We start from the raw sequence: 68,127 nt of genomic DNA on the forward strand, positions 1-68,127 counted from the left end.
TCAGGCAGTACTTTTCCAATATAACATAACACTTCTGAGTTTGGGGCAAGCCACTTATACGCCTTCCTCCCGCATATGAAATATGCATCATCGGGGAGAACATATGGGACGGAGTGTGACATAACCATATTACAAATTTTCCATGTGAACTCTCCTAACCCTAATTCTCCCATCTGTTTAGTACACGTATCAGTTTGTACGATCTGTGCACAGTATCCTGGTGATACTTCTCCAACTCGCATGATCCTACTTCCTAAGGTGTACCTATACCGAAAGAATTTCCTATGGTCGGCTATCTGGCGTATAAGTTCTGTGTCTATGGGCATTCTGTCGGCTCTATGTGAGAATGTCATGGTTTGATTACTCCATGACACTTCCCAATTCCCCGGCTTTCGGGGATTGGAAATGTTAAAGCACACTAAGGACTTATCCACATGATATTGGTGGAGCTTCAAACTAGGAGGACTACCGGCCACCATCCACTTAGCTCAAGTACCTCTCCTACCGTTAAAGGGAATGGTACTAGTCCTGATTTGCTATGGCCTTGAGGTACTTGAGAGCATACCCAACAATCTGTCTGATTTAACACTTTACCCACTAAGGAGTGATAGTCACTCAATGGATGCCGGTCCATGTGGACATTAAAACTGGACTGACATTTCTTTATGCACCCATCCTCAACTATATTGTCACAATGCCTACAGATGCAGTTCTCTTCAGCTAACAATCCTTCACAATGTCTACAAATAACATGGCTGCTAGATCGTTTTCTGGTACTCGCCTTTGCTTGGTGATTGTGTTGCTATTGGAAATTTACACCTTCGTCTCAGTCATCAGAAACCCATTCTGGATCCTTTCTCGACCTCACTGGTACTCTCACCGAAACAGACTGCTCTGGTCAACATCATGGTCAACAGGAAAACACGGACTGCAGTCTCTTGGGGCGAGTCCATCTTACAGGAGGAGAAAGAGAAATTTGTAATGGGGGTACAAAAAAAAATACTTTGAGGGGAAAGAAAAAAAAATGTTATGATGCTTTTGTCCTTTAGTCTTGTTGTTCTTCTTGCTCTGCTGTCATTTCAAAGGTGCTGTCTCTCAGTCTTCCAAACGAACATTCTGGTGATACAATATTCCTTCCAAATCTGCGATCTTTCTGTAAGGAGCAAAAATCTTGCATTACCATTTGTCCAACTGATGTGTGACATACCATCTTTAAAACATGAGAAAGAAGAGAAGAGAGAAAAAACAAACGAGAGAGAGAACAATTCATCACATTTTGCATTAAACAATTAAAAAAAAAAAACTCATTGTCAGATCTTCCGTTCACCATCAGGCTGTCACACCAACATGTCCAATGGTATCTTTGCATAGTCTCTCCCACCAGTATTTCCATACTCCACCCTTTGTATCTGGCCAGGATACATCGATGCTGGTAGGTCATACTGGGGTTTGGTAGACTGTTGAAAAGGTCAGGTAGTCAGGTGATGTTGGAGCTGTTGTGGTGAACGTCAGAGATGGGGGGAAAAAAAAACATTTTATAGGTACATTACAATTATTACCCGGTCATTCCTGTGTCTTCAAGGAATGACCTCCCAATTTATTAACTGTTACTTCAGGCTTTATCAAGGTTAATGATCAACTTTCCTAATCATAAATTATATGTGTGGACCAGAATTTGACATGTGTGATACCTGATTATACTTCCGAGTGTCGTAACTCTGCTCGTGTTCTTGTCTAGGGGGTCTGACTTTATGTGGGCTGTTGCAGTTACTGGCATAATGCCCTTCTCTTTTACAAAGATAACAAGCCCTGGGCTTCCTCCAAGTGCCAGTGACCTGAGGTCTTGGTTGATTTGATGCCTCCTCAAACGCTTGGATGCTCATCATCATCAACCGCTTTCCCTGTACTTCCCTGATTCTTTGACTATTATGGTCATGTCGTTGTCTAGGGGGTGTATATATCTTGTGTGTGTTTTTAGACCTACAATCTCGTGCAACATGACCTTCCCTTAAGCAGTTGTAACACCTTCTTACTTTTGACCTATTCACAGGGGTTTGTGGCTTGCTTTTAATGTTCCGGTCATGATTAATAGCGGACTCTTTCAAATCGGCCACTGAGATATCTCTCCAGTTAGGTAGAGAGGCTTGTATACTCGTTCTTAATACTTCCTTTAAACCATTTATTAACACATAAACTGCTACTTTCCTGTAGTGTACATTTGTTTTAATATCTTCTGTACCAGTGTATCTAGCCATTTCCTGCAGTGCCCGATGAAAGTAATTAGAAGTACTTTCCCCTTCGTTTTGTCTTATGGAGAAGATTTCGTTCCACTCGACAACGGCTGGGAAATATACTCCTAACTGTCGGTTGATCTGCTTAATACATTCCTGATTGTGTTCCTCCGTTTGAGGTACTTCTGTGTCTAATTCACAATCAGTAATAAATTTCGCAGAGTCAACATTGGAGGGCAGACACGGCCTCAGCACTGCCCGCCAACCTTTGTTGGTGGGTTCTGCAGAATTACCTAACTCTCTAATGTACTTCTGACATGCGGCTAGATTTCTCCTGGGATCAGGGAATTCAGACATAATTGTCATTAATTCCATCCTGGACCAGGGACCTTGTGACTATTAGTCCTTTCATTGGGGATTGTGTTCACCCTGACAGGATTTTGTTCCATTATGCTATTTTGTGTTAACTCTTCAGTGTAAGATGCATTTGTCTGTGAGTAACATACAATACCGTACTTACCTGTTGACACGACCTCACCTGACCCTCCGTTAGGGGGTTTGATTATTGCCTTTACCGAATTGGTCGTGTCCACCTGGACGTCTTGTGTGATGGCTGCTGGAAAAGATGCCGACATCGTGCTAGGTTCACTTTCTTGCTGGTAATCCTGAGGGAAGTTTAACATGGGGTGCAACTTGCATGGGTTAATAGTTGTACATTTAACAGTATTACAATTATTCTTGTTACATTTATTACAATTGTTCTTATCATCTATAATATAGTTGCTAAGTGCATGTTTATCAAACACCAGTGTGCCATTCTCTGTAACCACCTTCTCTCTCGCTGCCATATTTTTGTTACCACAGTGAGAGTCAGCTGTGTAAGCTAATCCTCCTTGTATTTCACCTTCCTGTTGCCATAATTGTAAACAATCATAATATTTGATCCGTCTCTTTGCAGATTTAATGAGACATATCCTTCTCCTTAGATTCTGTAACACCTCGTGACTAAAACTGCCTACCCGTGGGAACTTTTCCCCATCGTGCACAGTCATTCTTTCCCATTCATTGCACAATACCTTTGTGTGTGATCCATTTCGGACTTCTCGGTCTGTATCACACGTTATCCTTGCCGACCCGATTGGTCGGTTTACTAAATCAACCCGAACCGAGGTTGATCGCCCCCTACCTGAACAACTGGCCCCCATCTTTGCAGGTGTTGCTTTCACTACCTCTGACCTTCAAATCAGGGTCTTCAGCGAACCCTTACAAAAACCAAGATGTCCGAGGTAGGCCGGCGGTGGCAGTTTACCGAGTACTCCACTCACTCGCCCACGTCGACCAATATGCCCACACACTGCTCTAGCGCTGGCATACTCGACCTAGGGCCCCTGCGACCTGAACCTCTATTTACTGGAACATGTGAGTGTGATCCGAAGAGCACTTAACCCTTTCCAGTAACTATTGGTTGTTGGATAGTTCCCAAGTGACTAGCGAACTTCCCTTAAAATAAAAAATTACACAAATCACGTTAGAATGTACAAATAGCGTTTATGACCCCTCTAGCGTACGCAAATGGTACTGGGTCAAGTTACTAACTAATGCACACAATTACGTGCGGTACAATCGTTCTGCACATAAGCAACTAATCTTATGTGCGGAGCGACCAGTGGAATCGAAAATTGTGGCTGCGAATTCCTTCAGCCTGAGCTTAATGGCCTATATGGGTACCGCACCAACCCTTCCTGGTGTTGTGCTCCTTTACTCTTTAATATAGCGGACTTCCTAGTCTGCTGTACCTAGACCTCCTGGTCTGTCTGGACCTCCTGGTCTGTGCTACAGTAGACCTCCTGGTCCTCCATACTCTAATGCTCTTTTTTTAAATGTTTAACAAGGGATGCCTCCCAAGCCACCATGCAGTCACTTACACGTATGTACCTTCACGAGAACTCGATGATTTCCTTGGTTCAAACCCAAAAAAATTAGAAACTTATATATATGTATTCACACTCTTTCACCTCATGTACTCTTTACTTTCGTTTCTGCGCAGAAATCCCTTTCATTCAGTATCGCAGGCTAATCCCGAGGAGTTACAACTAGAGAAGGATCTATTAGCTTAAAATTTTGGACACTGAGATCGATTTGCGCTATTTTCGCGTTGCCTCCTTATCGCCTAATTAAAACAATACTATCGTGTGATTTGTATTATGTGGGCGTACCCAGACGCTCCGTTGCGTAATATACGCTCCGTGCGTCGGCCCTTGCGTCGCGTACACTAGTCCCGCCCTTTGTTAGAGACACGTGTACGCCAGCCAGGTATATCCACAGAAATACAATTTAACACGTTTATATCAATGTAGATGATCTTTAACTGTAATCATCTACTGAACACCACACCAAACTTCCTTGTATCTTAGGCAAGCCGTGCGCGTGTATTACAAATTACTCCTTAACGTATTAATTTTACTTCTTTAACTACCAATAGCAACAAATCTTTCTCAGCACGTTATCAATTGTGAAATGGCAACCAGGAAAGTGATATGTGAAAATACACAAGTGAAAAGAAATACAGGTGTGTGCGTGCGTGTGTACGCAAAACAGAAATAAACAGTTTTAAAAGACACTAGCGTATTGTTCTTACCTCCGGTTCCGGATTCCACCAGCACTCCTTCAACGTAGCGAAACAGACGCTTATCTAGCTAGCACTACTGTATCCCGATACGAAGGGATACTGCCTTCCCGCCCTTGCTGACAGATAACGTTTGTTTTCGCTAGTGCGGATATGTGGAGGACGGACGAGCCGCCAATTGATAATGCTGATTTAGATTACCTTATAACCTTCACTATATGGGTAAGAGACTTAATACGCAATTGGCGTATGGGGTACCGTAAGGGTACGCACTTAGCGTAGCAAACGCTCGGCCGTGATCGAGACGCGCATGCGGCACGCTCGCTCACAGCTTACGCTAGGTGTCGAGCACGCTATAGGCGAGCGACTACCGTAATGCTACGCTACCAGCGTAGCGGACGCTCGAGACCACGAGGAGATCACGAGCGGCGCAGACGCTCACAAGATGACAATCAGTAAACCTTGAATGATACACACAGAAAGGATACTCTTATACTGTAAACCTTGTACTGAAACACTGTAGCGATATAACGCTGCTTAACCTTGTTAATACTAAAGCTGTTTGAGCGATCGAGACGCTCCTATTACCCTCTGCAAAGTAATGAACACACGATACCGTGCTAAGGTTCCAACACCTTTACTAACAAAAGGTTAGGGTTATGAACCCACTATACCAGGCGCCACCTACACCATATGTGATATTCACTCAATTCGTGAAAACAATCATAGAATATACATTCCTCATATGCATCAATCTTCTTATTGTTCCAAGATTTCAGACAGCGTCATCAGTCCAGCATATGAAAAACAGAATAAATTCCCATGTGTAGTATGTCTGATTTAATACATAGATAACAACATATATGGGATAAAAACATGCAAACAAACAGAATCCCTCTACAATTCCAGTGTATTGTCCCCCGAGAGCTAAAACAATTACCAAGTACCGTGGAGAACTGATGGTAAAACAGTTCTCAAACAGATGTTATTATATCATTCAGAGCCAATCCACCCGGGTAGATATGCTTCGGATGTATTACTGGTTACCGCTCGATGCTCTCAAGGCACGTCTGGAATCCTAGGGTCCACAACACTCGTATAGCCAACGCGTTTCAAGTGTTGTGGACCCTACGAGTGTTGTGGACCCTAGGATTCCAGACGTGCCTTGAGAGCATCGAGCGGTAACCAGTAATACATCCGAAGCATATCTACCCGGGTGGATTGGCTCTGAATGATATAATAACATCTGTTTGAGAACTGTTTTACCATCAGTTCTCCACGGTACTTGGTAATTGTTTTAGCTCTCGGGGGACAATACACTGGAATTGTAGAGGGATTCTGTTTGTTTGCATGTTTTTATCCCATATATGTTGTTATCTATGTATTAAATCAGACATACTACACATGGGAATTTATTCTGTTTTTCATATGCTGGACTGATGACGCTGTCTGAAATCTTGGAACAATAAGAAGATTGATGCATATGAGGAATGTATATTCTATGATTGTTTTCACGAATTGAGTGAATATCACATATGGTGTAGGTGGCGCCTGGTATAGTGGGTTCATAACCCTAACCTTTTGTTCAGAATTTCACGAGTGTATTGGAGGGACACTCACTATTGATCCATTTAACTAGGCTGCCCATTGGTTTTTGCGCTTAAGATCAAACACCATCAGGCTTTTATATACACCTTTACTAACAAGCTTTTAGTTATATTGAAAAGGGGAAACAGTTACAAGTCATACACTACATGCTAACATATAATTCTAACAGAATATCTAGACAGAAAATATACAATAACGTTACAATCTTATACTAAACAGAGAGAGAGAGAGAATGTGGCCAATACAAACAAAGAGCGAGATGATTACAGAGAATTACTTACACACACTGGGAATGATCGCTGCGCAGCCTGGTACCAGCTCCGAGTTAGTCAATATGAAAACCGTTTGTGGAGAGTGAGGGAGCTGCCCAGGCTGGCTGATCTTATTTACACTGAGTACAGTATACTACAAAGGGACCTATAATCTCATTGTTCATTGGACACAGGAATGTCTCCTCGCATCATAACAAAAGGTCATAGGTTAGTTTGAACAGGTGGGCTGTGACTATATCAAACTGCTCAGGTGGGAGGGGATCTGAAGATTCCCGCCGCATGGGTAATGAATCGCAAATATATGAAATGTCCAGAATCTACTAATGGCCATAACTATACGCAGGAGCGATTAATCTTTACCTAACCAACACCGGATTGTAGCTATTAAAATGTTCTTTAGTTAGGTACCAGACACAGCTGTTCAAACCCTGTCTGACCCTTCGTACCATACAAAGAGGAATTCCTCTGTCCAGCGACCATTTACATTAAACAAACTTACAGTCATTATTAAGGGGAACATTATCTATAAAACATATTATTTGGTGTTATTATTTAACGATTGAGTCGCCCGCTAGACGCACACAAACTCTACCGTAAATGCACATACCACACGCTCGAGCGCATGGCCGAGGCGCCATCACGCGGCTGCGAGTATCCGCACGCACGGGAGAGAATGTGCACGTGCAGCAGGCACGCGCATGAGGTGAATATATGGCAACGTGCAGCGTGATATTTTTCTGACTTTGACAATATATAATATTATATATATACGTTTTATAATTGTTTATAATTCATTATTAATGTGCTCCTTTTTTAATGCTAAGCATAAGAATCTTCTTAAACCTTGCCAGCGGTTTTCTTTTGGATTATAAAGTTAATAATGATGTTGTTTTCTTCTAAGTGATTATAATATATGGGAACCATGAACAGGTGCGTGGATCCCAATATATAAAAGGGATTCCAATAACGATAGGGAGTACCGCCTACTGAGAAAGTCACCGGAGGTGACGAAACGCGTCTAGGACTCCCACCCGCTACCGCCCGTTATTACAATTTGGGGTCTTATCGGAGCTCAGGTACGCCAACCCTGGGGAGGCGCCCGCTGAGGAAACTAATCAATCATCCCACTGACATTCGGAGACACTGAGCCATTGACCGCCGCTGCCACCAGGGATGCTCGGAACACGGCTTTCTCCTCCAACCTTGTAATAGGTCCCTGCGTGTTGGGATAGAGTGAGTAAATGTAACCGAACCTTTCTGATGTAATCAGGCGTCTTTAATACCGGGATTCCTCATGGACACATGATATAGAACTCTACAGGCGGGTGTTAAAATACTGCTTACCCAGAAGTACAAATTAGTGATGTGCACCGGAAATTTTTCGGGTTTTGTGTTTTGGTTTTGGATTCGGTTCCGCGGCCGTGTTTTGGATTCGGACGCGTTTTGGCACAGCCTCCCTGAAAATTTTTTGTCGGATTCGGGTGTGTTTTGGACTCGGGTGTTTTTTTACAAAAAAAACTCAAAATCAGCTTAAATCATAGAATTTGGGGGTCATTTTGATCCCATAGTATTATTAACCTCAATAACCATAATTTCCACTCATTTTCAGTCTATTCTGAACACCTCACACCTCACAATATTATTTTTAGTCCTAAAATTTGCACCGAGGTCGCTGGATGGCTAAGCTAAGCGACACAAGTGGCCGACACAAACACCTGGCCCATCTAGGAGTGGCACTGCAGTGTCAGGCAGGATGGCACTTCAAAAAAATAGTCCCCAAACAGCACATGATGCAAAGAAAAAAAGAGGCGCACCAAGGTCGCTGTGTGACTAAGCTAAGCAACACAAGTGGCCGACACAAACACCTGGCCCATCTAGGAGTGGCACTGCAGTGTCAGACAGGATGGCACTTCAAAAAAATAGTCCCCAAACAGCACATGATGCAAAGAAAAAAAGAGGCGCACCAAGGTCGCTGTATGACTAAGCTAAGCGACACAAGTGGCCGACACAAACACCTGGCCCATCTAGGAGTGGCACTGCAGTATCAGACAGGATGGCACTTCAAAAAAATAGTCCCCAAACAGCACATGATGCAAAGAAAAAAAGAGGCGCACCAAGGTCGCTGTGTGACTAAGCTAAGCGACACAAGTGGCCGACACAAACACCTGGCCCATCTAGGAGTGGCACTGCAGTGTCAGGCAGGATGGCACTTCAAAAAAATTGTCCCCAAACAGCACATGATGCACAGAAAAAAAGAGGCGCACCAAGGTCGCTGTGTGACTAAACTAAGCAACACAAGTGGCGGCCGACACAAACACCTGGCCCATCTAGGAGTGGCACTGCAGTGTCAGACAGAATGGCACTTCAAAAAAATAGTCCCCAAACAGCACATGATGCAAAGAAAAAAAGTGGCGCAATGAGGTAGCTGTGTGACTAAGCTAAGCGACCCAATTGGCCGACACAAACACCTGGCCCATCTAGGAGTGGCACTGCAGTGTCAGACAGGATGGCACTTCAAAAAAATAGTCCCCAAACAGCACATGACGCAAAGAAGAAAAAAAAGAGGCGCAATGAGGTAGCTGTGTGACTAAGATAAGTGACCCTAGTGGCCGACACAAACACCTGGCCCATCTAGGAGTGGCACTGCAGTGTCACGCAGGATGGCCCTTCCAAAAAATACTCCCCAAACAGCACATGACGCAAAGAAGAAAAAAAAGAGGCGCAATGAGGTAGCTGTGTGACTAAGATAAGCGACCCTAGTGGCCGACACAAACACCTTGCCCATCTAGGAGTGGCACTGCAGTGTCACGCAGGATGGCCCTTCCAAAAAACACTCCCCAAACAGCACATGCCGCAAAGAAAAATGAAAGAAAAAAGAGGTGCAAGATGGAATTGTCCTTGGGCCCTCCCACCCACCCACCCTTATGTTGTATAAACAGGACATGCACACTTTAACCAAACCAACATTTCAGTGACAGGGTCTGCCACACGACTGTGACTGAAATGACGGGTTGGTTTGGACCCCCACCAAAAAAGAAGCAATTAATCTCTCCTTGCACAAACTGGCTCTACAGAGGCAAGATGTCCACCTCATCATCATCCTCCGATTCATCACCGTGTACATCCCCCTCCTCACAGATTATCAATTCGTCCCCACTGGAATCCACCATCACAGCTCCCTGTGTACTTTGTGGAGGCAATTGCTGCTGGTGAATGTCTCCATGGAGGAATTGATTATAATTCATTTTAATGAACATCATCTTCTCCACATTTTCTGGAAGTAACCTCGTACGCCGATTGCTGACAAAGTGAGCGGCGGCACTAAACACTCTTTCGGAGTACACACTTGTGGGAGGGCAACTTAGGTAGAATAAAGCCAGTTTGTGCAAGGGCCTCCAAATTGCCTCTTTTTCCTGCCAGTATACGTACGGACTGTCTGACATGCCTACTTGGATGCGGTCACTCATATAATCCTCCACCATTCTTTCAATGGAGAGAGAATCATATGCAGTGCCAGTAGACGACTTGTCCGTAATCGTTGTCAGGTCCTTCAGTCCGGACCAGATGTCAGCATCAGCAGTCGCTCCAGACTGCCCTGCATCACCGCCAGCGGGTGGGCTCGGAATTCTGAGCCTTTTCCTCGCACCCCCAGTTGCGGGAGAATGTGAAGGAGGAGATGTTGACAGGTCGCGTTCCGCTTGACTTGACAATTTTCTCACCAGCAGTTCTTTGAACCCCTGCAGACTTGTGTCTGCCGGAAAGAGAGATACAACGTAGGTTTTAAATCTAGGATCGAGCATGGTGGCCAAAATGTAGTGCTCTGATTTCAACAGATTGACCACCCGTGAATCCTTGTTAAGCGAATTAAGGGCTCCATCCACAAGTCCCACATGCCTAGCGGAATCGCTCAGTGTTAGCTCCTCCTTCAATGTCTCCAGCTTCTTCTGCAAAAGCCTGATGAGTCGAATGACCTGACTCAGGCTGGCAGTGTCTGAACTGACTTCACGTGTGGCAAGTTCAAAAGGTTGCAGAACCTTGCACAACGTTGAAATCATTCTCCACTGCGCTTGAGACAGGTGCATTCCACCTCCTATATCGTGGTCAGTTGTATAGGCTTGAATGGCCTTTTGCTGCTCCTCCAACCTCTGAAGCATATAGACGGTTGAATTCCACCTCGTTACCACTTCTTGCTTCAGATGATGGCAGGGCAGGTTCAGGCGTTTTTGGTGTTGCTCCAGTCTTCTGTACGTGGTGCCTGTACGCCGAAAGTGTCCCGCAATTCTTCTGGCCACCGACAGCATCTCTTGCACGCCCCTCTCGTTTTTTAAATAATTCTGCACCACCAAATTCAAGGTATGTGCAAAACATGGGACGTGCTGGAATTTGCCCATATTTAATGCGCACACAATATTGCTGGCGTTGTCCGATGCCACAAATCCACAGGAGAGTCCAATTGGGGTAAGCCATTCTGCGATGATCTTCCTCAGTTGCCGTAAGAGGTTTTTAGCTGTGTGCGTATTCTGGAAAGCGGTGATACAAAGCGTAGCCTGCCTAGGAAAGAGTTGGCGTTTGCGAGATGCTGCTACTGGTGCCGCCGCTGCTGTTCTTGCGGCGGGAGTCAATACATCTACCCAGTGGGCTGTCACAGTCATATAGTCCTGAGTCTGCCCTGCTCCACATGTCCGTGGTTAAGTGGACATTGGGTACAACTGCATTTTTTAGGACACTGGTGAGTCTTTTTCTGAGGTCTGTGTACATTTTCGGTATCGCCTGCCTAGAGAAATGGAACCTAGATGGTATTTGGTACCGGGGACACAGTACCTCAATCAAGTCTATAGTTGGCTCTGCAGTAATGATGGATACCGGAACCACGTTTCTCACTGCCCAGGATGCCAAGGCCTCAGTTATCCGCTTTGCAGCAGGATGACTGCTGTGATATTTCATCTTCCTCGCAAAGGACTGTTGGACAGTCAATTGCTTGGTGGAAGTAGTAAAAGTGGTCTTACGACTTCCCCTCTGGGATGACCATCGACTCCCAGCAGCAACAACAGCAGCGCCAGCAGCAGTAGGCGTTACACGCAAGGATGCATCGGAGGAATCCCAGGCAGGAGAGGACTCATCAGAATTGCCAGTGACATAGCCTGCAGGACTATTGGCATTCCTGGGGAAGGAGGAAATTGACACTGAGGGAGTTGGTGGGGTGGTTTGCGTGAGCTTGGTTACAAGAGGAAGGGATTTACTGGTCAGTGGACTGCTTCCGCTGTCGCCCAAAGTTTTTGAACTTGTCACTGACTTATGATGAATGCGCTGCAGGTGACGTATAAGGGAGGATGTTCCGAGGTGGTTAACGTCCTTACCCCTACTTATTACAGCTTGACAAAGGCAACACACGGCTTTACACCTGTTGTCCGCATTTCTGTTGAAATACTTCCACACCGAAGAGCTGATTTTTTTGGTATTTTCACCAGGAATGTCAATGGCCATATTCCTCCCACGGACAACAGGTGTCTCCCCGGGTGCCTGACTTAAACAAACCACCTCACCATCAGAATCCTCCTTGTCAATTTCCTCCCCAGCGCCAGCAACACCCATATCCTCCTCATCCTGGTGTACTTCAACACTGACATCTTCAATCTGACTATCAGGAACTGGACTGCGGGTGCTCCTTCCAGCACTTGCAGGGGGCGTGCAAATGGTGGAAGGCGCATGCTCTTCACGTCCAGTGTTGGGAAGGTCAGGCATCGCAACCGACACAATTGGTCTCTCCTTGTGGATTTGTGATTTCGAAGAACGCACAGTTCTTTGCTGTGCTTTTGCCAGCTTAAGTCTTTTCATTTTTCTAGCGAGAGGCTGAGTGCTTCCATCCTCATGTGAAGCTGAACCACTAGCCATGAACATAGGCCAGGGCCTCAGCCGTTCCTTGCCACTCCGTGTGGTAAATGGCATATTGGCAAGTTTACGCTTCTCCTCCGACGATTTTATTTTAGATTTTTGAGTCCTTTTTTTACTGATATTTTGTGTTTTGGATTTTACATGCTCTGTACTATGACATTGGGCATCGGCCTTGGCAGACGACGTTGATGGAATTTCATCGTCTCGGCCATGACTAGTGGCAGCAGCTTCAGCACGAGGTGGAAGTGCATCTTGATCTTTCCCTATTTTTGGAACCTCAACATTTTTGTTCTCCATATTTTAATAGGCACAACTAAAAGGCACCTCAGGTAAACAATGGAGATGGATGGATACTAGTATACTTATGGATGACGAGTGACTGACGACACAGAGGTAGCTACAGCCGTGGACTACCGTACTGCGTTTGCTAGTATAGAGATGATAATGATATAAAAAATATATATATATCACTACTGCAGGTATATATAATATAATGACGGACCTGCTGGACACTGTCAGCAGACTCCTAAACTACTAGTATGAAGAAGATAGAAAAAAAAACCCCACCACAGGTAGGTATACAATTATGGACGAGCACTGACGACACAGAGGTAGCCACAGCCGTGGACTACCGTACTGCGTCTGCTAGTATAGAGATGATAATGATATAAAAAATATATATATATCACTACTGCAGGTATATATAATATAATGACGGACCTGCTGGACACTGTCAGCAGACTCCTAAACTACTAGTATGAAGAAAATAGAAAAAAAAAACCCCACCACAGGTAGGTATACAATTATGGACGAGCACTGACGACACAGAGGTAGCTACAGCCGTGGACTACCGTACTGTGTCTGCTAGTATAGAGATGATAATGATATAAAAAATATATATATATCACTACTGCAGGTATATATAATATAATGACGGACCTGCTGGACACTGTCAGCAGACTCCTAAACTACTAGTATGAAGAAGATAGAAAAAAAAAACCACCACAGGTAGGTATACAATTATGGACGAGCACTGATGACACAGAGGTAGCCACAGCCGTGGACTACCGTACTGCGTCTGCTAGTATAGAGATGATAATGATATAAAAAATATATATATATCACTACTGCAGGTATATATAATATAATGACGGACCTGCTGGACACTGTCAGCAGACTCCTAAACTACTAGTATGAAGAAGATAGAAAAAAAAAACCCACCACAGGTAGGTATACAATTATGGACGAGCACTGACGACACAGAGGTAGCTACAGCCGTGGACTACCGTACTGCGTCTGCTAGTATAGAGATGATAATGATATAAAAAATATATATATATCACTACTGCAGGTATATATAATATAATGACGGACCTGCTGGACACTGTCAGCAGACTCCTAAACTACTAGTATGAAGAAGATAGAAAAAAAAAACCACCACAGGTAGGTATACAATTATGGACGAGCACTGACGACACAGAGGTAGCCACAGCCGTGGACTACCGTACTGCGTCTGCTAGTATAGAGATGATAATGATATAAAAAATATATATATATCACTACTGCAGGTATATATAATATAATGACGGACCTGCTGGACACTGTCAGCAGACTCCTAAACTACTAGTATGAAGAAGATAGAAAAAAAAACCCCACCACAGGTAGGTATACAATTATGGACGAGCACTGACGACACAGAGGTAGCTACAGCCGTGGACTACCGTACTGCGTCTGCTAGTATAGAGATGATAATGATATAAAAAATATATATATATCACTACTGCAGGTATATATAATATAATGACGGACCTGCTGGACACTGTCAGCAGACTCCTAAACTACTAGTATGAAGAAGATAGAAAAAAAAAAACCACCACAGGTAGGTATACAATTATGGACGAGCACTGACGACACAGAGGTAGCCACAGCCGTGGACTACCGTACTGCGTCTGCTAATATAGAGATGATAAAGATGATAGAGATGAACAAAAAAAATATAACACTACTGCAGGTAAATATTTATATAATATAATGAATGACGGACCTGCTGGACACTGTCAACAGAATGAGTTTATAGAATTAAAAAAAAAAACACCACAGTGTTTAACTTTTTCAGGCAGACAATATACTGGTGGTCACTGGTCAGTCACACTGGCAGCAAAAGTGTGCACTGTACTCCTGCTATAACTGCACCCCAGTCTCCCCCACAATTCAGCTGTGTGAGCAGTGAGCACTCAGCACAGTCAGATATACATAGATAAATAGAGTATAGAATAGAGAAGAGTCGTGGCGCCAACCAATATGAGCTGCAACCGACTGGTCAGATAGGTAACCCCAGTGACCCAATGACAGCGTAACCAGATAGAGTTTAGACCAGAAGATATGCGCTAATTGGTGAGAAAATATGGAATGGTACTTCCCTTACAAAGCATCTGGCATGGGATTTACCGCATATTCATATCACATTGATCCATATGTGGGAGAGAAATAAACATATATAGTGTAGTACGTTTATAACAATACAAGTTTAATACAAAAACATTGATGGATACAATAACACCATAAATTGGATCCAAGTAATTTGGTAATGAATGGAAAATTACCAGAGAGCAATAAAATATAGGTTTTTAAAAGTTAGCTTAAAACTCCCGTTGACTGCTGGATAATTATAACATCATAAAGTCCTGGAGTCAAGTAAAGGTGGAGGTTTACCAGATTGGATGAAGTGAGTGCACATAAGATGTCGCCCAGGGGAGATAACGGCTCCGGAACCAATACTCCACAGTCCACGACACTTCGTCTGTCTGATAGAACTTCCCTTTGCGATTTGCTTGTCATACAGTGCCGACGCGTTTCGGGATACCTCCCTTCATCAAGGCTGCATGACAAGCACTGACTGAGATGGGCTATTTAAGGCATTAATTAGATTCACATCCGGGTCGCAGGGTCACATCATGATATACAGAAATTCGATCTATAGCAGTAATAATGGAATCATATAATCTCAATATTTAAGCTTTCCCTTAGATAAAATCATATAAAACCAGAGAAATACAAAAAGAACACATTAATAAGAATAAAAAAACGGGATTTCCGGAAGTGGTCATACCCTAACTTCCGGTGCGGCGTGAACAGTCCCATTCTAACTGTAATAGCAACATAGTTCCATTGTGTATATTTTCTTTGACTTTTTTCAGTCTCCATTGGTGGTAACAGTGGTTACACACATGCGCCGAGCAGTCCGATAGGGCTTCGCGGATCAACCTCGCGAACTTCCGGTAGATGGAACGCACGGTGAACCGCAAACCGGCTTCCTGTGACGCACTTCCTGTTCGCGTCTCAGAGCCGAAAAAACCTTACAGAAAAAAAGTATAACTCAGTCTAAAGTCAAAACAGCACAAATTAGGATAAAAGATAGTGGGGGATGTTCTGATATAATAACAATGATGATCAGATGCATTAAAGGATATTTTTCACAATAAAAAAATTATTGCATAAAAACAGTGATTTTATGATTTATGATGCTTAGAATTGAAAAATAGTAAAATAGTGGGGAATGCTCTGATATCACAATGATGATGAACAGATACATTAAAGGAGGTTTCTAATAAAAACATTATTGCATAATGAAAGTGAATTTATGATTTATGATACTAAAAATGCATAAATAAATAGAATAAATATGAGGTGAGGAGATTAAGATGTGAAAAGAAGATGAGGAGAAAAATAGGGAAAAAGAGAGGGAGGTGTGTGTAATTGATTATGGAGGAATCTTCATAAGAACCATTTGAGTTCAAAATCGGCGTTCAAGCCGTTCGGAATAAGGCTTTTCAATTTAAAAATCCATTTCATCTCTGTTTTGGCGAGTCTTGTAGTTTCATCTCTATATCTCCATGAATTCTTGATATTTTCAATTGCCAGAAATTGTACAATGTGTTTAGTGGAGCAGTTGTGTTTCTCCTTGAAATGACTGGATAAAGGATGTGTCATGACTCCTTTCTTGATATTTCTTATATGTTCACTCAGGCGGGTTTTGAGTGCCCGACTGGTTTTACCCACATACAGCATGTGACAGCTGCACTCAATCAGGTAGATCACATTAGTGGTGTGACAGGTCATGAAATTATGCAATTTATGCGACGTTCCATTTACTGTGAATTCATCATATTTAGATTTGGTTGTTTGTACTTCCCGACAAGCTTGACATGTCCCACATCTGTAGAAGCCCTTACTTCTGATTGGGTGGTGATCTTGCGATGATAGGGCACTCTTAGTCAGTTTGTTCTTTAAGTTGGGAGCCTTGCGATATATGAATTTGGGCCTTGTTGGTATCGTGTCCTTTAATAGTGGATCTCTTTGTAGAAGGTGCCAATGTTTTTTCACTATGGATTCAATCTTTTTGTGTTGTTGATTGAATTGAGTGATAAAGGCTAATTTGTGCCCTCCCTCTTCAGTTCCTTTTTCCATTTTTACTTTCAGAAGCTCTTTCCGATCTTTGCTCAACACTTCCTCTTTAAATTTGTCCAATCTATTTTTGTCATAACCTTTTTCTTCAAAGCCGTTTTTCATTAGATTGATCTGGTCTTCACATATGTTTTTCTTACTGCAATTCCTTCTAAGCCTGAGGAATTGGCTTTTTGGGACACTGTTAAGCCAGTTCGAATGGTGTTGACTTGATATGTCAATATAATTAGTTGCATCGGTTGGTTTCTTGTAGCACTTCGTCTCTAGTTTTCCTTCTTCAATATATATGCTGAGATCCAAAAAGTGTATTTCTTTTTGGCTTATCATACAGCTAAGAACCAGGTTAAAGTCATTGTTATTCAATGATTGGCAGTAACATTCAAGTCCTTCTTGTGTGCCTTCCCAAAAGAATATGATGTCATCTATATATCGAAACCATAGCTTTAGATTACTCTCGTAATTGGGGTTTGTTTTCACCTGTTTCTCTTCCCAGTAAGACATATAAAGGTTAGCAAAACTCGGCGCAAATTTAGTGCCCATTGCTGTGCCTATTAGTTGATTGTAGTAGGCTCCGTTGAAATAAAAATAGTTGTTTTTCAATATGAAGGTGATGCCTTGTAACAATAAATCCTTTTTGTTCTCTGTGAGATCCGTCTTGTCCAGGAAGTATTTAACTGCTTCTATCCCTTTTTCATGAGGGATGTTAGTATAAAGGGCTTCCACATCCGCCGTTATCATGAACATGTTACTGTTCCAATTGACGTTCTCGAGTTTTTGCAGTGTATCTGTTGTATCCCTAAGGTGAAATTCTGTCTTGCTGACCAGAGGTTGTAAGTGTGCGTCAATAAATTCTGATAATTTGGCAGTGAGGCTTCCGATACCTTAAGCCCCTTCAGAAGAAGTTTTTCAAACCAAACCTGGAGAAATCAACGGTATAGAAATATGCCTCAGCAGAGAAACTTTAGCACTGACAGAAATATTGGAAGGCGTAATAGAAGAGATTCCTACCAGGATTATGACACTTATGACACTTACCCTAAGAGATATGCCGGAAGGGGAACATCACACAACCACCTGAACGACATGAACCAAAATAATATGAGAAGGAGTCCTTTTTTAGGAAGAGCGAACTATCGTCAGTACTAACCAAAAGAAAAAGGGGTAAAAGAGGAGGGATCAAACACAAAAAATATAAAACCAAAGAAAAGAGGGCAGTAACCATCATGGAGCAAGGAGAAGAACCAACAATTGATCTCAATCACGGAAAGATCTACAATTTAAGCAACAGACCACTTACTAAGACTGAAGAAAAACTTCTTCTGAAGGGGCTTAAGTTTGCCCCTACTAATAAAATGGATCAATTCGATGTCTATCTTGATGTAGAAAAATTTGTAAGAAAACTAACCATAAAAAATTTTTTCACCAAGAAAGCAATGGAAGGTGAGACTTCCAAAACAACTACAAATGATAAATTCAAGAATAAATCCACGTTTTATCCGAAACATCTTAAAGGCAGTTTGGTGGACAGCTTTCAGAAAGCAGTTTTAGACGATCTGGAAAAAATAGGAAAAATAAAAAACATCAAAAACAATCTAAGCCACAAAGAGCGTCTGGCCTTAAAAGAACTACAAGACGATGAGACGATTGTCATCAAACCTAGCGATAAGGGAGGAGGTGTTGTAATCATGAATAAAGAGGACTATATCAACGAGATCCACCGACAACTTGACGACGGAAGAACATATATCAAGCTCAAAAATGACCCAACAACAAAAATTAAAACAAATTTAACCAAACTGTTACAATCTCATCTAGACAAGAATACAATAACGAAGAAAGAATTCGATTTCCTGAATGTCACTGAACCATCAATACCCACAATTTACGTCTTACCTAAGATCCACAAGAGTGTGACAAAACCTCCAGGTAGACCTATCGTGGCAGGTATCGGAAGCCTCACTGCCAAATTATCAGAATTTATTGACGCACACTTACAACCTCTGGTCAGCAAGACAGAATTTCACCTTAGGGATACAACAGATACACTGCAAAAACTCGAGAACGTCAATTGGAACAGTAACATGTTCATGATAACGGCGGATGTGGAAGCCCTTTATACTAACATCCCTCATGAAAAAGGGATAGAAGCAGTTAAATACTTCCTGGACAAGACGGATCTCACAGAGAACAAAAAGGATTTATTGTTACAAGGCATCACCTTCATATTGAAAAACAACTATTTTTATTTCAACGGAGCCTACTACAATCAACTAATAGGCACAGCAATGGGCACTAAATTTGCGCCGAGTTTTGCTAACCTTTATATGTCTTACTGGGAAGAGAAACAGGTGAAAACAAACCCCAATTACGAGAGTAATCTAAAGCTATGGTTTCGATATATAGATGACATCATATTCTTTTGGGAAGGCACACAAGAAGGACTTGAATGTTACTGCCAATCATTGAATAACAATGACTTTAACCTGGTTCTTAGCTGTATGATAAGCCAAAAAGAAATACACTTTTTGGATCTCAGCATATATATTGAAGAAGGAAAACTAGAGACGAAGTGCTACAAGAAACCAACCGATGCAACTAATTATATTGACATATCAAGTCAACACCATTCGAACTGGCTTAACAGTGTCCCAAAAAGCCAATTCCTCAGGCTTAGAAGGAATTGCAGTAAGAAAAACATATGTGAAGACCAGATCAATCTAATGAAAAACGGCTTTGAAGAAAAAGGTTATGACAAAAATAGATTGGACAAATTTAAAGAGGAAGTGTTGAGCAAAGATCGGAAAGAGCTTCTGAAAGTAAAAATGGAAAAAGGAACTGAAGAGGGAGGGCACAAATTAGCCTTTATCACTCAATTCAATCAACAACACAAAAAGATTGAATCCATAGTGAAAAAACATTGGCACCTTCTACAAAGAGATCCACTATTAAAGGACACGATACCAACAAGGCCCAAATTCATATATCGCAAGGCTCCCAACTTAAAGAACAAACTGACTAAGAGTGCCCTATCATCGCAAGATCACCACCCAATCAGAAGTAAGGGCTTCTACAGATGTGGGACATGTCAAGCTTGTCGGGAAGTACAAACAACCAAATCTAAATATGATGAATTCACAGTAAATGGAACGTCGCATAAATTGCATAATTTCATGACCTGTCACACCACTAATGTGATCTACCTGATTGAGTGCAGCTGTCACATGCTGTATGTGGGTAAAACCAGTCGGGCACTCAAAACCCGCCTGAGTGAACATATAAGAAATATCAAGAAAGGAGTCATGACACATCCTTTATCCAGTCATTTCAAGGAGAAACACAACTGCTCCACTAAACACATTGTACAATTTCTGGCAATTGAAAATATCAAGAATTCATGGAGATATAGAGATGAAACTACAAGACTCGCCAAAACAGAGATGAAATGGATTTTTAAATTGAAAAGCCTTATTCCGAACGGCTTGAACGCCGATTTTGAACTCAAATGGTTCTTATGAAGATTCCTCCATAATCAATTACACACACCTCCCTCTCTTTTTCCCTATTTTTCTCCTCATCTTCTTTTCACATCTTAATCTCCTCACCTCATATTTATTCTATTTATTTATGCATTTTTAGTATCATAAATCATAAATTCACTTTCATTATGCAATAATGTTTTTATTAGAAACCTCCTTTAATGTATCTGTTCATCATCATTGTGATATCAGAGCATTCCCCACTATTTTACTATTTTTCAATTCTAAGCATCATAAATCATAAAATCACTGTTTTTATGCAATAATTTTTTTATTGTGAAAAATATCCTTTAATGCATCTGATCATCATTGTTATTATATCAGAACATCCCCCACTATCTTTTATCCTAATTTGTGCTGTTTTGACTTTAGACTGAGTTATACTTTTTTTCTGTAAGGTTTTTTCGGCTCTGAGACGCGAACAGGAAGTGCGTCACAGGAAGCCGGTTTGCGGTTCACCGTGCGTTCCATCTACCGGAAGTTCGCGAGGTTGATCCGCGAAGCCCTATCGGACTGCTCGGCGCATGTGTGTAACCACTGTTACCACCAATGGAGACTGAAAAAAGTCAAAGAAAATATACACAATGGAACTATGTTGCTATTACAGTTAGAATGGGACTGTTCACGCCGCACCGGAAGTTAGGGTATGACCACTTCCGGAAATCCCGTTTTTTTATTCTTATTAATGTGTTCTTTTTGTATTTCTCTGGTTTTATATGATTTTATCTAAGGGAAAGCTTAAATATTGAGATTATATGATTCCATTATTACTGCTATAGATCGAATTTCTGTATATCATGATGTGACCCTGCGACCCGGATGTGAATCTAATTAATGCCTTAAATAGCCCATCTCAGTCAGTGCTTGTCATGCAGCCTTGATGAAGGGAGGTATCCCGAAACGCGTCGGCACTGTATGACAAGCAAATCGCAAAGGGAAGTTCTATCAGACAGACGAAGTGTCGTGGACTGTGGAGTATTGGTTCCGGAGCCGTTATCTCCCCTTGGCGACATCTTATGTGCACTCACTTCATCCAATCTGGTAAACCTCCACCTTTACTTGACTCCAGGACTTTATGATGTTATAATTATCCAGCAGTCAACGGGAGTTTTAAGCTAACTTTTAAAAACCTATATTTTATTGCTCTCTGGTAATTTTCCATTCATTACCAAATTACTTGGATCCAATTTATGGTGTTATTGTATCCATCAATGTTTTTGTATTAAACTTGTATTGTTATAAACGTACTACACTATATATGTTTATTTCTCTCCCACATATGGATCAATGTGATATGAATATGCGGTAAATCCCATGCCAGATGCTTTGTAAGGGAAGTACCATTCCATATTTTCTCACCAATTAGCGCATATCTTCTGGTCTAAACTCTATCAGATATACATAGATGATATTATCATGCAGCGCACTGAGGCTGAGCACAGATATGGTATGTGACTGTGTATCGTTTTTTTTCAGGCAGAGAACGGATTATATTAAATAATAAAGTGGTCAGTCACTAGTAACTAACTATCAGCAAAACTCTGCACTCTGAGTACTCCTAATGCTCCCCAAAATTACTAAGTAATCAACTCAAGTGTCTCTATCTACTAACGGAGAGGACGCCAGCCACGTCCTCTCCCTATCAATCTCAATGCACGTGTGAAAATGGCGGCAACGCGCGGCTCCTTATATAGAATCCGAGTCTCGCGATAGAATACGAGCCTCGCGAAAATCCGACAGCGGGATGATGACATTCGGGCGCGCTCGGGTTAGCCGAGCAAGGTGGGAAGATCCGAGTCTGCCTCGGACCCGTGTAAAAAGGCTGAAGTTCGGGGGGGTACGGATTCCGAGGAACCGAACCCGCTCATCTCTACATATAATACAAATATTGAACCCGAGAAAGGCATGCAAGGGTTAAGGGGGCGTAGCCCCTTGCGATGGTGTGAAGAGCGCCCGTAGGGCGCGATGATGCACCTAGTAGGTAAATAAGAAGCTTCAATCACTCCGGGAGCCTATGCTTGTTCGTTAGAATGTGTATAGAGCTAAGGACAGCCTATAACCAGGAAATATTTTTTAATTACTATTGCAATCCATGTATGTGACTTTGTAACTGTTTTGTTTTTTTGTAACATTTTGGCACTGAATCATTTTACGTAATAGTTGCCTACCTGACCCTCTCCATGAAGGAGAAAATGCTCTGTTCTTGGACTTTCCTGGTAATGTATGATTGCCATCACCTGTGGTGAGCTAGGTAATTGATAAGAAAGGTGTTTCACCACAGGTGATGGCAATCATACATTACCAGGAAAGTCCAGGAACAGAGCATTTTCTCCCTCATGGAGAGGGTCAGGTAGGCAAGTATGTTTTACGTCTCTTGTCAATAAAGTGTTCTTAATTAATTAATTGCAAGAAGCAGGGGGCGTCCAATTTACGGCATGGCAAGTTGAGGTGCTGAGCTTGATTAGCATAGGCAAATGCAGGGGGGGTGTCCAGTTGCCCAGAAACCCACCTCCTCTTCGCCAGCGGCAAAAAAATGATGACCACAATAGCAATAGTATTTAATACGATTACTAGAGCTGCTGCCACAGTTTAAGGGACAGAGTGGCGCAGCCACTTCTTCTTTCCGTACCCGGCATTAAGATGATGATGTTTCTACCATCTCTGCCATAGATGGCAAAACTATTTGACATCGGGCATCCACCATTGATGATTTGTAAACATCGATGGTCGATGGCCATTCCTAAGCCTGAGCAATTGTGGTAGAGAGGATAGGAGACCTGTGGCAACTTGGTAATTATCACAGGAGTGTAAGGAGTGTGGTACCATCAAAGTATTCGAAGTATTCAAAGTACTGCGCTCTGACCAAAGTCACTTCTAAAACCTCCCACACTTCCAGCATGTCTTAAAAAAGATTTTTAAACTGTAATGTGTTGACAAGGGGAAGTGTGAGCGGCTATTTCTCTTTGTTTTGCTGCTGTTTGTAGGTACGTTCTAACAACACTTTGTGACTGTCCGGATTATTTCTGGGTGTGCTGTGGATGCGCTAGTCCTTTTATATTCTTTGTGTACTTTTGTTCTTTTTCTGTTGTGACCTAGCCTGCTTTTTTTTGTATTTGATTCATTGTCTCATCCCTTGCAAGGGCTTATAGTTATACCAATAAACAATTTGTAAATTGTATAATCTTTTGGTACCACAGCTACGAGTATTAGAAGAAAGGCGGTCCTGGAGAAAAAGGGGACCCAAAGAAACCTCTATAGGATTCACACTAATTACAACACCAAGAGTAGGGGTATGTCTATAATATAACGGGATGTTAAAAGATACATTTATGTGTACTACATATGTCTGATCAGAGTTAATGGGGAGTGCCTTCTATTCTGTGTTCCTGAGTGTTTTGGGAGTCAAGAGAGTGCAGGTGAGAGCAAAAGAAACCTTTACGTGTGTAAAACACCAGTTTAAAGTGTGACTGGGGTATGCTCATCCTCAGCTACTTATCGATTTGTGCATGACGGTGGTTTGGGCCTACATTCATCCACACTGGGTGCCATATTATATGAATAATGATTGAAGAACATATTACACATTGGATATTTGTTTTTTATTTGTTTATGTTGACATTTCATTGGAGGAAAAAGAAATACAAACTATCTGAAACCAAAGAGAAAGAAAGGACAATAGTGAACTCCAAATCAGGAATGTATTGTTCTTCACAGTAAGAAAGGGTTCTTCACAGTAAGGGCAATAAAGCTTTGGAACTCCCTGCCGGAGAAGGTGATAATGGCGGACTCTGTAAATGCATTTAAAAACGGATTGGACAAATTTCTAACTAAAAAAGGTATCCAAGGCTATAGCATTTAATAAATTGACATTAAATATCTGGGAGTGATACGAATTATAGCTGTTAATTGGTACTTCAGCAGGTACATTATAATGTGCACAGCTTAATACAGAATACAGGTTGAACCCAATGGGCATTTTGCCTCTTTTAAACCTCATTAACTATATTACTATGTTACTTTTTAGCCAACGCCCTCTTTCAGAATAACTTCTATTTCTGTTTATTTGAATAGTAGTAGTTTACACCAGGAGAGAACAGTAGTATATGCGCCTGGGTTACACCGGTAGAGAACAGTAGTATATGCAACTGGGTTACCCTGGGAGAGAGAGCAGTGGTATATGTGCCTGGGTCACACCAGGAGAGAACAGTAGTATATGTGCCTGGGTCACACCAGGAGAGAGCAGTAGTATATGCACCTGGGTTACACCGGGAGAGAGCAGTAGTATATGCACCTGGGTTACAGTGGGAGAGAACAGTAGTATATGCGCCTGGGTTACACCGGGAGAGAGCAGTAGTATATGCGCCTAGGTTACAGCGGGAGAGAACAGTAGTACATGCGCCTGGGTTACATAGGGATAGAGCAGTACTATATGTGCCTAGGTTACACCAGGAGAGAACAGTAGTATATGTGCCTGGGTCACACCAGGAGAGAGCAGTAGTATATGCACCTGGGTTACACCGGGAGAGAGCAGTAGTATATGTGTCTGGGTCATACCAGGAGAGAGCAGTAGTATATGCACCTGGGTTACACTGGGAGAGAGCAGTAGTATATGCGCCTGAGTTACAGTGGGAGAGAACAATAGTATATGGGCCTGGGTTACAGCAGGAGGGTACAGTTGTATATGCGCCTGGGTTATACCGGGTGAGTGAACAGTAGTATATGTGCCTGAATTACACCAGGAGAGAACAGTAATATATGTGCCTGGGTCACACTCGGAAAGAACTCTAGTATGTATGTCCAGGTTACACCAGAAGAGAACAGTAGTATATGTGCCTGGGTTACACCAGGAGAGAACAGTAATATATGTGCCTGGGTTACACCAGGAGAGAACAGTAATATACGTGCCTGGGTTACACCAGGAGAGAACAGTAGTATATGTCCCTGGGTTACACCAGGAGAGAACAGTAGTATATGTCCCTGGGTTACACCAGGAGAGAACAGTAGTATATGTGCCTGGGTTACACCGGTATAGAGCAGTAGTATATGTGCCTGGGTTACACCAGGAGAGAACAGTAGTATATGCGCCTGGGTTACACCAGGAGAGAACAGTAGTATATGCGCCTGGGTTACACCAGGAGAGAACAGTAATATATGTGCCTGGCTTACACCAGGAGAGAACAGTAGTATATGTCCCTGGGTTACACCAGGAGAGAACAGTAGTATATGTGCCTGGGTTACACCAGGAGAGAACAGTAGTATATGTGCCTGGGTTACACCAGGAGAGAACAGTAGTATATGTGCCTGGGTTACACCAGGAGAGAACAGTAGTATATGTGCCTGGGTTACACCAGGAGAGAACAGTAGTATATGTTCCTGGGTTACACCAGGAGAGAACAGTAGTATATGCGCCTGGGTTACACCGGTATAGAGCAGTAGTATATGTGCCTGGGTTACACCAGGAGAGAACAGTAGTATATGCGCCTGGGTTACACCGGTATAGAGCAGTAGTATATGTGCCTGGGTTACATCAGGAGAAAACAGCAGTATGTACTGTATAAATGTGTTACTCCGGGAGAGAACAGTAGAATGTATAAATGGGTTACGCCTAGAGAGAACATTACTATGGAGCAGATGTACTAAACCTTGGAGAGGGATACAGTACCTGCCAATCAGCTCCTAACTGTCATTTTTCAAACATAGCCTGAGGCATGGCAGTTAGGAGCTGATTGGCTGGTAATGTATCTCTGTCTACTTTATCTCTCTTTAATGGCTTAGTACATCTTCCCTTATATGTGATACACAGAATAGCAGTTGCTCAATTAAGTTATTGGTCCATCACAGATGTATGTAAGGGAGGGCTCTTAGAAAAGTTACCTCCTGCTCTCTATTGTGATGCAACAGTGATCTACTGCCTGGCCCAGCGTAGTCAGGACACAGAGAGAGAGACAGCTGCTGGGAACAACTACTGCCTAGAGACCCCCTAAGCTCATAAAAAAATGGTAAGAAACCCCCCTCCCCAATTCATATCTCAGTCTCAATCAGGATTACGAATAATGATAATGATTTCTAGCAATTGTGCTACATTGTGGATTGTGCAAAACGTAATGGGGACTATTCCAGCCTAAGGCACCTTGTTACTTTGTGAATCAGATAGCCTTCATACACTTATGACACAAGGGCCCAATGGGTAACACTCACCCTCACTGTAGTTCTCATAGCTTTGTGATCATCCAGCTACAAGTTTGGCAGACCATCGCCTTGGCTGAGGTCATTATCATCTCCCATGCATCTCCCAGACCTGTACTAATGGTTTCCCCAACCAACAATTTTACTTTGTACTTCTTACACTTTATAGCAACTCCATCTGTACATGAATAATATGTCCAAATATGAATCATTCTGTCAGTATGTGGGCACTGTACAATGTTAGTCAACCTCCAACTGCTGCCTGACCGAGCAGAGCACTATTATCTGTAGTGATATCAATGTTAATATCATGGATTGGGGTGATCTGTGAAATAATATGACAGGTTAGTAATATGGCTCAACTGTATTAAGCCTTAACAAGAGATAAAGAGGAGACGCATAAGGAGTGATAATTGACCAGACAATCAGCTTCCTAACTGCCATGTCACAGGCTGTGTTTGAAAAATGACAGTTGGGAGCTGATTGGCTGGTCAGTTATCACTCCATGGCCCAAATGTATGAAACCTTAACAAGAGATAAATCTTAGATGCATAAGGAGAGATAAATGACCAGCCAACCAGTTCCTGTCATTTTTTCAAACACAGCCTGTGACATGGCAGTTAGGAGCTGATTGATTGGTCATTTATTATTCCTTATGCGTCTCCACTTTATCTCCTGTTAAGGCTTCATACATGTGGGCCATTGGGGCAGATGTATTAACCTGGAGAAAGCATAAGGAAGTGATAAACCAGTGATAAATGCAAGGTGATAAACACACCAGCCAATCAGCTCCAATCTGAAAATTAACAGTTAGGAGCTGATTGGCTGGTGCGTTTATCACCTTGCATTTATCACTGGTTTATCACTTCCTTATGCCTTCTCCAGGTTAATACATCTGCCCCACTATTAATACAAATGGTCTGGGAGAAACTCACCTGCAACAAATTCAGGTCCACTGTGAGGTCATTGATGACATCATACATTATTGTTGTGTCAGGACTTTGTGTAAAGTAAAATGACTTATGCATGTAGTACCATTTCTACTGCAAAAATAAAAGCCACTAAATAAAAATTGTATAACTACAGGGGTTATGGAACGTAGGATACCTGACAGTCAAATTCCCCACCTGCCCATGTTTCGCTGCGGTTGGGCACTTGAAAGTAAAGTCAGCCTACTGTCACCTCAGGACTATTAAAATATATTTTTATTTTGCTGATAAATACAGTAGGGTGCATGCCCTCAGGAAACAGCATTTGCACATTAGTACATGGTATTGTATATTATATTCCACTGTGGTGACTTCAGCCATGGTATATATACACAAAGAAATGAATTTCCAGCTGTTGTGTAATAATTCCACAGCATGACATCTAGAGGGAGGCCATTGTGAGTCTTATAGTTCCACAACAACTGGAGAGCCGTAGATTGCCTTAAGCCTGGGCCTATTTATTTTATTACATGATTGTGTTTCATTCATCACTGCAGGTGCCAGCCTGGAGTGTCCAAAGGCTGCACCGGGAGGTGCTGCTGCAGCAATCCAGGCCAGAAGCAAGGCTGTGGGGTGGTGACTGCACTGCCGCCACCCCACGGCACTGCGCTCTTGGTGCGGCACCAGTCACATACCTCTAGTTACGGCCCAGCTCTTGGCACCAGACCAACCTGCCCCTAATCCTTCTGCCACATCTACTGTAATTATGTTTTCTCTATCGTCCTAAGTGGATGCTGGGGTTCCTGAAAGGACCATGGGGAATAGCGGCTCCGCAGGAGACAGGGCACAAAAGTAAAGCTTTTACAGGTCAGGTGGTGTGTACTGGCTCCTCCCCCTATGACCCTCCTCCAGACTCCAGTTAGATTTTTGTGCCCGGCCGAGAAGGGTGCAATTCTAGGTGGCTCTCATAAAGAGCTGCTTAGAGAGTTTAGCTTAGGTTTTTTTATTTTACAGTGATTCCTGCTGGCAACAGGATCACTGCAACGAGGGACAGAGGGGAGAAGAAGTGAACTCACCTGCGTGCAGGATGGATTGGCTTCTTGGCTACTGGACATGAAGCTCCAGAGGGACGATCACAGGTACAGCCTGGATGGTCACCGGAGCCACGCCGCCGGCCCCCTCACAGATGCTGAAGCAAGAAGAGGTCCAGAATCGGCGGCTGAAGACTCCTGCAGTCTTCTTAAGGTAGCGCACAGCACTGCAGCTGTGCGCCATTTTCCTCTCAGCACACTTCACACGGCAGTCACTGAGGGTGCAGGGCGCTGGGAGGGGGGCGCCCTGGGAGGCAAATGAAAACCTTTAAAAAGGCTAAAAATACCTCACATATAGCCCCAGAGGCTATATGGAGATATTTACCCCTGCCTAAATGTACTAAATAGCGGGAGACGAGCCCGCCGGAAAAGGGGCGGGGCCTATCTCCTCAGCACACGGCGCCATTTTCTGTCACAGCTCCGCTGGTCAGGAAGGCTCCCAGGTCTCTCCCCTGCACTGCACTACAGAAACAGGGTATAACAGAGAGGGGGGGCAAAATAAATGGCAATATATCAATATAAAAGCAGCTATAAGGGAGCACTTAATCATAAGGCTATCCCTGTCATATATAGCGTTTTTGGTGTGTGCTGGCAGACTCTCCCTCTGTCTCCCCAAAGGGCTAGTGGGTCCTGTCTTCGTATAGAGCATTCCCTGTGTGTCTGCTGTGTGTCGGTACGTGTGTGTCGACATGTATGAGGACGTTATTGGTGTGGAGGCGGAGCAATTGCCAAATATGAGGATGTCACCTCCTAGGGGGTCGACACCAGAATAAATGCCTTTATTTGTGGAATTACGGGATAGCGTCAACTCGCTTAAGCAGTCGTTTGCCGACATGAGGCGGCCGGACACTCAATTAGTGCTTGTCCAGGCGCCTCAAACACCGTCAGGGGCTGTAAAACGCCCCTTGCCTCAGTCGGTCGACACAGACCCAGACACAGGCACTGATTCCGGTGGTGAAGGTGACGAATCAACCGTATTTTCCAGTAGGGCCACACGTTATATGATTTTGGCAATAAAGGAGATGTTACATTTAGCTGATACTACAGGTACCACTAAACAGGGTATTATGTGGGGTGTGAAAAAACTACCAGTAGTTTTTACCGAATCAGAAGAATTAAATGACGTGTGTGATGAAGCGTGGGGTGCCCCGATAAAAAACTGCTAATTTCAAAGAAGTTATTGGCTTTATACCCTTTCCCGCCAGAGGTTAGGGAGCGCTGGGAAACACCTCCTAGGGTGGACAAAGCGCTAACACGCTTATCAAAACAAGTGGCGTTACCCTCTCCTGAGACGGCCGCACTTAAAGATCCATCAGATAGGAGGATGGAAAATATCCAAAAAGGTATATACACACATGCAGGTGTTATACTACGACCAGCTATTGCGACTGCCTGGATGTGCAGTGCTGGGGTAGTTTGGTCAGAGTCCCTGATCGAAAATATTGATACCCTGGACGGGGACAATATTTTACTGTCGTTAGAACAAATAAAGGATGCATTTCTTTATATGCGTGATGCACAGAGAGATATCTGCACACTGGCATCACGGGTAAGTGCTATGTCCATTTCGGCCAGAAGAGCTTTATGGACACGACAGTGGACAGGCGATGCGTAGAGGAGTTATTTGGGGTCGGTCTATCGGATTTGGTGGCCACGGCTACGGCCGGGAAATCCACCTTTCTACCTCAAGTCACTCCCCAACAGAAAAAGGCACCGATTTTTCAACCGCAGCCTTTTCGTTCCTTTAAAAATAAGAGAGCAAAGGGCTATTCATATCTGCCACGAGGCAGAGGACGAGGGAAGAGACAGCAACAGGCAGCTCCTTCCCAGGAACAGAAGCCCTCCCCGGCTTCTACAAAAGCCTCAGCATGACGCTGGGGCTTCGCAAGCGGACTTGGGGGCGGTAGGCGGTCGTCTCAAAAATTACAGCGCGCAGTGGGCTCACTCGCAGGTAAATCCCTGGATCCTGCAGATAATATCTCAGGGGTACAGGTTGAAATTAGAGACAGAGCCACCTCGCCGTTTCCTGAAGTCGGCTTTACCAACGTCCCCCTCAGAAAGGGAGACGGTTTTGGAAGCCATTCACAAGCTGTATTCTCAGCAGGTGATAGTCAAGGTACCTCTTCTACAACAAGGGAAGGGGTATTATTCCACTCTTTTTGTGGTACCGAAGCCGGATGGCTCGGTAAGGCCTATTCTAAATCTGAAGTCCTTGAACCTGTACATAAAGAAGTTCAAGTTCAAGATGGAGTCACTCAGAGCAGTGATAGCGAACCTGGAAGAAGGGGACTTTATGGTATCCTTGGACATCAAGGATGCGTATCTCCACGTTCCAATTACCCCTCACACCAGGGGTATCTCAGGTTCGTTGTACAAAACTGTCACTATCAGTTTCAGACGCTGCCGTTTGGTTTGTCCACGGCACCTCGGGTCTTTACAAAGGTAATGGCCGAGATAATATTTCTTCTTCGAAGAAAAGGCGTATTAATTATCCCATACTTGGACGATCTCCTAATAAGGACAAGGTCCAGAGAACAGCTAGAGATGGGTTTAGCACTATCTCAAGAGGTGCTAAAGCAGCACGGATGGATTCTGAATATTCCAAAATCCCAATTAATGCCGACAACTCGTCTGCTGTTCCTGGGGATGATTCTGGACACAGTTCAGAAAAAGGTTTTTCTTCCCGAAGAAAAAGCCAAGGAGTTATCTGACCTGGTCAGGAACCTCCTAAAACCAGGAAAGGTGTCTGTACATCAATGCACAAGAGTCCTGGGAAAAAATGGTAGCTTCTTACGAAGCAATCCCTTTCGGCAGATTCCATGCAAAGGGATCTGTTGGACAAATGGTCAGGGTCGCATCTTCAGATGCACCTGCGGATAACCCTGTCGCCGAGGACAAGGGTATCCCTTCTGTGGTGGTTGCAGGAGGCTCATCTATTGGAGGGCCGCAGATTCGGCATGCAGGATTGGATCCTGGTGACCACGGATGCCAGCCTGAGAGGCTGGGGAGCAGTCACACAGGGAAGAAATTTCCAGGGAGTGTGGTCGAGCCTGAAAAAGTCTCTTCACATAAGCATTCTGGAACTAAGAGCAATCTACAATGCTCTAAGCCAGGCGGAACCTCTGCTTCAAGGAAGACCGGTGTTGATCCAGTCGGACAACATCACGGCAGTCGCCCATGTAAACAGACAGGGCGGCACAAGAAACAGAATGGCAGAAGCTGCCAGGATCCTTCGCTGGGCGGAGAATCACGTGATAGCACTGTCAGCAGTATTCATCCCGGGCGTGGACAACTGGGAAGCAGACTTCCTCAGCAGACACGACCTTCACCCGGGAGAGTGGGTACTTCATCCAGAAGTTTTCCACATGCTATTAAACCGTTGGGTAAAACCAATGGTGGACATGATGGCGTCTTGCCTCAACAAGACACTGGACAGTTATTGCGCCAGGTCAAGAGATCCGCAGGCAATAGCTGTGGACGCGTTGGTAACACTTTGGGTGTACCAGTCCGTATATGTGTTTCCTCCTCTGCCTCTCATACCAAAGGTATTGAGGATTATACGGCAAAGAGGAGTAAGACTAGTGGCTCCGGATTGGCCAAGAAGGACTTGGTACCCGGAACTTCAAGAGATGGTCACGGACGATCCGTGGCCTCTACTTCTGAGAAGGGACCTGCTTCAGCAGGGTCCTTGTCTTTTTCAAGACTTACCGCGGCTGCGTTTGACGGCATGGCGTTTGAATGCCAGATCCTAAAAGGAAAAGGCATTCCAGAAGAAGTCATTCCTACCTTGATAAAGGCAAGGAAGGAAGTCACCGCGAAGCATTATCGCCGTATTTGGCGAAAATATGTTGCGTGGTGCGAGCAGCGGAGTGCTCCGATGGAGGAATTTCAACTGGGTCGTTTTCCTACATTTCCTGCAATCAGGATTGTCTATGGGTCTCAAATTGGGATCTATTAAGGTTCAAATTTCGGCCCTATCAATATTCTTCCAAAAAGAATTGGCCTCAGTCCCTGAGGTCCAGATTTTTATCAAAGGAGTACTGCATATACAGCCTCCTGTGGTGCCTAAGGTGGCACCGTGGGATCTAAATGTAGTTTTAGATTTCCTCAAATCCAATTGGTTTGAACCACTAAAGAATGTGGATTTGAAATATCTCACATGGAAAGTGACTATGTTACTGGCCCTGGCTTCTGCCGGGAGAGTATCTGAACTGGCGGCTTTGTTTTATAAAAGCCCTTATTTAATTTTCCATTCGACATAGGGCAGAGCTGCGGACGCGTCCGCATTTTCTCCCTAAGGTGGTATCAGCGTTTCACCTGAACCAGCCTATTGTAGTGCCTGCGGCTACAGACGACTTGAAGGACTCCAAGTTGTTGGACGTTGTCAGAGCCTTAAAAATATACATTTAAAGGACGGCTGGAGTCAGAAAATCTGACTCGCTGTTTATACTGTATGCACCCAACAAGTTGGGTGCACCTGCTTCTAAGCAGTCGATTGCTCGTTGGATTTGTAACAAAATCCAACTTGTACATTCTGTGGCAGGCCTGCCACAGCCTAAATCTGTTAAGGCCCATTCCGCAAGGAAGGTGGGCTCATCTTGGGCGGCTGCCCGAGGGGTCTCGGCATTACAACTCTGCCGAGCAGCTACGTGGTCAGGGGAGAACACGTTTGTAAATTTTTACAAATTTGATACCCTGGCAAAGGAGGACCTGGAGTTCTCTCATTCGGTGCTGCAGAGTCATCCGCACTCTCCCGCCCGTTTGGGAGCTTTGGTATAATCCCCATGGTCCTTTCAGGAACCCCAGCATCCACTTAGGACGATAGAGAAAATAAGAATTTACTTACCGATAATTCTATTTCTCGGAGTCCGTAGTGGATGCTGGGCGCCCATCCCAAGTGCGGATTATCTGCAATACTTGTACATAGTTATTGTTAACTAATTCGGGTTATTGTTTAGGAAGCCATCTTTCAGAGGCTCCTCTGTTATCATACTGTTAACCTGGTTTAGATCACAAGTTGTACGGTGTGATTGGTGTGGCTGGTATGAGTCTTACCCGGGATTCAAAATCCTCCCTTATTGTGTACGCTCGTCCGGGCACAGTACCTAACTGGAGTCTGGAGGAGGGTCATAGGGGGAGGAGCCAGTACACACCACCTGACCTGTAAAAGCTTTACTTTTGTGCCCTGTCTCCTGCGGAGCCGCTATTCCCCATGGTCCTTTCAGGAACCCCAGCATCCACTACGGACTCCGAGAAATAGAATTATCGGTAAGTAAATTCTTATTATTTTAATACCCATTTTGGGCACCTAATTCATAGATTAACAGAGTCCTGTCTTCCTTTTTCACAATCAGTTATAGGTAGAGATAAGCAGGTTTGGTTCTCAGAGAACCGAACCCTACCAAACTTCACGCTCTGAGCCCGGTTCCGAGTCAGGCTCGGGTTTTCCCGCCTGACTCGGAAACCCGAATAAGGCAAAACGTCATCATCTCGCTGTCGGATTCTCGCGGGATTTGGATTCCATATAAGGAGCCGCGCGTCGCGCCCATTTTCACTCCAGTCTCAGAGAGTGTAGTGAGAGGACGTGTCTCCGTCCTCAGTGTCTGTGTGGGGATGGGAAAGTGGGGTGGTGAGTCTTGTGCTGTGTTGTGCTGCTCAGTCCATTCCAGTGTAGTCAGTGTATTGTGCTCAGGGTTGGACTGGCCCACAGGGGTACAGGGGAAACCACCAGTGGGCCCCACTGCCTTAGGGCCCACTCCTTCCTCTAGGGATCAGGTTCCAGACTGTGCACTTGTATTATACATGGTAGATATGTTGCATTACACTGCACAAGACTATTGTGCATTTCAAGCCTCTGTGGAGGCTGGCCACACCCCCTTTGTAGGCTGGCCACTCCCATTAGTATGGGCCCCTATCACTGCATCCCCCCGGTGGGCCCTTCATGCCCCAGTCCAACACTGATTGTGCTGCATCAGTCCAGCCAGACACAGTGTTGGTGTAAAGTACAATGAGAGGATAGATCAAAGGCGATAACAAATTAAATTTAAGATAATACGTCACATATTTGGGTGTCCTTTCAGATGTTCACTCTTTCGATTGTCTCATGATATCCAGTTGTCAAACATGAAAAAAAGAAAGATGATACACATGCATGGGTGGTATTGCTTGAAGCACTTATTTGAACACCCTCTAAGTGTCCAGAAAAGAGAAGCCTATGGTGCCGGGCCCAATTTGCTAGTAGATGAGGATAGTATCTCGCCACCACTCTCCCGATTTTTAAGGACGTACCGAAACTCACATCAGAATAAATGAGAATAAGTGTGTAAAGGTATCTTTAGAACTCTATATCCCACGTGATCAAAAACAGGAAGAAGGCTGCTCTAGAAGCGTACCCCACTCACTTGGGAGGGGGATTAATTCCACATGTAAAGGTATCTTTCAAGCCGGGTTCAGGAATAGCAACCGCAGTGGTTCAAAAAGAATTTTATTAAGAGTCCATAAAACAACAATGAATTGCTTTTCTATGTGGTTTCCACTCTCTGGTCTGTACACAACATGCAGGTCAGGAATCATAGACAAAAACTGATGCGATCCGGATTTACACCAGTACAGTCATGTTATGTTGGACATACTCCAAAAGTGGTGTCCCATAAAAAACAAAATGATTGAATAAAATTGATGAAAAACTCACTACCTGGTTTCACCAACGACGTTTCGACCTCCTGGGTCTTTTTCAAGGTGCACCTTGAAAAAGACCCAGGAGGTCGAAACGTCGTTGGTGAAACCAGGTAGTGAGTTTTTCATCAATTATAATTCAATCAATTTGTTTTTTATGTTTTTCTATCCTCATCTACTAGCAAATTGGGCCCGGCGCCATAGGCTTCTCTTTTCTGGACACTTAGAGGGTGTTCAAATAAGTGCTTCAAGCAATACCACCCATGCATGTGTATCATCTTTCTTATTTTCATGTTTGACAACTGGATATCATGAGACAATCGAAAGAGTGAACATCTGAAAGGACACCCAAATATGTGACGTATTATCTTAAATTTAATTTGTTATCGCCTTTGATCTATCCTCTCATTGTACTTTAATTCATTGTTGTTTGACCTGTTATTTGGACAGATCGGTTGAGGATTTAGATTGGGTTGACAACTTTTTGCGCCAGGAATTCACACTGCTGTATTTGTATTACAGTGTTGGTGTACTCTGCTGCTATATGTCCCCAGTGCTGCTGGCTGCTGTATAAATCCCTTGCAGTTTTGCTGTGTTGTCTTGCATCAGACCAGGGGTAGTGTCTCTCTTGTACAGCATCAGTCCAGTGACCAGTCACAATGGTGGTGTCCTCTGCTGCCATATATCCAGTGTTACTGCCGTATAATTCCTGTGATACTGGTGTATAATTTCTGTGATATTGCCGTATAATTCCCGTGATACTGGCGTATAATTCCTGTGACATTGCCGTATAATTCTCTGAATACTGGCGTATAATTCCTATGATATTTCCGTATAATTCCTGTGACATTGCCGAATAATTCCTATGATATTGCCATATAAATCCTGTGACATTGACATATAATTCTCGGAATACTGGCGTATAATTCCTGTGACATTGCTGTATAATTCTCGGAATACTGGCGTATAATTCCTATGATATTGCCGTATAATTCCTGTGACATTGCCGTATAATTCTCGGAATACTGGCGTATAATTCCTATGATATTGCCGTATAATTCCTGTGACATTGCCGTATAATTCTCGGAATACTGGTGTATAATTCCTGTGACATTGCCGTATAAGTCTCGGAATACTGGCGTATAATTCCTGTGACATTGCCGTATAATTCTCGGAATACTGGCGTATAATTCCTATGATATTGCCGTATAATTCCTGTGACATTGCCTTATAATTCTCAGAATACTGGCGTATAATTCCTGTGACATTGCCATATAATTCTAGGAATACTGGCGTATAATTCCTGTGACATTGCCGTATAATTCTCGGAATACTGGCGTATAATTCCTGTGATGCTGGCGTATAATTCCTGTGACATTGCCGTATAATTCTCGGAATACTGGCGTATAATTCCTGTGATACTGCTGTATAATTCCAGTTATCCTGCCGTATAATTCCATATAAATCCATATAATTCCGTGTAAATCCAGTCCAGTGGTGCTGCCATATAAATTCAGTGGTGCTGTCCTGTGCTGTATTATTTACTCCAAATAAAGGGGTTATCAATATTTAATTCAAATATTTTTTACAGGATTTGCCCTGTGAGGTGTAGGGGTACTCTCTTGTGCCACATATTGTGTTATATAACTCCAGAAAAATAATGGAGAACAAACATTTGGAGGATAAAATAGGGAAAGATCAAGAACCACTTCTTCCTAGTGCTGAAGCTGCTGCCACTAGCCATGACATAGACGATGAAATGCCATCAACATCGTCTGCCAAGGCCAATGCCCATTGTGATAGTAGAGGGCATGTAAAATCCAAAAAGCCAAAGTTTAGTAAAAAGACCCCAAAAATGTTTTTAAATGGTCTTAGGAGAAACGTAAACTTGCCAATATGCCATTTACGACACAGAGTGGCAAGGAACGGCTGAGGCCCTGGCCTATGTTCATGACTAGTGGTTCAGCTTCACATGACGATGGAAGCCCTCATAACTGAGGCCCTGACACTTATGTTGGTGTTAGATGTGCGTCCGGTATCTGCCATTAGTGCAGTCGGATTTAGACAACTGATGAAGGTATTGTGTCCCCGGTACCAAATCCCATCTAGATTCATCTTCACTAGGCAGGCGATACTGAGATTTTGCCAATTAATTTCAGTGATTTGGACGTATAATTATTAATTACAGTGATCTTGCCAATGAATTCCAGTGATTTGGACATAGAATTATTAATTACAGTGATCTTGACAATTAATTCCAGTGATTTGGATGTATAATTATTTATTACAGTGATCTTGCCAATTAATTCCAGTGATTTGGATGTATAATTGCAGTGATTTTGCCAATCAATTCCAGTGATTTGGACGTGTAATTACAGTGATCTTGCCAATTAATTAATTCCAGTGATTTGGACGTATAATTACAGTGATCTTGCCAATTAATTCCAGTGATTTGGATGTATAATTCCAGTGATTTGGACGTATAATTCCAGTTGGAATTGTTTGTGTCGCTTGGCTTAGTCATACAGCTACCTCATTGCACCTCTTTGACATCTTTGCATGAGGCTCTGTTTGGGGCCTAGTTTTTGAAAAGTGCCATCCTGTGTGACACTGTCGTATGAGTCCAGGGGTACTGCTGTATTAGTCCTGGGGTACTGCCGTATAAGTCCACCAATTGCAGATTTTTTTTTAAAGTGACTGGAGCGTGCTGGAGATGCTGTCAGTGGACCGAATAATTGCGGCCCACTCTCGACATTCAGCCACTGCGTGACAATACTAGATGGGCCAGGTGGTTGTGTTGCTTAGCTTAGTCATACAGCAACCTCGGTGCACCTTTTTTTCTTCTTTGCATCATGTGCTGTTAGGGGCCTTTTTTTTTTATATATCTGCCCTCCTGTCTGCCATTGCAGTGCCACGCCTAGATGGGCCCATTGTTTGTGTCGCTTGGCTTAGTCATACAGCAACCTCAGTGCACCTTTTTTCTTCTTTGCATCATGTGCTGTTAGGGGCCTTTTTTGATATCTGCCCTCCTGTTTGCCACTGCAGTGCCACGCCTAGATAGGCCAATTGTTTGTGTCGCTTGGCTTAGTCATACAACTACCTCATTGCAATTCTTTTTCTTCTTTGCATGATATGCCTTTTTGGGGCCTTTTTTTTATATCTGCCCTCCTGTCTGCCACTGCAGTGCCACTCCTAGATGGGCCAATTGTTTGTGTCGCCTGGCTTAGTCATACAACTACCTCATTGCAATTCTTTTTCTTCTTTGCATCATGTGCTGATAGGGGCCTTTTTTTTTATATCTGCTCTCCTGTCTGCCACTGCAGTGCCACGCCTAGATGGGCCAATTGTTTGTGTCGCTTGGCTTAGTCATACAACTACCTCATTGCAATTCTTTTTTTCTTCTTTGCATCATGTGCTGTTTGGGGCCTTTTTTTTATATCTACCATCCTGTCTGACACTGCAGTGCCACTCCTAGATGGGCCAGGTGTTTGTGTTGTCCACTTGTGTCGCTTAGCTTAGTCATCCAGCAATCTCGGTGCAACCTTTTGGCCTAAAAACAATATTGTGAGGTGTTCAGAATAGACTGGAAATTAGTGTTATTGAGGTTAATAATACCGTAGGAGCAAAATTACCCCCAAATTCTGTGATTTTAGCTGTTTTTATGTTTTTTCAAAAATCATCCAGATCCAAAACCAAAACCAAAACACGAAAGGGTGGTTTTGGCAAAACCAAGCCAAAACCAAAACACGAAAGTGGAATTAGAACCAAAACCAAAACACAAAACACGAAAAGTGCCAGCCGCACATCTATGGTTATAGGTTCAAACACCGAGTTGCCTGAATAACCTCTAATGTCCTATGGGATCGGACAGTCAATGAGTTTAAATCTCCTTGTCTTTTTAATGAGTATTGCTCTGCAAGATTTGAATAAACATCACCCTACCCGCTACTCTAGCCTATCCCTTGGGTGTTGGCGGCTACGGCTAATCCTCGGGGTATGTCGGCTAATGCTATCCACCCCCTAGTGCATAACCCTAGCACTCCCAAGCCCCTAACCCTAAACCCCACCTGGCCATAACCCGTACCCTGTTACCTACCTTTGGGATGTCGGCTGTCGGTGTTCCGGCAACGGTCTCCTGAGTGGTGTCAGGATTCCGGCGTCGGTCACATGACCACCGACATCCTGACTGCCGGGATGCTGAGCGCATCCAGGAGCACCACTTATCATATGCAATGAGTTTTATCATTCACATCGAGTTTTATCACTCGTTGATAAATGTGCCCCAAGTGTATTTCCTGTATTAGTGTTAATGGTTCACAGAAGTGTGTCCCTGCCATGTAATTGGTGGCTGTTTATAGCCCTCAGTCCTGAAATAAACCCCAGCCAACCTTCCCCCAGATGTCTGAGGCTGGACAGAAAATCTCTACTTGAACCCTGCTTTGGAGAGAAGAGACCGTTTTACACCGATTATGGGAGTCATTCCAACCTGATCGCACGCTAGGAATTTTTGCTGCGCTGCGATCAGGTGAGAACTGCGCATCCGTATGCACCGCAATGCGCAGGCGCGTCATACGGATACAAAGCGGATCGTTGCTGAGCGATGGATTTTACAAAGAATCCATTCGTACAGCCGATGCAAGGAGATTGACAGTAAGAAGGCGTTTGTGGGTGGCAACTGACCGTTTTATAGGAGTGGTGGGAAAAACGCAGGCGTGTCCAAGCGTTGTGTCTGACGTCAGTTCCGGCCAAGAATAGGCTGAAGTGATCGCAGCGGCTGAGTAAGTTCTGAGCTACTCAGAAACTGCACAAAACTTTTTTGTACCGCCCGGCTGCACATGCGATCACACGCAAAGCGAAAATGCACTCCCCTATAGGCGGCAACTATCTGCTCGCAGCACTGCAAAAAATAGCTAGCAAGCAATCAACTCGGAATGACCCCCTATGTGCAGAATAGAACTAGGCTGTTCCCGTTGGCACAGGACAGGCCTAAGGCAATAGGCTCCCTACAGCTTGAGGCCTGCTCTAACCTTTCCCTGTATGCCTTATGGGACACGACACCTGTGTGTACTGTAGAAATGAAAGCCATCAGTGCAGCGATAATGCTTTGTATAGTGTGTGCATAATAACTACATTGCAGCGTGCAAAACCTCTGTCAGTGTATAGGAACATTGCACATTGGGGGTCATACCGAGTTGATCGCTAGCTTCCGTTGTTCGCTGCGTAGCGATCAGTAAAAAAAGGGCTAATCTGCGCATGCGTATGCACCGCAATGCGCACGCACGTAGTACGGGTACAAAGTGCATTATGGTTTTACACTGGTACTAGGGATGATTACAATCGCACAGCCGATCGCAAGGAGATTGCAAGAAAGAGGGCGTTTCTGGATGTCAACTGACCGTTTTCAGGGAGTGCTTAGAAAAACGCAGCATGGCAGAAAAAACGCAGGCGTGGCTGGGCGGGTGTGTGACGTCAAAAGCTCCGTCGTTAGAATCAATGCACAGGAAGAGTAACTACAGGGCTGGTCTTGTTTTGCACAAAAAGATTTTGAAGGCGCTCTGCTGCACAGGCGTTCGCACTTCTGCAAAGCGAAAACTCCCCAGTGGGCGGCGGCATAGCGTTTGCACGGCTGCTAGAAACTGCTAGCGAACTCTGAATGACCCCCATTGTTTCTGCAGTGGAATTTGGTAGTTACTTGACACGTGGTTACATCCATAATCTATAAAATGCTCATAGACGGGTCTACTATGTTTTGCCGGCGCTTGGGATCCCGGCGCCCAGCATAGCAGCGCCGGGATCCCGACTGCCAGCACGCAGGCAGCGGGGTGAGCGCAAAAGAGTTCCTTGCGGGCACTGTGGTGCGCTACACGCTATTTATTCTCCCTTCAGGGATGTCTTGAACACCCCAAAAGGGAGAATAATTGTTGGTATGCCGGCTGTCGGGATCCTGACGCCGGTATGGTGAGCGCCGGGATCCCGACAGCCGGCATATCAAATGCCTCCCCTGATAGACAATAAGAAAATTATAGATTGCTCCTATGGCTACATTGTATCTCTGTCTCCCCCATCCAGAGGGAGGTTATCTCAGTGCATATCGGACAGGCTGGCATACAGATTGGCAGTGCATGCTGGGAACTGTTCTGCCTGGAGCACGGCATCCTGCCGGATGGCACCTTGCCGGATGAGACGAACCTGGGCAGCTCAGACGATTCCTATGGCACATTCTTCAACGAGACTGGCAATGGAAAACATGTGCCTTACGCGGTCATGGTGGATCTGGAGCCATCGGTAGTAGGTGAGAGAATATCTGTTGTGAGATAATCATTCAAAGGCCTCCTGAATTTTTTTTATTTTTTTTTATGGGTGTAGTACTCAGCCATTACCTGGAGGTGGCACTGGTCATACTGCTGCCATCCTCTGAAGCACAGTACTGTATATGTGCAGACCACGGCTAGATTAAGCCTTTGTATATAAACACACACAACATACATAATTATATAGATAGCACTCTCATCTGGTCTACAGGGACTGAAGCCTACAGTGAATTGGCAGGCCTCCAGCTATGCTGTGATTCTGCCGTCTGCAGCATGTAGAACTGGTGGGTCCCATATCACTGTCCAGCAGCAGCAGGGGCACCGTCACTTCCTGCAGCACAGGCTGAGTGGTACCAGGCAGGAGCCATCCTGTACTTATTGCGGTTGTTAGCAGGATTCCTGAGATAGAGCCGATTAACTCTGCGTTGCGCCGCAGAGCTCGATTGGAAGAGTAGCGGTCACACTTGGATCCCACTGTGAACCACACAGGTGCTACTGTACATGCAGGTTCCCCTTCAGAGGTTTGAGCCCGGAGGCAGGTGCCTCCATTGCCTCTGTGAGTTACGCCCCTGGTGTATGGTATATTAGATTAAAACTAATAGTTTAATAATGTCTGGTTACTGTTTATAGCTACACATAATTGAGAGACAAGATTTCTTGCAGTGGAACAAAGAAAGCTTAAATATCCTTAAAATACACATAGAAAATTAAAATCTATCTTGTCATATGCAAGAATAGAAGCAGCCTCTGTACTTCTTACACACTGGGACGGGACACAGGAGGACTCTATGGGGGTATCCAATTAGCCGTGGGGTTTACCACATGACTGATTGCCTTGCACGGGAAAAGGCTATCGCTCCAAAAAAAAATATTGAGATTCAGGCGTGGAAGCCACTGATTCTGCATAAACTGTGGAATTAATGGGGTTTTTTTTTGCCACGCATGAACCCGTTTTTGTGTTCTTCCCCCCGTAGACTTTACATGGAGCTGCAAGGTTTTTTTGTTTTTTTTGGGGGGGTGGAGGTGGAGCTGGGTTTCCTGAGTCACTTATAGTGGCTGTGCAGAGCCCTGACTTGACATATTGGTGCCCTGTGCCAGAAAGAGCATTGGTGAGTGCGGCTGAAATGGGAGGGGGGGCGGGGTGCCTCACGGGGAAGCGGCGTGCAAGAAACTAGTAGCCCTCATTAAAATTATGTCACACAGGCAAACATTTTCCTCTTCCCACCAGTCACCTCATCTATGTGTCCCTCCACCCACTGCCACTTCTCCTACATGGCACTGCAGGCTCCACACACACAGATGGGAGCTGCAGTGAAAGACTACGGTTTGCCGCTGCTGGGACCCGATTCCTATGGCAGGAATGACACAACGGCATGGGGAGGGTACTCGGCGCTCGCCTCCCTTCCAATAAGTGTGCCAGTGCTACCAGCCTGTGCCTGAAGCTCTGCAGTGCCGAGATGCATGGCAAAAAGACTGCGAGTAACCTCACCGCTGACCGCAAAGTTCCCACCATTGAAGATAATGCAGCGGTATGTGTTATGCTCGTCTGACAGCTCAGACGCGCACAGCCAATAAGGAGAGTGCCACGACGTGGCGCCCCCTGATTGGCTGAAGGGTCCCTCTGTGACAGGAGTCACGTGGGGTCCCAGCATTCGGGGAAAGGGGTCCCATGTGTAAACATGGGACCCCTTTCAGTGCGTTGATCGGGTAATGCGGTTTGTTTTTTTGCCAAGTACGTGGATTACAAAACAGAAGAGGACAGATCTACACTGGATTTTGGTGAGTATAATTTTATTTTCAGGTACACCGTGGATTCTACTTGGAGAAGTGGACCGAACCTCGTGTCAACATAGGTAAGTATGTGTGTGTCGGCATGTATGTAATAAAGTTGTACTTTCACGGTGTGTGTGTACTGTTTTTATTTGGGTATTTTTTTTGCAGTAGAACTACAGGTACCAGCGGGCCCGTTTCCCCCCGCATGCTGGTACTTGTGGTTCTCCAAGTACCAGCTTGCGGGGGAGGCTTGCTGGGACTTGTAGTTCTGCTACAAAAACAATACTCATATTTGACACAAGGCTATCAGCCCCCCATCCGCAGCCCTTGGATGGGGGGGGGGACAGCCTCGGCTTCACCCCTGGCCCTTGGGTGGCTGGAGGGGGGGGGGAACCCTTGATTTAAGGGGTCCCCACTCCTCCAGGGTACCCCAGGGACCAGTATAAAAGTGTCCCCCGGCTGTGGCATTATCTCTCCAGCTAGTGGAGCCCGGTGCTGGTGTTAAAAATACGGGGGACCCCTACGCTTTTTGTCCCCCGTATTTTTTGCACCAGGACCGGACGCAGAGCCCGGTGCTGGTTGTAAAAATATGGGGGATCCCCTGTAAATTCCCCCCCCCCCCCCCCCGTATTTTTACAACCAGGACCGGCTCGAAGAGTCCGAGGCTGGTTATGCTTAGGAGGGGGGACCCCACGCAATTTTTTTCTGGGTTTTTTAAACACTTTTGTGCCGTCCAAAAAGTCGAATCCAGTACGCACACTATCCGTCAATTGGTCTGTTTTTCGACAGCGGGACTGTCGAACCCGTTTTTTTATTGAATATGTCGAATTCGGGTCCCGGCGGGAGGGTATGTGACTGTCGAATTGTGTCGAATTTAAAAACGGTCGAATTCCAGCCGGAATTTGACCGCAATTGCATATACCCCATTGTGTCTTTCCTTTATAAGCCCCACCCCCAGACTCCCATTGGCTAGTTTCACAGGAGTCTGGGGGCATGCTTATAGAAGATAGACAAGCTGAGTGCTGTGCAGTATCCCGTGCAGTGATCTCAAGGTAAAGCAGCCAGCACTTATATTACATATAACCATAGGCGTGCACAGCACATTTTATTAGGGGGTGCACCGTCGGAGGGGTGTGTCTAGCATCGCCTTTTGGGCGTGTCTAGCACCATCTATTGATGGTCAACGCATATAAAATATCCACCTTTGTACCAATGCTAATAAAGCAGATACATTGTCAGATGTTGTGTGCTCCAAACAAACACCCCTGATGGCACTCACTGCAATTACACTGCTCCTCCTCAGCCTGGTCTGGCTCCCCCTCTCTTTCCCCTGCAAGCTGCAGCAGCTTACTTACAAGTCAGTCACTCACTGACACTGACAATCGCAGACTAGTACTGCTGCTGCTGGAAAAACGACTGACGTGTCAATGCTGCTGCCGGCCACCTGCCAGTATTGAATTTGTCTTCCTAAGGGGAACGCTGGCTGCATGCTGCTCCTCATTAGTGGCTGGTGTTGGCATAGCATAGAAGGAGAGAGGTGGGCATGTGGCAGGTGGGCGTGCGAGCAGCATGACGTAATCACATCACGCTGTTTTTGTAAATGGAGGTGGAGCCGGGAGGAGTTTGAAAGCCGGTGGCAGTGGCATCCTGACAGGGTGCAGAGCAGGGGGGACAGTAATCAGCCTGCTCTGCGATCGCTGCATCAGGCATGTGAGATCGGGGTGCCAAACATTAGGGGGTGCCTGTGCGCACCAGGCACCGCCCCTGCGCACACCTATGCATATAACATTACATGTATGACTATGTTTATATGCACTAACCATTCCCCTCCCCCCACCCATGCAATGTGTGGTCTGAGCTGTAGCTGCAGCCCATGGGCAGCAGCCGCCACTGTTTACAGCCCTCCTATCTCTCCTTTGGTTGGGAAGCGCTGTTGGATGCTCATGAAACCTGATACTCCTGTGTCTCTGCCTGCACTGCTCACTTTCCTGCTTGCATTCTGGCTGCCTGGTTCTTCCTTCTGCTGTTGCACAAGAGGGAGAGCTGATGATGCCAGTGTGCTTAGGCCGGGGGGGCCTTTACTGAGGGGGCACAGGCAGGGCCGGCTCCAGGCATGTTCGACTAGAGCGGCCGCGCGGGGCGCCACTCTTACAGGGCGCCGCACGCTGCGGCCGCCATTTTCCTGCCTGGAGCCAGCCTCTGTGTGTCCGACTCCCGGCCGCTTGTGTGCGCGCTATGCAGCGCGCTGTGCGGCGCCGGCGTCTGACGTTGGACGCCGGCGCCGCGCAGCGTGCATAGCGCGCACACAGTTTTGTTCCTCCGTCCGCGGCCCGCCCACAGCAGTATTCCCGGCTCCCAGCAGCACCGCAGTGTCAGTGACAGACAGGTAAGTTAAAATCTGTCTGGCACTGTGTGGGGCCGTTTATTTTTCTGGCACTGTGGGGGCATTATTTTTCTGGCACTGTGGGGGCATATCTGCACTGTGGGGGCATTATTTTTCTGGCACTGTGGGGGCATTGTTTTTCTGGCACTGTGGGGGCATATCTGCACTGTGGGGGCATTATTTTTCTGGCACTGTGGGGGCATATCTGCACTGTGGGGGCATTATGTTTCTGGCACTGTGGGGGCATTATTTTTCTGGCACTGTGGGGGCATATCTGCACTGTGGGGGCATTATTTTTCTGGCACTGTGGGGGCATTATTTTTCTGGCACTGTGGGGGCATATCTGCACTGTGGGCATTATTTTTCTGGCACTGTGGGGGCATATCTGCACTGTGGGGGCATTATTTTTCTGGCACTGTGGGGGCATATCTGCACTGTGGGGGCATTATTTTTCTGGCACTGTGGGGGCATATCTGCACTGTGGGGGCATTATTTTTCTGGCACTGTGGGGGCATATCTGCACTGTGGGGGCATTTATGTTTCTGGCACTGGGGGCATTTATGTATCTGGCACTGTGAGGGCATATCTGCACTGTGGGGGCTTTTATGTTTTGTGGCACGGCGGGCATTTATTTATCTGGCACTGTGGGGGCATTTATGTTTTGTGGCACTGGGGGCATTTATGTATCTGGCAGTTATGTATCTGGCACTGTGGGGTCATTGATGCATCTGGCACTGTGGGGGCACTTATGTATCTGGCATTGTGTGGTCATTTATGTATCTGGCATTGTGGGGGCATTTATGTATCTGGCACTGGGGGCATATCTGCACTGTGTGGCCATTTATGTATCTGGCACTACTGGGGGGCATGTCACGTGTAGCTGGCACTGCTGGGGGGTATGTCACGTGTAGCTGGCATTGCTGGGGGGCATGTCACGTGTAGCTGGCACTGCTGGGGGGCATATCATGTAGTGTATCTACTAGGCGTCTGTGGCTAGGCAATGTGTCTATCGTGCGCTGCCTGGCGCAAAGTGTCTATCGTGCGCTGCCTGGCGCAAAGTGTCTATCGTGCTCTGCCTGGCGCAAAGTGTCTATCGTGCTCTGCCTGGCGCAAAGTGTCTATCGTGCTCTGCCTGGCGCAAAGTGTCTAACGTGCTCTGCCTGGCGCAAAGTGTATAGGAGGTTCTACCTGGTGCAATGTGTATTAGCTGCACTACTATGTGGTGTAATGCGAATTGCCACTACTCTGTGGTCATGCACCTTCCCCACGAAGCAACGGCCCTAAATTTTTGCTGCGCGTCTTCGGCGCGCACTGTCCCTGCTTCAGCATGTGGGTGGAGGAGCACCAAGCATTACAGTATGTACATCATTTTGCCCTCCTTACTTAAAAATGTGCCCTCCTTGTGATCAGCACCCTGCCCTAAAACGTGAACACTATCATGTGTAGCTGGCACTGCTGGGGGTCTATTGTGTGTAGCTGGCACTGTTGAGGGGCATGTCATGTGTAGCTGGCACTGCTGCGGGGCATGTCATGTGTAGCTGGCACTGCTGCGGGGCATGTCATGTGTAGCTGGCACTGCTGCGGGGCATGTCATGTGTTGCTGGCACTGCTGCGGGGCATGTCATGTGTAGCTGGCACTACACTGGAGACATTGTGTGTAAGGAACACTACTGTGGCTGTTCTGCATAAGGCTGCTAATTGTGTGCATAGAGGGGGTGTGAAAAAATATATTTATTTATAGTTTAATAATATGAAGTTACGAGGCCACACCCACTTTCCCAGGAGGCCACGCCCACTTTTCCCGAAGCGCGCGCGCCTTCGGCGCGCGCATAGGGGTTAGGGGGCGCTTTTACATTTTCTCGCACAGGGTGCTAGTAGGCCTGGAGCCGGCCCTGGGCACAGGGTACAGTATCCCCTGTGCCCCCCTCCCCCTTAATCCGGCTCTGGTGCAGACTACACTTTCCTTTTATGAGCGGTTTAGCTTGTTGAGTTTTACTGGTCTCTGTCTTTCTATAGACATCATTAGTAAATTCTACTTGCAGAAAGTTGACCAAATGTCTACACAACTAAATCCCTATCAGGTGTTTTGTTTGTTTTTTTACATTAGTTCCCATGTTCTCTTAGCTGTTTTAGCATAATGGGATGGAGATAGTTCTATTAATCATTTTATTGTGACGTCCAAACCAAACTCACTTTCTGCTCTGTTCTCAGATGAGGTACGGGCTGGAGCATATCGCCACCTCTTTCACCCAGAGCAGCTAATCACAGGGAAGGAAGATGCAGCCAACAACTACGCCCGTGGCTATTACACAATTGGCAAGGAAAACATTGACTTGGTGCAGGATCGCATACGGAAACTGGTGAGGGCCATGTGATTTGGTGAGGAAAATAATGCAGGCATACCTGGTGTCACAATGTATTTCTTTCATATTTTAGACTGAAGCCTGCTCAGGACTGCAGGGATTCCTCATCTTCCATAGCCTTGGAGGTGGCACGGGCTCCGGCTTCACCTCACTACTAATGGAGCGCCTTTCTATGGACTACGGGAAGAAATCCAAGCTGCAATTTGCCATATATCCGGCACCCCAGTTTTCCACCACAGTGGTGGATCCTTACAACTCCGTCCTGACCACACACACTACCCTGGAGCACTCAGATTGCACCTTCATGGTTGACAATGAGTCCATTTCCAACATCTGCAGACAGAACCTGGAGATTGACCACCCTTTTTACAATGACATTAACCGAATCATAAGCCAAACCGTGTCCTCCATCACCGCCTCACTGCGCTTTGATGGGGCTCTCAATGTGGACATGACAGATTTCCAGACAAACCTGGTCCCATATCCACGCATCCATTTCCCTCTGGTCACTTACGCACCCATAATTTCATCCCAGAAGGCGTACCACGAGCAGTTGTCAGTGGCCGAGATTACCAGCTCCTGCTTTGACCGCTCCAACCAGATGGTGAAGTGTGACCCACGTCACGGAAAATACATGGCCTGTTGTATGCTCTACCGTGGTGATGTGGTGCCCAAAGATGTCAACGTGGCAATTGCCATCATCAAAACCAAGAGAATGATACAGTTTGTGGATTGGTGTCCTACAGGATTTAAGGTGAGAAACTGTAATTTAGCCTTACCGCCTCTGGTGTTAGTTGATTATTCATTGATGCCTCATTGATGACAATGATTCCTAATAAATTAATAGGCCCAGAAGAATAGTTTAAGTCCTTACACAAAGGTGTCCACTCCCACCAATTGGCCCTACTCTCTTCTGGAGTTCAGCAAGGAGATAACGATGGAGGACATGGCCACTTGGGCCAACAGGAGATGATGGCTCTGGTCTATTGGCTGCCCACTTTCCTTCATGCTGCCCCATGAACTGTCCTGTCTTGGACATGCGCCTCAGCTGCCTTTATGACAAATATAGCATCACGTATGGGGTGTGTGTATTTTCTTTGCAATATTTCTTCTCATTGATGTGACAGTAAACAACACAAATTACTTATTAACATGGGACTGCACTTCCAAATTGATTTACAGTACATCTGCTAATTCCACCAGTGACACAGTATGTGCTATAGTATTGGATAGTATATAATACTGACTGATGTGTTTATTAATTCCTCCCCCAGGTTGGCATTAATTACCAGCCCCCAACCCTGGTGCCTGGGGGGAACCTAGCCAAAGTGCAGCGAGCAGTGTGCATGCTTGGTAACACTACTGCCATCGCCGAGGCCTGGGCACGACTGGACTACAAGTTTGACCTGATGTACGCCAAGCGCGCATTCGTGCACTGGTACTTGGGCGAAGGCATGGAGCAAGGGGAGTTCGTAGAGGCCCGCGAGGACCTCGCCTCACTGGAAAAAGACTATGAGGAGGTTGGAATAGATTCCTCTGAAGATATTTGAAGGAGAAGTGTAAATCAAGGCGACTCCAAGGTTGTCACCCAGATTATTGAGTTAATCTACAATAAAAGTTACACAAACTATCTGAACATTTTGAACTGGAAGGGTTTAAAATCCCCAAATTCCAAATCTTTTTGTGTTGCGAGTATCAGTAGTTCCAGGTGATTTGGGACTCCTGTGAGTAGATTTGCTAATGATTCTAAAAATTAAAAGTGGAGATGTTGCCCTTAGTAACAAATCAGATTCTAGCTATAATTTTCTAGAATGCAATAGAGAAATAATAGCTTCACATAGTATTTTTAGGGGTATATTCAATAACTGTAGGAAGCTGCCGTCTTGTCGGAAAGACGGCAGCTTCCGACAGTTTTAGGTCGGAAGGGGTTCCGACCTTTTCATTAGTGCCCCGTTTATTCCGACAAGTCGGGAAACCCCGACTTATCGGATTGCACGCGGATCGGCGGCTTCAGCCGCGATCAGCGTGCATTGTCGGAAGCGGGGCCAAACCCGACAGGTTTTAGTCCCGTTTCCGACAATCTCAATCCGACTTTAAAAAAAGTCTGATTGAGGTGAGGAGAATAGTGGTGCTGCGGGCGGCGGGGGGAGCAGAGATCGGCGGCCAGCGGTAGGAGCAGGCTGCGGGGGGAGGCGTTGCAGGGAGACGGCCAGGCACCTCTCTCCCTGCAGCGCCTCCCCCCGCCACCGCAACATGTTACCCCGCTGCTAGCACCTCCCGCCGGCTGCCACTCTCTGCTCCCCCAGCCGCCCGCAGCAACTCTCTTCCTGCTGCCAGCTCCGCCTGCGGCTCAACATGTCCCCCGCAGCCAGCCCCACCTGCTCACAGCCGCTGCTCTCTGCTCCCCTGGCCGCTGCTGTCAGCGCATCCGCAGCCGCTGGCAGCAGCGGCCTGACAGGATGGCCAAATCCGACAGTCGAATTTGGCCGTCCGTTGAATAGGGGTTGTCGGATCCATTCCGACAACTGCATGTCGGAATGGATCCGACTCCTATTGAATATACCCCTAAGTAGAGATGTGCAGCGGGCATTTTTTGTGTTTTGGTTTTGGATTCGGGTCCGCGGTCGTGTTTTGGATTCGGACGCGTTTTGGCAAAGCCACCCTTTCGGGTTTTGGATTCGGATGTGTTTTGGATTCGGGTGATTTTTTAAACAAACTCAAAAACAGCTAAAATCAGAGAATTTGGGGGTACTTTTGATCCTATAGTATTATTAACCTCAATAACAATAATTTCCACTCATTTCCAGTCTATTCTGAACACCTCACACCTCACACCTCACAATATTATTTTTAGTCCTAAAATTTGCACCGAGGTCGTTGGATGACCAAGCTAAGTGACCCAAGAGGGCGGCACAAACACCTGGCCCATCTAGGAGTGGCACTGCAGTGTCAGACAGGATGGCACTTAAAAAAATAGTCCCCAAAGAGCAAATGATGCAAATAATAAATAAAAAAAGAGGTGCAAAATGGAATTGTCCTTGGGCCCTCCCACCCGCCCTTATTTTGTATAAACGGGACATGCACACTTTAACAAACCAATCATTTCAGCGACAGGGTCTGCCACACAACTGTGGCTGAAATGATTGGTTTGTTTGGGCCCCCACCAAAAAAGAAGCAATTCATCTCTCCTTGCACAAACTGGCTCTACAGAGGCAGGATGTCGTCCTCATCCTCACTCTCAGATTCCACCATCACAGGTCCCTGTGTACTTTCTGGAGGCAATTGCTGGTAAATGTCTCCACAGAGGAATTTATAATTCATTTTGATGAACATCATCTTCTCCACATTTAGTGGAAGTAACCTCCTACGCCGATCGCTGACAAGGTGACCGGCTGCACTAAACACTCTTTCGGAGTACACACTTGAGGGGGGGCAACTTAGGTAAAATAAAGCCAGTTTGTGCAAGGGCCTCCAAATTGCCTCTTTTTCCTGCCAGTATACATACGGAGTGTCTGACATGCCTACAGTGATGCTGTCAGCCATATAATCCTCCACCATTCGTTCAATGGTGACAGAATCATATGCAGTAACAGCAGACGACATGTCAGTAATCATTGGCAGGTTCTTCAGTCCGGACCATATGTCAGCACTTGCTCCTGACTGCCCTGCATCACCGCCAGCGGGTGGGTTTGGAAATTTTATCCTTTTCCTGGCAGCTCCAGTTGCAGTAGAAAATGAAGGAGGAGCTGTTGACGGTTCACGTTCCGCTTGACTTGACAATTGTCTCACCAGCAGGTCTTTGAACATCTGCAGACTTGTGTCTGCCGGAAAGAGAGACGTAGGCTTTAAACCTAGGATCGAGCATGGTGGCCAAAATGTAGTGCTCTGATTTCAACAGATTGACCACCCGTGAATCCTGGTTAAGCGAATGAAGGGCTCCATCCACAAGTTCCCACATGCCTAGCGGAATCGCTCCATCTTAGCTCCTCCTTCAATCTCTCCAGCTGCTTCTGCAAAAGCCTGATGAGGGGAATGACCTGACTTAGGCTGGCAGTGTCTGAACTGACTTCACATGTGGCAAGTTCAAAGGGTTGGAGAACCTTGCACAACACGGAAATCATTCTCCACTGCGCTTGAGTCAGGTGCATTCCCCCTCCTTTGCCTATATCGTAGGCGGATGTATAGGCTTGAATGGCCTTTTGCTGCTCCTCCATCCTCTGAAGCATATAGAGGGTTGAATTCCTCTTGCTTCAGGTGATGGCAGGGCAGGTTCAGGAGTGTTTGCTGGCGCTCCAGTCTTCGGCACGCGGTGGCTGAATGCCGGAAGTGGCCCGCAATATTTCGGGCCACCGACAGCATCTCCTGCATACCCCTGTCGTTTAAAATAAAAATTATGCACCACCAAATTAATTGTATGTGCAAAACATGGGACGTCCTGGAAATTGCCCACATGTAATGCACGCACAATATTGGTGGCGTTGTCCGATATCACAAATCCCCAGGAGAGTCTAAGTGGGGTAAGCCAATGTGAGTGCGATGATGTCCCTCAGTTTCCGTAACAGGTTGTCAGCGGTGTGCCTCTTACGGAAAGCGGTGATACAAAACGTAGCTTGCCTAGGAATGAGTTGGCGTTTGCTACTGGTGCCGCCGCTGTTGTTGCTGCGGGAGGCAATACATCTATCCAGTGGGCTGTCAGTCATATAGTCCTAAGTCTGCCCTACTCAACTTGTCCACATGTCCGTGGTTAAGTGGACAATGGGTACAACTGCATTTTTTAGGACACTGAGGACACTTTTTCTGACGTCCCTGTACATTCTCAGTATCGCCTACCAAATGAAGTGGAACCTAGATAGGATTTGGTACCGGGGACACACTACCTCAAGCAATTCTCTAAGCGCCTGTGAACTAACGGTGGATACCGGACACACGTCTAACACCAACATAGCTGTCAAGGCCTGAGTTATCTGCTTTGCAACAGGATGATTGCTTTGATATTTCATCTTCCTCGCAAAGAACTGTTGGACAGTCAATTGCTTAATGGAAGTAGTACAAGTGGTCTTCCGATTTCCCCTCTGGGATGACGATCAACTCCCAGCAGCAACAACAGCAGTGCCAGTAGCAACAGCAGCAGTATGCATTCCACTCAAGGATCCATCGGAGGAATCCCAGTTAGGAGAGGACTCGTCAGTCTTGCCAGTGACATGGCCTGCAGGACTATTGGCGTTCCTGTCTAAGGAGGAAATTGACATTGAGGGAGTTAGTGGTGTGGTTTGCAGGTGCTTGGGTACAGGAGGAAGAAGGGATTTAGTTGTCAGTGGACTGCTTCCGCTGTTACCCAAAGTTTTTGAACTTGTCAATGACTTCTGATGAATGCGCTCCAGGTGACCTATACGGGAGGATGTTCCTAGGTGGTTAACGTCCTTACCCCTACTTATTATGGCTTGACAAAGGCAACACACGGCTTGACACCTGTTGTCCGCATTTCTGTTGAAATAATTCCACACCGAAGAGGGGATTTTTTTGGGTATTTTGACCAGGCATGTCAATGGCCTTATTCATCCCACGGACAACAACTGTATCCCCGGGTGCCTGATTTAAACAAACCACATCACCATCAGAATCCTCATTGTCAACTTCCTCCTCAGCGCCAGCAACACCCATATCCTCATCCTGGTGTACTTCAACAGTGATATCTTCAATTTGAATATCAAAAACTGGACTGTGGGTGCTCCTTCCAGCACTTGCAGAGAGCGTGCAAATGGTGGAAAGAGCCACCTCTTTCCGTCCAGTGTTGGGAAGGTCAGGCATCGCACCTGCCGACACATTTGGACTCTCCTTGGGGATTTGTGATTTAGAATGCACAGTTCTTTGCTGTGCTTTTGCCAGCTTAACTATTTTCATTTTTTCTAGTGGGAGGATGAGTGCTTCCATCGTCATGTGGAGCTGAACCACTAGTCATGAGGAACATAGGAGAGGGCCTTAGCCGTTCCTTGCCACTCCGTGTCGTAAATGGCATATTGGCAAGTTTACGCTTCTCCTCAGACGATTATAATTTATATTTTTGGGTCATTTTACTGAACTTTTGCTTTTTGGATTTTACATGCTCTCTACTATGACATTGGGCATCGGCCTTGGCAGACGACGGTGATGGCATTTCATCGTCACTGCCATGACTAATGGCAGCAGCTTCAGCACTAGGTGATAGTGGATCTTGATCTTTCCCTATTTTACCCTCCAAATTTTTGTTCTCCATTTTTTAATGTGTGGAATTATATGCCAGTAATATATCTGGAATTAGACGGCAGTAATGTCTGGAATTAGATACCACTAGATAGATACCAGATACCACTGTAACTGGAATGATGATGACCTATGCACAGTGACAGGACACTACCACAGCACCCTACAGCAGCAAGATGCAGCACAAGACACTGAACACTGACCAGTGATACTGAGCACTGATGATACTACTAAGCAGTGATACTGAGCACTGATACTACTGAGAACTGACACTGAGCAGCACGATGCAGCACAAGACACTGAGCACTGACCAGTGATACTGAGCACTGATGATACTACTGAGCAGTGATACTGAGCACTGATGATACTACTGAGAACTGACACTGAGCAGCACGATGCAGCACAAGACACTGTACTAGTATTAGTGTTAGTGAGCAGCACAAAAGCACTCTGGAATTGTCACCCCCCAGATACCACTGTGACTGGAATGATGATGACCGATGCACAGTCACAGGACACTACTACCACAGCACCCTACAGCAGCAAGATGCAGCACAAGACACGGAGCACTGACCAGTGATACTGAGCAATGATGATACTACTGAGCAGTGATACTGAGCACTGATACTACTGAGAACTGACACTGACCAGCACAATGCAGCACTTGACACTGAGCACTGACCAGTGATACTGAGCACTGATGATATTACTGAGCAGTGATACTGAGCACTGATGATACTACTGAGCAGTGATACTGAGCACTGATGATACTACTGAGAACTGACACTGAGCAGCACAATGCAGCACAAGACACTGAGCACTGACCAGTAATATTGAGCACTGATGATATTACTGAGCAATAATACTGAGCACTGATTGTACTACTGAGAACTGACACTGAGCAGCACGATGCAGCACAAGACACTGTACTAGTATTAGTATTAGTGAGCAGCACAAAAGCACTCTTGAATTGTCACCCCCCCAGATACCACTGTGACTGGAATGATGATGACCGATGCACAGTCACAGGACACTACTACCACAGCACCCTACAGCAGCAAGATGCAGCACAAGACACTGTACTAGTATTAGTATTACTGAGCAGCACGATGCAGCACAAGACAATGAGCACTAATACTGAGCACTGATACTGAGAACTGACACTGAGAGAACGTAGCCACGTCCTCTCTGTACTCTCTACAATGCCCGAGTGAAAATGGCGGCGACGCGCGGCTCTTTATATGGAATCTGAATCCCGCGAGAATCCGACAGCGGGATGATGACGTTTTGCCTCGTTTGGGTTTTCCGAGTCAGGCGGGAATAACCGAGCCGGGCTTCACGGCGAACCGAACCCGCTCATCTCTAGCAATAACATTCAGTTCCTGTGCTGTGGCTTCGGTTTAATATCAGTGTCTCCGATTAGTAAATCTTGCACGGCGATGGTGAACTCCAGAGGTAATGTCAATGGACACCAGGTAAGTATTTGTAGGAAGGCGTGCAGGGTGGGTAACTTTAAATATAACACAGCAACAATAAATTAACTGGGTGTTGGATGTATTTGTATCCACGAAAAAGGTAAGTCAGAGAAAATAAAGCTACTCTGGAGAAAATGTCACTTAATGTAAATTATTGAGAATATACAGCGGTGATGTCTGGCAGAAGGAGGACAGGGTACAACTCACTACTGTATCTTGTTAGATACAGTAGATGTAGTGCAGTCATAAGGGAGGGAGGCTATATTTGTTTCATGCAGCTACAGTGAGTCATCCATCAAATTGCCCAGATTGCCTTAGGGGGTCATTCTGAGTTGATCGCTCGCTGCCGATTTTTGCAGCACAGCGATCAGGTGAAAAAAATTAAATTTCTGCGCATGCATATGCCCCGCAATGTTCACGCGCGACGTACGGGTACAAAGCCCGTTGTGGTTGTGCACAGGTTCTAGCAAAGTTTTCCCTCGCACTGGCGGCCGCAAGAAGTTTGACAGGAAGGGGGCGTTTCTGGGTGTCAACTGACCGTTTCAGGGAGTGTCTGAAAAAACGCAGGCGTGGCTGGGCGTTCACTGGGCGGGTGTATGACGTCAAATCCGGACACGAATAGGCTGAAGTGATCGAAAGCGCTGAGTAGGTTCAGAGCTACTCTGAAACGGCACACACTTTTTTTGCAGAGCTCTGCTGCACAGGCGTTCGCACTTTTGCTAAGCTAAAATACATTCCCCAGTGGGTGGCGGCATAGCGTTTGCACAGCTGCTAAAACTAGCTAGTGAGCGATCAACTCGGAATGACCCCTTAGTGAGTAGAATTTGTGTTGCATGTCTGTCTTCTTCCACCATTCCTGGTTATTTGCTTATGTGCATTAGATATGTCCCCTGGAACTAGGTGCAGACACCTTGTTTTCGGAGACCTGCACGTCCAAAGTAGACTCTGGTACAGGCCAAAATCTACTGCGCTGCCATAGAGGAGGAGGCCTGCACACAAGCCGCCTCCACTCTTATGCTGCCCTTGCTTAAGACATTACCCATAGGCTGGTCAGGTTGTCAACAGTTTCACCCTAGTGTAAGAGCACTTATAGGTAAAAAAAAATGGTGTTTGAGGTTATTGTACCAGTGATGACCCTTCATACAATCCAGGAACTTGAATTTGATGTCCATGTTGTCTATGTTTTAACATTGTGTGATTGCCACATCTTTCTTTTTCTAAGGGGGAGAAGTACTAAGCAGTAATAAGAGATGATAAGTGAGCCAGTGGAGAAGTTGCCAATAGCAACCAATCAGCTGCTCTGTATACTTTTATAGTATGCAGATTATAAATGTTACGACAATGCTAATTGGTTGTAGAGATGAGCGGGTTTGGTTCTCCGAGATCCGAACCCCCCCCAACTTCACCTATTTTACACGGTTCCGAGGCAGCCTCGGATCTTCCCGCCTTGCTCGGTTAATTCGAACGCATTCGAACGTCATCATCCCGCTGTCGTATTCTCGCGAGATTCGTATTCTATATAAAGAGCCACGCGTCACCGCCATTTTCACTCGTACATTGGAGATTGAAAGGAGAGGACGTGGCTGCGTTCTCTCCCTGAAAAGCTCCGTATCTGTGCTCAGTGTGCTGCAAATATCTGTGCTCAGTGTGCTGCAAATATCTGTGCTCAGTGTGCTGAAAATATCTACGTTCTCTGCCTGAAAACGCTCCATATCTGTGCTCAGTGTGCTGCAAATATCTGTGCTCAGTGTGCTGCATTGTGGGGACTGGGGACCACCAGTATATGATTATAGTAGTACAGTACAGTAGGCCATTGCTGTATCTTGCAGCTCTGTGTCAAGTATACTATCTCTGTGCTGCATTATTGTGAGCAGTATATAGTAGGACAGTGCAACATTTTGGTGACCAGCAGTATGCATATAGTACAGTACAGTAGGCCATTGCTGTATCTTGCAGCTCTGTGTCAAGTATACTATCCATATCTGTGCTGCATTATTGTGAGCAGTATATAGTAGGGCAGTGCAGCATTTTGGTGACCAACAGTATACAGTTGTACAGTACAGTAGGTCATTGCTGTATCTTGCATCTCCGTGTCACTGCAAGTATCCATATCTGTGCTGCATTGTTGTGAGCAGTATATATAGTAGTACAGTGCAGCATTGTGGTGACCAGTATACTACAGTACAATAGTCCAGTGCAGTTCTCGCTGCTCAGTGTCAGTTCTCCGTAGTATCATCAGTGCTCAGTAAAATCAGTGCTCAGTATAATCAGTGATTGATCAGTATAATCAGTTCTCAGTATAATCAGTGCACTGTTAGACGTGCGCCCGTTTTCCACCATTAGTGCATTGGGATTTAGACAATTGATGAAGTTATTGTGTCCCCGGTACAAAATCCCATCTAGATTCCACTTCATTAGGCAGGCAATAGCGAGATTTTACCAATTAATATCAGTGATTTATAATTAATTATTAATTACAGTGATCTTGCCAAATGATTCCAGTGATTTTGTCATTTTTTTCTAGTGATTTGGACCAATAATACCATTGATTAGAACAAATAATTCCAGTGATTTTGTCATTTTCATCCAGTGATTTGGACCAATAATACCATTGATTAGAACAAATAATTCCTGTGATATTGAGGTGTTTGTGTCGCTTAGCTTAGCCATCCAGCGACCACAGGGCACCTCATTTTCTCTTTTCTTTGCATCATGTGCTGTTTGGGGCCAATTTTTTTAAGTGCCATCCTGTCTGACACTTCCGTATATGTCCAGTGGTACTGCCATTTGATATAATTCCCGACATTACTGCCATTTAATTCCAGTGATTTTGTCATTTTCTTCCAGTGATTTGGACCAATAATACCATTGATTAGAACAAATAATTCCTGTGATATTGAGGTGTTTGTGTCGCTTAGCTTAGCCATTCAGCGACCACAGTGCACCTCATTTTCTCTTTTATTTGCATCATGTGCTGTTTGGGGACAATTTTTGTAAGTGCCATCCTGTCTGACACTGCAGTGCCACTCCTAGATGGGCCAGGTGTTTGTGCCGCCCACTTGGGTCACTTAGCTTAGTCATCCAGCGACCTCGGTGCAAATTTTAGGACTAAAAATATTATTGTGAGGTGTTCAGAATAAACTGGAAATTATGGTTATTGAGTTTAATAATACTATAGGATCAAAATGACCCCCAAATTCTATGATTTAAGCTGTTTTTGAGGGTTGTTTTTTTTTTAAAAACACCCAAATCCAAAACACACCCAAATCCGACAAAACATTTTCGGGGAGGTTTTGCCAAAACGCGTCCGAATCCAAAACACGGCAGCGGAACCGAATCCAAAACCAAAACACAAAACCCGAAAAATTTCCGGTGCACATCTCTAATTTGGGCAACTTCTCCACTGGCTCCCTTCTCCACTCCTACCGCTGCTTAGTACATCTCCCCTTAGAGAGTTGTTTGACTCTTGTTCCAGTTCTGTCTGCAACACACCAGCGGGCGAGAGAGGAGGCGGAGCGAAGTAAGTGCTTTATTACACCTACACCACACCCTCCACACCTCTTCCCCCAAGGACACTCTGGAGGAGGAGTGTAAGCAATATTATGAAGGAAGGATGACGGTAGTTGTGTGTACCAGTGTTTGCAAAAAGGATTGAATGTTACTTGTATTACCTAGAATCTGAGTCTCGCCGCAATCCATTTCCTTAAATGCTAGCCATGGCAAGAAAGCAGCAGTAATTACAGCAAGATGGCTCTGAACCTTAAGTCTCAGCTGTTACATAATCTTTTTTAATCTTTTAATTTACAGACCTAGAAGATATGGCAAGACTGTCACTATACCAACCAGACCTACCACATTGTGGGGCAACTCTGGGGATAATCTTGCATACAATCTTGGGTAGTATCTATCTGAAATTAAAGCTTTACGGAATGGGTCTTCAACCTGCGGCCCTCCAGCTGCTGTGGAACTACACATCCCATCATGCCCTGCCACAGTTTTGCTATCAACGCATGATAAAATGGAGGCAGGGCATGCTGGGATGTGTAGTTCCACAGCAGCTGGAGGGCAGCATGTTGAAGACCCATACTTTATGGGTTAAAGTAAAACAATATCTGACGGCTGTTTTCCCATAAATTACCTAAACAAGTCACTTTACCATTGGTTAGTGCATTCAGGCAGAGCGTGTACATCCTCAGCTACTACCATCACATTGAGTTCTGATAGATGTTTCCCCTGGTTCCCATTACTGCATTGCAAGTCCTTGAGTTGAGTAATAGTATTTATTTGTTCGGTAGGAAAGAGGTAACTGTTTTATTTCTAAGTAACTTTATTTGTGCAATGTTGATATACTGTAGATCAATCTACCTCTCCTGAAGGGTAACCTTGTATACCTGAAGGTTACTCAAACTACCCACAAATTTTTTGGAAGAAATTTGATGTACTCCAAATCAGTTATCCTGGTTAAAGTGGATGGTGCAGTTGAAGAAACATCTTTTCAACCAATGACTTAAATGTCTGTATTGTTGGGCGGAATTACTGGATGCACTTTTTTTTTTATCACTTTAACTAATTGGCTGAGTTCCAGGGAAGAACTGTCAGTAAGCATTTAGATATTTTGTTATTTCCCACCAAAACTTTTCATATTAAACTTTGGATTAAGAATATCATGCAGCAAATGTTAATGATACATGTGTATGTCCTCCATCAGAGAAGTGAGCTATACAGTATATCTAATCCATTCATGAATCCAGAATTCAAATAGTCTAGAGCAGTGGTTCTCAAACTCGGTCCTCAGGACCCCACACGGTTCACGTTTTCCATGTCACCCAGCAGGTGAACTCTGTATCACCAGCTGTCACATTTTAAAAATCTACAGGCGACCTGCAAAACATGAACAGTGTGGGGTCCTGAGGACAGAGTTTGAGAACCTGTGGTCTAGGAAAGCATCCTGAAACAAAACAAGGGGCTTTTCATAAGGGTGTAATAGAAAAAGTGGCAGTTGAAAGGGATTCAGTAAGATATCCTGGCTGACGGGAGGCCGGCGGTCAGAATACAGACACCGGCATCCTGATAGTCTAAATCCTGACAGGGGAGAGGTAAGACTGTTCCCCCTCTCCCCTACCCCTTAACCCTCCCTTTCCGCAGGCTAACCTTAACCTCCCCCTTAGTGCTTGACCCTAACCCTCCCCCCCCACCTTTAGTGCCCAAACCCAGCTCCCCCCGCCAGCGGTCCCTAAAACCCCCTCCCCGCAGCTTAACCCTAACTCCTTCGGGTGGCGCCTAAACCTAACACCAAGCCCCGGTCCTAACCTGCCCACTATACTTATGGTTGAGATGACAGTTGTTGGGATTCCAGCGTCGGTCTCCTGACCCTGTCGGGATTCCGACCTCGGCATTCTGACAGCTGTCGGGATTCTGGCGTCGGCATTCTGACTGCTGGGAACCCGACAGCTGCCATTTTGACCATATCCCGTTGAAAGGTGCACGTATTTTGTAGATAATAATTGTAAATTTGAGAGACCCGATTATTACTGAGCATGCACAGCTGCACGGAGCCAAGGAGGGGGATATCGGGAGACCGACTCTACCTCTCTGCCTGCAAAAACACATATCTCCAAACAGCTACATGGAGGGGGCCTCTTTCCGATGGCGTTAATATCGTAAGCCTATCTCTGGTATATTTTAACACTTTGATTTTAGTACAGTTGAGCAGATCGCATTTCCCATTATAGATATGGGAAATGTGATCTGCTTCCAAAATAAAATGTATATTAAGGGCTTGGAGGGAGAATTTTGCTAATTCTCCTCCAATTGCTCATAAGTACATTTAACTGATATTAAAATAATGTGAAAAGGGTGTAAAAACACCCCTTTTCACCTTATTTTAGTAAAAGTAATATTGATAAATATGCCGGCAAGGCATAGTACATAGACCACTGTGTTTGAAAGATGACAGGAGCTGATTGGTTGGCGCTTTATCTTTCTCCAAGCTTTGACAATTCTGCATCATGATTGTATAGGTACTTTAGGGATCTATTTATTAAGCCTTGGATGGAGGTAAAGTGGACGGAGATGAAGTACCAGCCAATCATTTTCCAAACCCAGCCTGTGACATGGCAGTTAGGAGCTGATTGGCTGGTACTTTATCTCCGTCCACTTTATCTTCATCCAAGGCTTAATAAATAAACCCCTTTGTTAGTACATAGGTCCCAACTTGATTCCGCTTGTAGACCTGTCCCGGCAGTGCCTAATATTACATATCAGAATACGTGACAAGTTGGTATCAGTATCTGGTTTCTAAATGGCCAGGTATATTGTATATTGGCCCTCATTCCGAGTTGATCGCTCGCAAGGCGATTTTAGCAGAGTTACACACGCTAAGCCGCCGCCTACTGGGAGTGAATCTTAGCTTCTTAAAATTGCGACCGATGTATTCGCAATATTGCGATTACTAACTACTTAGCAGTTTCAGAGTAGCTTCAGACTTACTCTGCCTGTGCGATCAGTTCAGTGCTTGTCGTTCCTGTTTTGACGTCACAAACACACCCAGCGTTCGCCCAGACACTCCCCCGTTTCCCCGGCCACTCCTGCGTTTTTTCCGGAAACGGTAGCGTTTTTTCCCGCACGCCCATAAAACGGCCTGTTTCCGCCCAGTAACACCCATTTCCTGTCAATCACATTACGATCGCCGGAGCGATGAAAAAGCCGTGAGTAAAAATACTATCTCCATTGTAAAATTACTTGGCGCAGTCGCAGTGCGAATATTGCGCATGCGTACTAAGCGGAATTTCACTGCGATGCGATGAAAAATACAGAGCGATCAACTCGGAATGAGGGCCATTGTGTCACACCGCTGACAAGGCAAACAATGTAGACTGGCACACAAGTGCATAAATGCTTGTAAAAGCGATATTACTTATGGCTGGTGCAAATACACTGCATTCCATGAGACTCCTAGGGCTGACTCTCAGGTAGGCTGATTCTCAATTTGGGTGCATTTCTGTATGTGCCTTTATCACGAGGCCTTACAATAGACAATTACATGGCCCAGAGTGGGTACTGTTATTATGCAGTGTAGGGACCACCAGTGTCAGAGAAGCTGTGAAGTGGCCTGGTGGCTTACCATGTATTTGCAAATGCATTGCAACCAAAATCTCTGTATTTGTATTACCGTATAGTTTTCAAGTCTTGTCGCAGGTACAACTCAGAGTGCTGGGGGATACCCCCCCCTTTCTGTTTTCTGTTTAGAATAACCCCTCTCTTCCATGCACCTAATAGTTTTACCAAATTGATTTGAGCAGCTTCCAATTTATAGATTATTTACTGTGAAATTGCTGTGAATGTTACAGTACTGTAGACATTATACCATTGGGCGTATTACATGTTGTTCATGTAATATAGCGATTTATTGGGACTATATCTTACTAGTTAGTCACTGGATATATTACATGTTGCTGGGATGTTTCTAAAAATGTACATACTTTAGTCCCGATTGGCAATTACTGGGAATGTTACATTTTATTAAACAATTACTGGTACTTTTACAACTTGATAAAAAATAGATGATTGATTGGCTGATGATTGGCAGATAGATTGGACATGGGGTACCATGTTGGATTACCACTCAAAGCCCAATGTTATTTTAACCAGCCACTCAGCAAGCAGGGTTCTGTTTATTGGCATTTATTTTATTAGCCTACATCAGGCTTTTTCAACCAGTGTGCCGTAGCACACTAGTGTGCCGCGACCAGTTGCAAGGTGTGCCGCTGAGCCAGAGCAGCTTCCTGCACCTTCAGAGTGAACTGTTGGCCCAGGCTCTTCTTAGACGATCAGTCATGCCCCGGCTGTGACCTATGCCTTGAAGACACGGCGGTGTGATATCATAGGTCACGGTTGCCGCATATCACCAGCCAGCCCGCCCGCCTGCATACACATCTTCCAGTTCCCGCCTGCATCCACTGCTTTCCTTGCCCACCCACACCTGCCCGACCGCTGCTCAGTGTTCGCACCACTCCACTATGAACAACCCCCACCACTGAGGGACAGGAAGGAGGACAGCTTACAGGAAGGGGCTAATATTTGCTATGTTATTTCTCCTTTGTGGAGCAATAGGATTTATGGATTTATGGGGGGAACAATGTGAGTTCATGTGGGGAGCAATGTGATTGGCCTATACAAAAAAAAAACAATATATGTGTGGATTATTATTTTTTTACTGTGAGGGCTAATGTGTGTTTTTTGTTTTGTTTTTCTGTGGAGAACTGATGGTGTGCCTTCGCAATTTTAAAATAGTGTTTGGTGTGCCGCGAGTAAAAAGGTTGAAAATCACTGGCCTACATCATTTTGCACTGCAACATGTTATGGTATATGCATATTGGGGGTCATTCCGAGTTGATCGTAGCTGTGTTAAATTTAGCACAGCTACGATCAGGCACTCAGACATGCGGTGGGACGCCCAGCACAGGGCTAGCCCGTCCCGCATGTCAGTGGCTGCCCCCATCCCCCGCAGAAGTGCAAAAGCATCACACAGCGGTGATGCTTTTGCATTTCAGGAGTACCTCCCGGCCAGCGCAGCTCCTGCGGTTGGCTGGGAGAACCTCTTCGCTGCCCGGGTCGCAGTGGCTGTGTGTGACGGCACGCAGCCGCCGCGGCCCGCCCCCCCAATGGTCCAGCCACGCCTGCATTGGCCAGACTGCGCCCCCTAAATGGCGCATTAACGCCGCCGTACAGCCCCCTCCCGCCCATCAACCGCCTCTGCCTGTCAATCAGGCAGAGGCGATCGCTAGGCAAATACGGCCTTCGGCCGTCTGGCATGCGCAGTACTGAACCGATCGCACCGCTGCGATAAACTGCACCGTGCAATCGGGTCAGAATGATCCCCATTGCCTTTAGGAGCATGCATCACAACCATTCTTCTTAATATGGGATTATTTGGGAGAGCTAAATTTATTGAATGTAGTGGAGTCAGTCTATATTTATTTACCTGAACCAACCAGTTTTCGAGTAACTTGTGACATCACTGGGTAATGCAACATTTTTTGCCACTTAATACTGTCTAGTAACAACTGTGAATTGCCAGGCATAGGTTTCATGCATATCATGTATACCAACTGTATTGCTGCTTCCACTTTGTGTACGTTGGTGAAGGTAGCTACATATTTGTGTGCAGGCTTCTTTGAGCAATGGCGGGATTATGGGGGAAGGTAAGAGCCAATGTCCCGGATGGAGAGTATCAACTGGTGTACTAGTAGCCATCAGTGTCGGACTGGGGCATGTAGGGCCCACCGGGGGAATGCAGTGGTAGGGGCCCATGTTAGGGGTGTGGCCAGTCTGCAGAGGGGTGTGGCCTGCCACCTCATTGGTTTGACTAACCATTAGAGAGTGCAACGTCTGGGCCTCTTCATAAATATATACAGTAAATTCAGCTGCTGAATGCATGATAATGTACCAGATTAATAACAACAATGCACTGTAGAAAATACACCATAGTCCTGTATATGGTAACATCTGTATGATGTAAATATAATTCAAGTGCACAGTCTGAAACCTGGTCCTTAGAGCAGGAGGTGGGCCCCCATGCAGTAGGGCCCACCAGTGATTTCCCCTGTACCCCTGTGGGCCAGTCCAAGCCTGGTAGCCATTGTTATATATTGTTGTATACTATTTTAGATCTTTGCTTTAGATTTTATCCTATTCTGTCCATCTCTCCTTTATCATTTTGATCTTTTCCCTTTAAAAAGTAAAATAAATGATACACATCTGAAATGAAGCACATATAATAATATTGTCTTTATTGTATCTTTGATTTCATAAAGAGAAATTGAATATTTTCCCTACAGATACTGTATCTTTGATGTTTCCAAATCTTCACTCTGTATCACATCAGGCAAGTTTAGATGTTCTGTGAGATAGACAACATAAAAAATTAATTAAACTTAGATCATAGTTTATTGGCATTGTTGAAATGTTTAACATGGAGCCATATTTCACACATATTATATTTATGCTGTGAACTACTTATGTTGATTCGCCTCTTGCCTTAAGTCAAGTTTAAATATTCTGACTGTAATGCAGTTCTCCACAATTTGTGTCTAGAGCGGTCATGAATACACGCCACGTACAGTATGTCTCTTTTCTCATATTTTCTTGCACCCCATAGAGGCGTGCAGGAAAATGGACAAAGATTGCTCACTGTTGTAAGTGGTAACGGGCTCAGCTAGACATTGCGGTGGCATATCACAGAGAATTCAAATTGCCAATACTGGTTGACAGCATCTTATTCTTGCCTTCTAAATGTTCTAATTATCTAAAGAAAGTAGAATGTTCTAATGGTATAACTGGCTATAGGTTAGTCTAATTCAATGAATTAACTAAGTGTTCGTATTGCCTACAAGTTGGCCTAACTACTGTATGTGAAGGCTCTTTACAGATGGTATTGCTCTCCATCTTTGGTATGCTGCCAAAGGACAATTAGTTGTATTTTGCATACAGTATGAGCTGTGTTGCGGACGCTGATAAACACAGAACGTAGCATACTGCAGATGGAGAGCAATGTCTTTTGTACACATTCTGATACTTCAGCGGGTTATATAGGTTGTGTCTAGTGACTGTACATTCTCCTATATACAGTATAAACACAACCAAATAGGCACTGGCATCCCAAGTAAACTAAACGTTTATGAAGTGACTTCTCCTGTGGGGTTTGTGAGCACATATAAATGAAAATATACATGTAGAACAGGAAATTAATTGCTATGTTCCAGAAACAAGTTATCTATAAGTAAATACTTACACTGTTGATCCAGGAAGTGTAGGCAGATACTCTAGTGAACACTGTTGGTTTAAGGTAGGCGTTGCATCCAAGGGAGGACACGAAGCTAGTCACACCATGGACTTCATATCCACTACCGGCTACACAGTTCAGGGGTCCACCAGAATCTCCCTGAAAAAATATATATATATATATATATATATATGAAAAAAAATGTGTTCGTGACATCTGATAATAATTCCATAACTTTTCATTCAATTATTTAATTCAAAGGTATTTTAAACAGTATTGAAATGTATCTAAACTTCATACCTTGCAGTAATCCAGTGACAATAGCTAACTCTTCCAATACTTAATTCAGAACTGTCCAGCTACAGTATTTGAACCTATATCACCTCCCTTCTTAAGGGTGACATTTTTCTACTCTCTATTCCTGGACCTAATGGCCTGGAACCAAAGCCCATATGAACTACTGCCCATTACTTATGAACTATCAAACCATAACACTTCTTTCTGAGCTTAGTAAACTACTGAAAAAAACTGGTAGTCAACCCAATCTGTTGAATATCGCCAGCACTTCATTGTTTAATCATGATCACAACATGGGTTCCACAAAGGCTACACAGTGCCACTACTGCCCTCCTAAAATGAACCAATGCTATCTAGATTGATATGGACTCTTATAGGAGATATTTTTCTAGATGTAACAAAGTCTTCTGCTTTGGTAATCCACACGTTTGTTTTTAAGAAAAAAACGACACTTCACTGGTTTGTCTGCAGGTGCAACAGCATAGTTTAAATACGTGGATATAGGTGTACAGTAGTTTGATGTTTTAACTGTGGACCATCCAATTCAGGGGTGTCCTAAGTGTTGAGGGAGCCCGTGTGCAGTCTCCTTCTGGGTTCCCCCCTCTCTAGCCGACCATCAGCATATTTGTGTTTGGACTGTGACTGTGTGAGGCCGAGTTCTAGCAGACTCTAGCGCTGTGCTAGAGTCTACTGTGCATGTCTCTGGCAAAATGGCAATGCACCAGTTTCTTAGTGCTTTGCAGTGGTGCTGATGCCAGTGCGTGATATGTGCATCACACACACTGCACCCAGTATAAATACACCACTGATCCAATTACACCTTTATAGCTCAGTCACATTCGTCTCAGTCTCTGAATCTTCCCTTCATACACTGTATGGGACAGAGCCTGTAATGCAATGTGCCACGATGCCTCCTCATCCTCAACAGTTTAAGCTTTATTACCAACTCTATTCTGATTTAAACTGGTTTAACTGCTCTAGCTATTGATTCC

The 68,127-nt window shown here is 45.0% G+C and overlaps 1 protein-coding gene across 2 annotated transcripts; it reads left to right on the forward strand.

Annotated features, from left to right (window-relative positions):
• Nucleotides 1–23,828: 23,828 nt before the first annotated feature.
• LOC134999773 (tubulin alpha-8 chain-like) lies at nucleotides 23,829–49,970 on the forward strand. 2 transcript variants are annotated; one of them, XM_063951450.1, is made up of 5 exons: nucleotides 23,829–23,919; nucleotides 41,580–41,802; nucleotides 48,189–48,337; nucleotides 48,414–49,094; nucleotides 49,615–49,970. In XM_063951450.1, the coding sequence occupies exons 2-5, from the start codon at nucleotides 41,775–41,777 to the stop codon at nucleotides 49,888–49,890; spliced, it is 1,134 nt and encodes a 377-aa protein (XP_063807520.1). In that variant the 5' UTR covers nucleotides 23,829–23,919; nucleotides 41,580–41,774; the 3' UTR covers nucleotides 49,891–49,970. The 2 variants fall into 2 exon arrangements, with proteins under 2 accessions (XP_063807520.1, XP_063807519.1); XM_063951449.1 differs by lacking the exon at nucleotides 23,829–23,919 and adding an exon at nucleotides 26,527–26,628.
• The last annotated feature ends 18,157 nt before the right edge of the window (nucleotides 49,971–68,127 follow it).

This window comes from Pseudophryne corroboree, chromosome 2, assembly GCF_028390025.1.
Source record: "Pseudophryne corroboree isolate aPseCor3 chromosome 2, aPseCor3.hap2, whole genome shotgun sequence".
Taxonomy (NCBI): Eukaryota; Metazoa; Chordata; class Amphibia; order Anura; family Myobatrachidae; genus Pseudophryne; species Pseudophryne corroboree.

Excerpts from the sequence above, each read along its gene's own strand:
- LOC134999773 (XM_063951449.1), top strand. Across the intron at positions 41,803-48,188 it reads TCTGGAGCCATCGGTAGTAG|ATGAGGTACGGGCTGGAGCA; the intron begins GTGAGAGAATAT and ends CTCTGTTCTCAG. Across the intron at positions 48,338-48,413 it reads AGGATCGCATACGGAAACTG|ACTGAAGCCTGCTCAGGACT; the intron begins GTGAGGGCCATG and ends TTCATATTTTAG.